This window comes from Osmerus eperlanus, chromosome 1 (assembly GCF_963692335.1).
Source record: "Osmerus eperlanus chromosome 1, fOsmEpe2.1, whole genome shotgun sequence".
Classification (NCBI taxonomy): Eukaryota; Metazoa; Chordata; class Actinopteri; order Osmeriformes; family Osmeridae; genus Osmerus; species Osmerus eperlanus.
Genome location: NC_085018.1, coordinates 16,224,579 through 16,296,667, shown reverse-complemented (window position 1 = coordinate 16,296,667; position 72,089 = coordinate 16,224,579). Strand labels below are relative to the sequence as shown.

The window sequence follows — 72,089 nt, the reverse complement described above, 5'->3', positions numbered from 1 at the left end:
TTTTGTGAACTATATTGTCAGATATGTTTATTGGTTTTTAGATAGAATTCGGAATCAAACTGTACATGCAAAACAAAGATGTTTCCTGTGTACTACTGAATGTATCCACTTTTTCCCCAGCACTCCAGATGTTGCACTCCATCATGCAGGTGTTACTCTAAATATGTGTTGCTATCAGAATACTATGACTTTCCCCCTGATTGTGGTCTGGACATTCCATTCTGCAATGTCAAACTATTGTTACTGAACATTCACATAGATCTAGGGTCTAAATATGTTTTATCATAAAGGTGAACCAGTTTCAGAGTTTCTCTAGTTGCTGTGTCTGTGACTAATGATTAATGGTCAGACTAAAGGCAATAACTGTTCAGAAGAAAGAGGAAAATCATGGGTTTTCATATCCAGATCTTTCAATCAGAACCTGACCCGTCTCTAATAAGTGCCATCCCAGACTACCTGAGTAATTTATGAGCTACCTCAAAAATTGCTTCACATAGGATCAGAAGAGCACTTCTGTAGCATGTAAAACCAGTGGGGACATGGATACAGAACCCTGGATAAAGAACCCTAGATACAGAACCCTGGATACAGAACCCTAGATACAGAACCCTGGATACTGAACCCTAGATACAGAACCCTGGATACAGAACCCTGGATACAGAACCCTGGATACAGAACCCTGGATACAGAACTCAAGCCACTATACTGTATTTTGACTATGGCCCTATTTTTTACGTATAGACTGATTAGATGGATACCATCTCTAAATAACTCTACAAACTCCTTAGATATTCAAACAAGTCTCCAATATGCATCATTGGAATTTCTATGAATAGACTGCTGTCGTTTATGTGAGGATGAGGATAGTTTTTTTTTTTTTTTTCTCCACCTAAAGCCTTTCCATGTTGTAATGCTCAAACTTGCTCAAAGAATACACATTGCTCTCTATTTGTCTTTTCAGGGAGAGGGGCTTCATGTGTCGTTTGACCAAGTTTTCAACTTTGTCCCCACCAAAATCCAGTGACATTACTGCTCTCTTTGAGGTTATATTGTCGGTTCTGATAGATTACCTCTCCAAAAATAGAACAACCTGACCAACTTCTGTCAGTCAAGTCATTCAGGTAAAAAGCCACGAGAAATGTTTGTTTCATTTCTGCTAGCTCAGCGCTGTAATTGCACTCAGTTGTACATGGAGAGTGAATAAAAACAGATCAAAAGATCCCTGAGCACCGTGGTAAATGTGGGTCTGTGAATATCCTCATAACACTGTAATGACATCAATGAAAGAGTCTTGGGACTTGAAGAATGTTTTTTCTCTCCAGAAAGTATAGGATATAAATGTCTGTACAGTGAGAGTTAGCTCAAAATTATGGTTGTCTACAAATGTGACTTGAGGGATTACTTAGCTGAAGCCTACAAAACAAGATACTGCCATAGGGGGATGTGGAGAAACTGCAAAGCACTGAGAAGTGACTATCAACATTCTGTAAAAGCCTCAATTCCTATGTCCCTGATTTATCTTTGCTAATTCATCACATGTTCACAAAACATTTTGATGTATGATTTTCCATAGCCTTAATCTGGATTGTTATTTCTTTCTATTGATCTTTTTTTATTTATTATTAAATCTTATCCTCATTTATTGTTTTCCCAAGCAGGTATATATTGAATTCTTCACATCAGGTGATTGTAACTGAACACAAGGTCGGCATCTTTGTGTGAATATGCATTAGGAACTCCAGACTCAAAGTGGTAGACAATGCATCATTTGTAATGGAAAGTGTTTGCTGCTGTGTTGCTGCCACCCACCGAGTCTACAAGCAGGCATCTCTGTTCAGCTGAAAGACCACACTTGGGCAGGCGGATTTCCTAGCTGAATAGGCCTCCTGCCTGCATCCACTCAATTTTACAAAGCCACACTCAATGTTGCACTGGGAAGATAACAAACTGGCCCATAATTAAGCCTGGGTGAAATAATCTTGATGGAAGTTATCAAAAACCATTAAGTTATTCTAAAAACCGCAGTAAAACGCATTCTAAATTCAACTTCTGTCTTAATTGACTTTAGTGCCACTGTCTTTGTGCTGATTACGTGTGTTTGTGTGCACGTGTACTGTTTTAAGGCAAATGTAATGTGTCCTGTGAATCTATTGAGATCCAAATAAACGATGCTGAATCCTCTGAACATGATTCCATCCCTGCAAGGTTTCATTTTAGTTCTTAACATTCACTCAGAATGGCTGCAATCAGACATGCATTAAATTAACCATAATCATTCCCCATGGTGCTATAGTACTTTGCGTGATTTGTATCCTAGAGGCGCAATTGGGTTACTGTGTCAACAGTTCTGTAGCATGCATTGAGAAGCTGATGCCGCTTGCTTTTAGCGAAGGCTTTTCTTTCACTTCCCTTGTCGAATCCTGTGATGATACGCGGGTGGATAAACAGAGGAGAGGTAGACACATGGGCAGAAATCCCAGCATGACAGAGAGGAAAGACGAAGCTCATTAACAGAAACTGCTGGAAGGATCCCAACACTGAGTCGGCAGAGTTAGTGCTAACATCGGGAATCGGGTTATTAATCATAGGGTTGCCGGTTCGAATCATGGCCGTGCCAAATGATGTTGTGTCCTTGGGCAAGGCACTTCACCCTACTTGCCTCGGGGGGAATGTCCCTGTACTTACTGTAAGTCGCTCTGGATAAGAGTGTCTGCTAAATGACTAAATGTAAATGTAACATTCCATTTCTGAGTGGTATCAGACGTGTAAAGGGCACAACTGACTGGACGGATCACTCCAATTTCCCAAGAACATTTTTCAGTTTTACTATGCAGGGTGTGCATTTAGCTTTATCTCATCAACAGTGGTGATCATCATGACTGCTGTGCCTGGTCAGTTTGGGCTATTGACATGAAATGGAGTTGGAAAAGTCCCTTGGAAAAGTCCTTAAAATCAGCCACAAGAGGTCATGGGAACAGGTGAGTACCGGGATGGTACTATCCAGTCTTGGGCTGACATTTGTTCCCCTTAGGACAAATGGCTTCATATGAAAAATTGATATGGTGCAAAAAATAGACTTCCGGTCAGATAAAGACTTCTGACTGAGAGAGCAGATGGAATCCTGGTTATAGCAGCCCAATTTGCCAGAATCAATTATTCATTGGACAGCAGTCTGACCAGCACCTAGAAACACAATAACCAAGACAAGAGGTTGAACTTGTTTAAGGATACACCCAGAGCAAAACAAATTAGTCGGGACACTTTTATAGATGACACCATCTTTTAACCATTTGTTTGTCTTTTGCAAGACTCCACATATAGCGCTCTGTTACTGCTTTCATTTGAGAAGTCTGTGGTTGTTTCATTTGAACCTGCTCAACTCTTACAGTACACTGTATTTAAAGAGTGTATAACATACTGTTACTTTACATGTAAGTACATGTATCTAGGGTTAGCAAATGTTTTGGATATTTCTTACTTATTAGAATTGTAATAAATATATTATTCTTCCATCTTAAAATGAGTCAGATAGTACCATTAACATTTTCTGATCCAGAGTTCATATTTAAAGTGGAGTTAGTCCTTTATCTCTTTAGATGTGTATACTCTACAATGTAGATTGAGACTCAGAACTATTTATTGTGTTATAAGCTATTGTAACTTTACAACAAAACTCTAAGCAGCAACTGAGGAGAATAGAATTGCTGCTGTGATATTCTAGGGCAATATTGTAACAAAAACATAATCATACAGAGATGAAGTAAACTTTCCTGATTACTAGTGAATAATTTTTTCAGTACACAAAAAAAATATGCAACATGCCTCTTCATTGTTATTATGCCCTGTGCAAAAAGAGAGAATGTGGTTTGTCTGACAGAAGTGTCAAAATGAAAAACTATCAAGTGTTAAAATGGTAAGCCCATATTATTATGTTACAAAAACCTCTTGCACCTTGACTCAAGGGAACTGCCCAACATGGTCCCTATGGATGCTATGTTTTAATGAGTCAGTTAGCATAAAAGCATGGGAGCAGGTTTTACATTTCAAATAACCCACAGTACATTACCAGCAGTTATTTACAATGTTAGCGTTGCTCATTAATTCTTCAATAGGCCCTTAAGGTCCTGGTGACAGCCATGGCTGACAAGCAAAGCAGGAGAATGCATGCTTGTTGTTTTCTTTTCACAATATAAAACATGGTAATGGTTTTGAGCAAAGTGCTTGATAATAAATTATTGAAAAGGGGCTCCGCTCATTGATGATGTAATACTTAAAGGTCATGACTTTGGTTGTGTCTCTGCACTGTAATTCATCTTGGCAAAATTGTCTTTATATCAGGTGTTTTATACAGAGTAACGTCTGGTACAAATCCAAGATCTTTGATTCATGAAAAAATGAAATGTAATATTTCTTCTTGGTAGGAAATCATTTTCCATTTACTCTCCCTTAACACTGACAATTTATAGGAACCCCAGTTGGGGTATGAAGACAGCTGTGCCAAATGTCATTCCTTGCTACAAACCTGACACGACTGGGAGTAGGGAGACCTGAGCGCCATAAATGAGATCACACACCTGACGTGTAACCATCCACGCTGGTGCTGTCGTGAGTGGGAGTTAGAGCGTGCAGGTGTGTCCCTGTTCCCTCTGTTGGGGTTAGGCTGTGACAGTGTGTACCTGGTAATCTCCCTTTCTGGCTTCCCTGCTGTAGCTTTGTAATCTCATTACCCATGCATGTCTCATTAATTTCCGTCATGGCCGAATGGCTCACAAGTCTTGCTGTCACTGTTTGGTATCAGTCTCTATTCACCACCAGGAAGTCAACTTGCAAACAAAGCAGAGGGCTGCACAATACAGTTTCCCTAAGAAAAACCACCAAAGAAGATATTGTATCCTAGCTGCTCTGTACTCTGAGGTTATATGTATAGCAGCTGTCCAACATGAAGATCAAACAGTTTTCTTCATTTTTGGAGAAGAATAAGGGAACATTAGACAGATTGGACTTCATTGTTTGTTAGATGTTGGTTAGATGAATGACACAATCATGGATTTCTTGCATCACTTAGTATGTTAATGCCTGCAGGGTTGATGAAACCATGTTAAAGTTTAGATCTAGAAAACACAAAGGGTTTCTCTTGACATAAGTTGTAATGATGATGCTAATTATGTTTTTAATGTGTGTTTAATCTGATGTTAACAGCTGGTTGTTCTGCTCTGTTTTTGCTCGTACTGATTGATAACCAATCCAATACCAATAAGTGGCAGTATTTGTTATCCGGCTGTTTTGGTTCAATTGAGTTGGAGTGTTGGTAGGCTAAATTAAAGTTATTTAGCGATGGTACATGATTGACAGCAGGCATTGTATTATGATTATATTGTAATGTAACATTGCAATATGATTGTTTAAATGATCAGATTTTGTTTTGTGTGTATTATCATCCAAGTCATTTTATTATTCAATCAATAAACATTTCCATTGACCTTCACAGTCTGGCACCAGTGTAAAGGCTATTTCAATCAAAATTCTACTCAAAATATATATGTAAACAATAGTTCTACAGTAAAGAAGCTAATAATTACAATTCACAGTATGTGTGTCATCCAGTTTGTGATCATGACACAAGACATCTAACTACATTTGTACACATCTTGGTTCGGTTGTAAAATAGACCATGATTCTGGCTAAAGATTGGCCTTCTATGAAACATGTCCTTGCCTACAGGCTTTGTTCTCGTATTGCTGAATTTGTATTTCATTGGTTTCTTCTATTCATGAAGTCTAGCTTATGGGATGTGGGTTTTCTTCCAAGATGTAGTGTCATGCAATGGTTAGCTTTGAGCGTTTAACAATGTGGTTCAAAATTGATAAAATGTTCAGGTATAGTAGAAACACATTGTAGCCTTCCGTTTTACTGTATTTGCAATTTCCATCTTATGCAATCAATGTCCCTACAGCAAGAGTCCACATGCCATTAATTGGCTGATAATGTAGTACCTAGTTCAAATCTTGTTCTTGTCAAAATCACTAGTTAAAATTACTTGGTGGACAACGTTCACAACTTCCTGTTGTTAGGGTGTTCATAATTTCCCACTTGCGTTCCTGCAATGGCGGATAGTGAAAGTAGACAAAGCACTGCTCAGTGCAGATTGAAAAATAATGTTGCTGTTCACTGAATAAAGGGTGTTGATGCATATCATCTTATAAATAAAATGATGTATTGCCCTGTCAAGGTTGCTCTTGAAGCAGTCAAATCAAACCTGTCAAATGCAGATAAAGTACATCTCTGAAGAGAACTCCTGCCTGTCACTGAATTTCCTACTTTCCCATGTTGTATAGAGAATGACATCCCCCTTTTGCCCCCAATTGAAACTAACAAGGATGCAGATTAGTGACTGATATTTAGACTTGCTTGGAAAATGAAAACCTGTTTTAAGAATGAACACATAACAAAATGAGATGGACTGGCCAGGGTGTTTCGTGTCTCATTGCTTGCAGTTTTTCTATCGTATAATAAAGAGTCGAAGTTAGGGTATGTTACCTTTTCCTGAAGTGAAATCATAAAATTTAAGGCATTCCAGAGGAGGATATGGCCTCAGACACAACTCAAAGTCATAGTTACTGGACTGTTCAATACAAAGCGAGGACTTCACCTCAGGAGACTTCTGAATTCATCCTGGATAGAAGGGATGCACTGTTCTCCTCTGTGACAGCCTTCAAGGTTCAGAGATAGGAAAAATGAAAAATGTCACCTTTGGGAACTAGTGCTGTTGTTCTGAAAACTTAAGTAGGCAGGCTGTTCTTTCTAGCATCCTTTGTTTTCATTTGTAAGTTTTTATCGAGTGTCACTGCTGAAACTTAGTGGAAGTGCAAATATTTTCTTAAGAGGCAGTGTTGTTTATTACTGTTATGTGCTCTCATGTGTTCTGTTCTCTGTAACTGTCCTTATTTAGAATATACAGGTGTAAACAACAACAAACTTTGTATGGTATCTTAATACATTTTCCTTAGATTTCCATGTTATGGAAAGTTTCACTTGCACAAGTTTCACTTGGTATGGGGGAGGTTTGGCTTTCCAGGGCTAAGTGGACATTAACCTGGATCTTGTTTTGGTAACACAACCTTCAACTGCCCTTTTACAACATCAACATGCCCCTTACCCCTTTCAATACTGTACCTAGCTCCATCATATTCGAGAGAAGGCAGACTTCTCTCAGGCAATCTCCAAAGCTTGGCAACCTACACCAAGACTGTTACAGTTTAGATGGATAAATGACAATAAAGGGAAGAGGAAAAATATGTATTTTTGGTTTTTGGGTGAACTGTCCCTTCAAATAGACTGCCGTGTTAACATTGGTGAGGATGATTGGGTGTGCTCAACATGACAGAACTGAACCAGCTCTGTCTGTTTTCTGTCTCTTTATAAATACAAATATAAAAATATTGTGCATACATTGCATTCAGATGAAGTCATTTAGCATACTACAATCTCTAGATGCAATATAATACGAACTCCCTCAGTTGGGTTTGGGTTTGTGAGCAATCATCACATTAACAGAGGGTTGAATAAACAGACCCAGATAAGCAGCTCACCGTATTTGTCATGTTGGAGTCAGCCGAAAATGTTGTCTCCCAGACTATTAAGAAGCAATGGATTGATTTGCATTCAGGCACTCATTGCTGATTGCTTACTGAACAAGTGGCTGCATGCATTTTGCGAGAGCTCTGATACTGAAGTATTACAGCTAGTAAGTAATGGTGTGGCCTTATTTTACAAATATGATCAATTATCTTATCTTGTCATCGCAAGGTAGCCTACCTTATTCAGAAGCATCTGTTATCATGTTTCAAATTCCTAATGACAAAAATTAATACTGTAGGACTTTTGATAGTGGATTCATCAAAAAAACTAAATCTAACTCTAAATTATGAGTTTTGTGATGGATGATAAAAACAGACACATGGTCTTTCTATTGTCAGCAAGATCATGAGAAGATGTGAAGCAGCAATGTGGGGAAGCATGTGTAAGGGATTCGAATGAGCAAAGTAGAAATTGTTCTTTTTCCCAGAAATTCTTCCTCGTAGATCTCTTAAAAACTACAGTAGTATAACAATTGGGAAAGGAGACATTTTTCAGAAGAATTTTGTCAAGAGATTGCCTTCAGGGTAAACACACAGATTGAGAGTATATCAATCACTGAAGCACTCTTCCATAACCACTTGTCTGGAAACCATAAACACCTAAGCATAGCCACTCTGTCTTTCAATGGATGAAAAAACATACATTGAGAAAGAAACATTGATGGTTAAAATACTTGCCTGTGGTTATTCCAATGGTCTTAAAGTAAAACAAATCTCAGTTGCCTGCCTCAAATATGTACTTCAAACCTTGCATTTAAACCTAAATTGAAACAAAACTACAACTTTTCCATGGATCTGTCAATTGTGATGTATATTTTCCAGGCAATGTCATCCACGGCTGACGAAATAGTCATCACAATCAAATGCCATGAGAAGTTTGCACATGACAAAAAAGTACAACTACAAACTACAGAAACTTGACCTTAGTATGCTGTTTTTTTCTTTATTGGTACTGTATCTTGCCAAATGTGCTGTAGCCCCTCTTTCTCATGTATAAAAAAGACCACATCAGAATTGCTCTCGGTTTAGTGTATTTTTGGGGCTCTAATCCAATACAAATATGATGTTGTTGACACAATCTGATGTGGGTAAAGCTTCATGATATGAACTGCACAGCACCCACAGACACATAGACCCACAGACCGCATCAAAACAATGAAATAAATGCAACTGACTGGATAACTTGAGTTCTGAAAATGTTTAAACAATATGACTTACAGCATCAATATATTTTTTTACTATATCTAATTTGAATGAAATTACATCACAAACTGTGCACATTTTGCAACCTACTTTGCTACACTCTACTCAATCAAAAGGCAAAGAGGATGAGTGAAATATTGAACAGACATTTAGATAACGTAAGATGGCACTTGTCACTTGAACACTTGATGCTTTGCATGGACAAACAAGAACAACTCTCTCAAAAGTAATAAAAATGTTACGTAATTCTGAATGTATGTCATTTCTTTTGATGCACACACTCAGAGCAGGCTGTTAAAAGGGATGCCATCCATTCAGAAATGTTCTGAAATGCAATTTGCCTTATACTGAGGTAAAGTCATTAATAGTAATAATAAAATCAACTATGTTGACTCATGATGAAACATTTACAATTTATTGTGAGGTCGTGGCTCTAAAGAGAGGATGAAGCCATTCTAAATCAACCATAAAATTGCAGATGGTGATCCAGTGTATGCCAGTAAGTGACTGTCATTACTCCAATTCCCTGCCTGACCTCGGCATCATTACTTTACCAATGAGTTGTAACATTCCTAAAAATATTTTTATTTTAACAACAAGGCAGATTTTCAATATCTTGTCTTTATCAGTTCCGTAATTTTCACTGATAGAAACTTGTAGTAGAACATTATAGAATTTCGGGTGTTGTAAAATGTTCATAGTTTTTGTAAAATGCATGTTCGATTTGAATAAAAGGTTATCTTATCAATAAATCAGATGGAGTCAATTGTAGAATCAGGCAGTGAGTGCTTAACTTAGAGTTCTCATCAGAGGGAAGCAGCAACCCTCTTACAGTATGGTAATACAAAAAATTCAGTTTGTATTAAACAAAATGTTTTGTGTTTTCTTACTGTAGTTTATAGTTTGCTTACCTTTGTGTGTTTTTAGATACTTTTGAGCTACAGTGAGCTTAAGCCACAAGCCTGTTGTACACCCCACACATAAACAATGAGCCTCAAATTAGATTAGTGATGGAGGTCAAGCAGTGAGATCTGAGACTCCCGCTCTGGGGAAGCATAACATAAGCAGCGGGATCCAGGTCAATTACGCAAAGAAAACTGCTAATTTGCTCCAAAAATCAGCTGGTTTCATCTTTTCTCATGAAGAGAAGATCAATATCAGCCAGGGTGTGGTTACGGTAAACAAGTGTCACCACTGCAGTAGAGTCTGGTTGTGGTCCCTCTGAACTGAACACAGCTAGGCTAATACAGCCTGTTTTTGACTGACTTTCATTTCAGATTTGTACTTGTAAATGCAATAGGATTTGTGTATTAGACATGTAAAGTAGTCAGTCCCTCATTCCTTGGCTGTGAAAACAAAACAGCTCCATTATCTATGACACCCCTCTCACTTTGCTGAAGGTTAAAGAAAAAGGGTAAAGATTGCTTTGATTGTAGTGCACTGAGCCTGATCCTCTCAAGTGTGAGGGCTTTTTAAAGTGGCATGGTAGGAGCTTGGCTCGCAGCTTATCCTTGCGGAACTGTGGTGTGAAGAATGTGGACTGAATCTGTGAAAGGCCTGTTGGTTCTCCCCAAGCTGCAAGCCCTGGTGTGCGGCCCTGTGCAGGTGGCTGGCTCAACTACCCAGCACACAGCAGATAACAGGCTCCTCAGTTGATTGGATCAGAGAGGAGGACTCGCTTGTCTCCTAGCCAGCTGTGAGCCAGGGGCCAGGGCTAGACTGAGGCTCAGTCCACTCATGTCACCACGTCATTAGGGAGACACTAGGCCATACTGCAGTACACAACTAGGGGTACAAGGCTACATGCTCACCTCATTGGATATATGGGAGTCTAAATTAGACATCACAAAGGAATTTGTGTCCATATACTGTGCATTTCAAGGGATTGAGTGACTGAGAGTGACTGTGCTCCTGCAAAGGAACAAACATCAGTTCAGTCAAGACAATCACGTATTAGATTTGAGCATTTATTGTTACATGACATGGACATGTAGATTTAACTTTGGCGGAGTGGATGATCTAAGTGAAGGACCCCCTGCCTCCTCGATGCAACACATACATACACGACATATGAGGCAGGGAGCAATAGAGATATAATCCCCCTGTTGGAGAGAACATACAGACAGCATGGGGGAGAAGGGGATGGTGGAGGGCGGCAGGAGTACTGATCATACAACAACCGGGGTGAGTGTGTGCGTATCCGCGCGTCTTTTAAAGACGCCTTATCGGACGTGGCCCAATGAATATGCGCTGCTAACATGGGTGTAGTATTGGGCGGCGGAAGGAAGGTGGAGTAAGACGCCTTACGTCCCCGATAAATGAATGACGCACGCTGCCCGATTGCCCTGCCTGAACTAGCTGTGCTTATGTGTGAGCTCATCATTTAGAAGTATAAAAGTACATCTATTATAACATCTTATGTTAAAGCAGGCATGATTACGCTTCAACATTTGTAAAATAAAAAAATTGTGAAGACAACCACAAAATATAAAACGCACATGATATGGAATGTAGTCACATAGAGATGGTGAAAGGAGATCTAATTTAGTTATTGTTCAATAAACTACTGACCTGTTTTGCTCAAATAGCTATATTATCAAATAGCTTTTTATTCATTTTTGGTTTTCCCACTTTGTTGTACTGTAAACTTGTATCATTGTGCTCTGTGTGTTCCATTGGGGCTTGACTTGGTTACTAAATTGTTGTTTATACTGTAAATCAACAGATACAAAATCCTAGACAGCCATGAAATATTAGCCAATATATTATTTCAATTGTTTTTGACTGCAATATAATAAAACGATTTTAGATTCATTGTTGGAAACACATTTGTCAAACACAACAGCATGTTTCATTTGTTAGTGCAGCACTGCATATTAGTACCCCACCACCAACAGCATAGTTGGTAGAGTTAACAATCCACAAAATGATAATGAAAACAAAAAACATGTTCACTTTCTACAACATTCAGGTGATGGTAATATAAAAATGTCACATAGATAAAGCTACTAAAAAGAGAGATATGTAGCACACTCTTCAAGGCAATTATGAATGTTTTTAATGCCCCTCATCTGAATATCAGTATATAACAGGCTCCTAACTGTCACTTCTTTTATTGAGTTTAAACATTCATAAGTTAAAAAAAGAATCACTGATCATACTGTATAACCTTTAAATGTGTATGATATCTGCTCTGCACTCTCATGACTTATATAATTTATGATACCCAAGACTTAAGCAGTGTGTGGCCATCTGGCCTCTGGGTGAGAAGGCCTCGGTAGTCCCTGGCGGGTGCTCTGCTGCTGGTGAGATGCAGGCAGGTGTGCAAAAGTGTGAACACTTGGCCAGAGTTGAATGGACATGCCAGGTCAAACAGGGAGTATCCTCAGTGTGAACTGTAGACGCCTCTGCTCCAGTCTCTGACCCGACACTGTTGGGTGGTTTCCAGAGAAGCCTCCAGCCATCTGAGAAGTGCGATCTACCCCCATCTGTCCGCCTCCCTTGGGACCCCTGTTACCTTTGGCCCGCCATGTGTTCCTCCATAGCCTACATTCCTAAATCAGCGTCAGCCTGTGCCAGATACGTCAGTTTGGGGATGGCCTCTTTACACCCTCGCCAGAAACACGGGGAAACACGTCATAACACTTAAAACCTTCACTGAAAATAATCACTCCACAAGCCATTCTTGCACTACAATAGATTAGACTGCACACCATCAAGAGCTTGTGTCCAACAGTTGACATTGCTGTGCAATGTGTGTTAATGATCATTAACCTCAAAATTACTATTAGAGCCGCTGTAAAATCAGTGCACAGTAACATGAGTAGTTGTTAGATGACAAGAGTGGGCAGAAGTGTGTGGATTTATTTGAACTTCAGAATTTCTTTTCTACTAATGAGTGTTAAATGAATGATGAGGGTAAACCTAGAGTTTGCTCCTTCACACTGTGTTCCTCTAATACGGGGGACAACAAGACTCAAGACACCAGGCCAATTGCATTCCATCAACTGGGAAATGCAGTGAGCTTTAACATCCCCCTGTTCATAACTGTTTCCTGAAATGTCCAGTGCTGGCAGGATGTATGCAAAAAAATATGACGAAAAACGTTTTTCTTTTTTCCTCCAAAAGTTGCTGCTCACAGGCAAAAATGTGTTGATGAATGAAGCCCTCATACAAAGTGAGTTGCTGACAGCTCCAGGGACCTGGGGACCAATTCATTTGCAGAGCCAGTGTGATATGTTGAGATCATTCCCTCAGATGTCCCTGAAGCCTTGGTGATTTGAAAGAGTCATAGGCATTGCCGGCATTGAAATGTTTGCCTCCGAATGAATCCCATATTCATAGAGTGGCCACATTACTAGTAATTTATGTTTTCCAGTGAGTATTTATGGTCCTTCTTAGACTAACTCTAAAAATCAATTTTTGGTTCATTGTAAATTTTTTATTTTAGAGCAGACCTTTGTTTTACAGCCTGAAAGATAATTTTGATAAGGTATCTGTTGAAGACACATAATGCTTCCATGATCCATAGTAGCAGATTATGTCAGAAATTTGACACAATATAAGAAAACCATTTTTCTAGTCATAATGGTCACACAGTAGATTGAACATCTTCTATAAGGAGAAAATCACATGTTCAGTAAGTCTGGAGGCTGTGACCTGGATATGTGAAACAACCTACACTATAACTGGTGACACAGAAAAGGATTTATAGAGAGGTAGTGCCTATTTTTCTTCTCTACTTAATCCAGCCATTTTTCCAGTGCTGGGCCTTCTAGGCAAATGCTGACTTTGACCTGAGTTTTACATTATTTATAACAGTCTTGGCGATTTAGATGAAACACTGTAGGGGTGCTTTGCCTGAAAAGCCTCCCCTATGTGATTGGGGCCTTTAAATTTTGACCTTGTGCTTCAAGTCATTGAGGTTCTCTTTCCATTCAGCTCTCAGTGGCTAAGGCAGCACAAGGGCCCATTTTATTCACCTCTGTGAACTCCATTATAGGTACTAAAGCAAGATAAACCAGTCTTTTTCATGTCAAAGAACATCTTTGACAATAGGACTGTAATTGGACCTCCCAGTTTTGACTGATATGCTGCTTACTGTATAACCAAATGCTGATCAGAATGGGGGAATGATGGAATACCATTGCTCTTATGAAAAAATGAGAGCCTAACCAGTCCTTTTTTGTGAGACTCTGTTGTAAAGTACATCGTACATACCTGGTCATTGACATTGCATTGGCCTGCATGTGACTTAGGAAGGCCCGTCCTACAAAAAGAGTGGTACTCTCTACTGCAGTAGGCCTGCTTATCAGATGTGATTACAGCCCTGCTCCTTTATCCACTGTCTGGGCCCACCTCCTTGTTAGCCCATATGCATGTCCTGCGGCAGGTTGTTAAAAACAGCCTGCTAACAACCTTGGAGACAGGCATGACCCTGCCGTGACACGTTTAAGTAAAACATTTTTACAGCCCTTAAAACTTCCGAACACTTTCTCTAATATGACATTTAGAGAGAGCTCTTAAATCATGTCATATGAAATCACTTCAGAGCTTAATCTGTGGCAAAGATATTTGCAGGCTGAGGTTTACGAAAAGTAAAACAATTTAATGACATCAAAAACACCAATCAACATTCTTAAACATGCAATAGCTGTATTTGTACAAAAGTTCAATCAGGTTGATCTCTGTGTTAATGTTAAGGTATAGTTTACAAACAAACATATCATGGTACTGTTCTGCTGGAATGAGAATGGGTCCGGTGATATGCACAGAGCAAGGCTGCCATAATTACATTGATAAAACATAAACTTCTATTTTAATTTGTTTTTCCAATGAGTGGATACATATAACAGTATTACTTGGTTCCAGAGAGGCACATCGGTCCTGACAGCAATACTCTGACTGTCAGCATTATACAGGAAAAGAAATCGCCTTTTAGCTTTACATATACTGTATACATGAGAATGTGTTCTTTTTTGTCCCTGTATCTACGACGCTGTATTGTTATGTGTCAAATCCAATGAAGGAATAAGTTAATAAACAAATATTGTATACATATGAAATCATATTGAATAAATGATTGGCATATATAAAATCAAAGTCAACCATATTGACTTGAACTGAAAAGTTCAAACTTCATTTTCTCACATACATTTGTTTGCTACAAGAGGATTTACCATAATAGGCCTGACATCATAAGACAATGAGCAATTGGACTGAAGCACAATGTGGACAGGGAGTAGTCTTTTTCTTCTTTTGAGTGAATTACAAACAGTAGTTGCATTTCCAAAAAAACGCAAGCGCCCTAAAAGGTCTTCACTGCACTGCGGTAATATAAAACCCACATACAATATATATATACATTTGGAAATTATCATTTTGTTACAGCTTGATAAAACATAGCTCTATAAAATGAGAATGGCAGTGCAGTTGGCAATGACACATTACATTTCACACAAAATTGTGCTTGGTATGGATTATGTCTCTTATTTCCTATATTTCCTTTCCCCACTGAGAGTTTGATAAAAGTGGTGTCCTAAGGATGGATGGTGGCTCCTTTCCTCATGCTGGGGTCTGACAGGTCCCCTTGATCTCAGTGGACATCCTCTTTTCCTTGCGTCCAGCATACTCACCAATAAAAGAGCCATCCTCATTGAACTGGCCCTCCTCATCTCCATAGTCTGCCATGCTATCCCCACTGTCCCCTGCTTTGATCTCTCCGTTCAGAGAGTGCTGGCTGCCCTTCAACGGTTTCTCATCATTGTCACTGCACAGCACACAACATGGCACAGATACATGGAATTTAAAATCACCCCATTTCACTCATGGTTTAACTTCATTGTTGAGGACAGAGTACAGGCTTAAGAATTAAGAGCTTGAACGATGTGCTCCGGTGATTGGCATGAATCGTTTACCCCTCACTAGCATATGCAAATGCAATAATAAATGCATGTTAGGGGTATGTCAATCAACCCTGCCTTAACGGTGCGTTTGCATGAATGTAGATGGAAGTAGACTTGCTCGGAGTGAAATGGAATGCTGAGGTTTTACTGTACAGATGTCCTGTCATGCACATACAGCCCTGTACTATACTGCACTGATTTGTAACTACAACTATAGGGTATAATCTGTACAATAGTCAGCAGTAAATCACCAAAAATGTATACTGTATATAAATATACTATATATATATGCCTGTACATAAATACACAATATATCAGAATCAGAATCAGATTCTACAGATCAGATATATATAGGCAATATTCGTATGTCTATTGTTTAAATTGTACCACCTGGCTATCACATAAAAGACAGCAATTAGAAACTATTACAAATAGTTTTAAGATCATTAAAAGTGGCACAGAATGTAATTTACTTGAATGTGTGAGCCGCACCAAATTGATTTGACTTGATCATGTGTTTCTAAGGTTTCCAAAATGGGTTCATTTAGGGGAACATACACAGCACTGGAAGACAGCACTGAGACTGTCTCTGAGCCAGGATCCAGACTCCAGATGTCCCATATGGAGCTGGGGTGTGCAGACTCTGCTGATTGAAGTATTACACTGCATCATGGGAGTATGTTATGAATTGTACCACTGGAGGATTAATGAAATGAGCTCATATATTACTGCCCTTGAGGTGAGCTACTTTCAATTATGCTGATTTGTTTCCTTCTCCTACTTTGTTGGGCAGCCATCATTTACGATCACCCAGGAACAAATAGCAACATCTGAACAATGAGGCAGTTCCGTCAGATGAGCTCTACCACCACACTCTACCTAATAACAATGCACCATGAAGTGTAATACCACATCGACACTACTACTGTAATGTGTAAACTGCAACAGGGAACTTGTTGCTATTTATCACATACATTAGGCAGTTACTCAGCCCATCACATGTGTTGAACAGGGATTTCTGTGAGGGTCCGTATAAAGCTCATGCATGTGGGCTTGTCTTTCAGATCAGGAGAAATGCAGAGACATAGTTATGTAGGATCATATAAAACAATGAAAGGCAGGTTAACGTGATTATTGTTCATTGATGTGTGAGTCATCATGAAAATGGCTTGCAGTTTGGTTTACCTGTATTCACAGAATGTGTCATCATTCATCCCCTGGGATTCCACATCTGGATGAAGGTCTTCTTTCTCCTTTACTGCTCAGAGAAAAGGACAACCATTTAGTTTACCCTGAGCATTTAGTTTACAATTTACTTGTTAGCAGACAAGTGAGCACAGTAGCTCACTTATAATTGTTTCCACATCGTCTTGTACAGTTTCACACATGCAAACGTGTTTGATGTCAACAATGTCGTCAAACACGTCACCAATGTTTACATGTGAAGTAGGTTTGAGCTTGAGTCTAAATTGAGTGATTGTGTGTGAAAAGTAAACAGTGCATGTGAAATGGAAGATTACAGAGTAGCACTGGATTCAAGCAGCAGATCAAAGCAACATGTTCTTAGCTGACAAGAATAAAAACGGAGCACAAGTCAACCTGTTAGCCAATTAGCTGGAAAATAAATGCAACTGTACAGTATATTACCCCATTTCTTTTAAAGGCAGGAATGACAGAAAGTTACCATACAACATATCTCATCATCCGCTATGCTAGAATATTCCATAACATGTCTTTTTGTAGGGCTTGCTTGTGGAAATACAAGCACTCCATACATTAAATATATACTGTGAGTGCAAATATACACACACAAGTCTAGTAAATGTAAACATTTAGAATTCAAATTGTTTCAATACATCTTTATTTCTAGTTATTATACATACACTTTTGCACTTCTACAAGAGATTCCTGAATGACATATGCTTTCTATATAATAAGCAGAATGTAATGTAAATATAACACCACTTGATGCAATGATTACTTAACATTCAGAAGATGCTGTGTACAATGATGTTTGAGAAGGGACACTTACCGGAATACTTCCCTCCTTTATTTCTGTTGACAAAGCAGGCAATCAACACAATGAGTGTGAGAAGAGCGACAGCACACATCAGTCCAATAAACCAGCCCTGGGTAGAGATCCCTCCATGGATGCTTGCCAACCCTGAAGACAACAATACTCAATGACTTTGACTTGACTTGGCCTTTTCAAAGATACTTGATTGAATGTTTACATCGACAAATCCAAACCGATGCAAAGGCAGAGGTGAGGTAGTACAGGGACATGCTGCAACGGAAATGTCCCAGAATTAATATTAAACAGCTTATCTGCTTGTCTAATTAATCAACTGAAGAAGCTGTTCAAATGTAATTCCTCCCAGCAAGTAAACAGAGAAAATCAAATCCTATTGACACTGATAGGACCATGCATGGTACCTTGAGCCTCCTTCAAGGACAATGTTGTTTCTGCTTACTACTAAGTAACCATAGCTGCTGCTCCTGTGAGTCTGTTTTAGTTTGAGATCTTTGGTATCCCTTCTCACCTTTAGCCCTGGTCTTGATAACATCTTCAAATATACTAGAATTATCAACCCAGTTGTTAGTCATAAGTCGAACAGTGTACTCAGTCCCCGGTTCGAGCCCTTCAATGATGTGGAAAGTCTTAGAGGTGTTAAGTGCCTCAGATACCTTCCAGTTACCTTTACCTACAGAGGTGCACAATCGGGTAGGATTAGTATTCATGAGCACATACACAGACGTGTATTATGAAAACTGATGACACTAATCTAACACATATATAAGATTGAAAGCACACACTCACAGACATTGATACAGATGTTGTTACAGATGTTGTTACATGCCAACAAGGATTTCAATATAGCCTCCAAGCTACAGTTACTACAAAATGAATGTTAATGAACAGAGAAGGGATGTAAGCTTACGGTTGTTCATATATGCAATATATAACTCAGAATCCTTGTGTTCACTCGCAGGAATCCAGCTGATATTTGCTAAGATGTCACTAACCGAAGAGCTAATATTTAACAGAGCAGGGACTGACAGAGAAATGGAAGAGAAAAATGACAGAAAAGGGGTTAGTAAAGGACAGATATAAACATTATAAGATTGAGTGTGGTCATTGTTTCAGTACTAATGTATTAATCGAAGGGCTATCCATTTGTCTCCCGTATGAACGTGTCCCACTGTATATGTGATTTTTTCCCCGTAGAGTACTTGTGGCATGGGATGAGGACATCAATAATGCTTGACAGAAATGGTGAAACAATTCAAATTGTTGATATGGAAATGGAAGACGTGCAGCCTGCAAAGGTACATTAAAATCTACAGATAAACATGCATCCACAGAAAAACAAACACAACCACAATACAGAACCTTACTCCTCTGCTAACATGTACTACTGAGTCTCTTCTGTTTTCATTATTTTCATATATAATGTATACTGTAGGTGATCTTTAGCTTAATACCTCTACTTTTGTACTTGCACACTAAAGAGACACATTAGACTATGATCAAATAATCCCTCGCAACACTGACGTCATCACGATTTTCAAGAATTGGGTTGGGTGTGCTTATTATGTACACAAATACAACTGCTAAAGAAGGGATGTTGACAGCTGTTGTTCAATCTGGACAACAAAATACAATCCATTTCATTTCCCTCAGGCAAACATGCAAATCTTCAACTGTGTTTCCAGCTCAGGTGCATTATTTGCTCAGGTGATAATTCCGTACACAAGGACACCTGTGTCTGTCCTGCCCATCCCTCAGAGTACAAATGACAATCTCCAGCTAATGCTGATGTATGACTCTGTAACTATGGTAATTCCTGTCATTGGGTTGGTATGATGACTTGAAGTGACACAGAACCAGTCTAAAAATATACCAAGGCTGGCTGGCGTGTTTGTCACTGTGCCGTTCAACCTGGTATTAAACGCTGCAGAAAGCATCTGCTACCACAGCAGGGAGTGCATGCCCTGCCACACGTCCTGAAAGATGGCTCTTCAAAGTCAGGGAGCACTTAAAAAGGAGAGACCAGAAGATTGAAATATTCTGATCTATGCTTTCAACAGCTTCTACTTACCCACTTATCTCAGTGTCCCTTAAATATCACCCTCCGTGTAAGAGCCCACACCTCCTTCACTCTGCTCAAATGGACTTCTCCCTCAGCTCAAATGCGGCTATGGACATTGTCCCACCGCACTATTGTTTACCCAGTTGAAGGTTAGGTGGAAATGTCAGGTGACTGCTTGGTCAATACTCGGTTGTGTACAGGAGGGCTGGGCCCCAACAAATCAATCCTTGACAATTAGACATATTTGTCCTGGTCGAACTACAACACATGCTGTTCACACCGATGGCTAGTAGTATAGATCAGATCCTTTATAGTGAATTCCCCAATGTTCCATTTGGTAAAGTATTTGTTCTCATCTAACTCCACAAAACACAGAAGATTGTTTTTCCTATTTTAAAATAGAACAGAACTAAAAAGAGGATTGGTGGTATCCTGTCTGTGCAGTTGGATGTATCCTTTATACCTATGTTGGAACGAGTGGAATTGGTCACATGGGACACTGAAGTGCTTGAAGGTGAGGGAGTGGAAGACTGGCCTGGAAAAAGAGACAGATCTTGTGATTACCAATTTTTGAGTGAGGAAAAGGGGCTACTCTCTAGTGAGAAAGTAAGGTGGTTAGAACACATGCTGCCTGCAACCACAATCGCTGTGGGCTACTGTTAGCTTCTACAGTATAGGGCAAGGAATAATATTAGTCTACAACTATGCAATACATAGTCAGATTTGTTACAATGCTCAAATACATCTGATTGATTGTAATGAAATGGAAAAACAACACTTTAGTGTGTACTGTGTAGTGTGACTAAATTATAGTCACACAAGGCTTTGTCGATTTGTCTGCACCTTGTCTTACACTTTACTAGATAAATGTCGGAAACTACTGGATATTACACTCCATCTGATCTCTATGTCTGTCTTGCCCACCTGGCACCAAGCCTGCTGTCAGAACAAAAGTCAATATTCATTTAGAGATTCACTAATGAGCAAGGACTAAAATGCATTTATAATTAGGCTGCTCATTATCATTGTTATTGCAGAGGAAACCACAAAACTTTATCTAAAAAAGGTGTTGACATTTGCTAATGAAAAGAGGCATCAGCGTGCTCACTTCTTCTGGCAAGGGCAAACAACAGACAAGGGCAATTATCCACTGATGAGGCGAGGATCTGCATTTCATCTTATTTATGAAGACCTGTGTGATGTGGTTTAGTCATGGGAGACCTTAGTAGTGCGCTTCATGCCTGAGGCCGCTTCGATAATGCAGGCTAGGTCTGTTGTAGCACATTTATCAAACTATCAAATTACATTCATGCACCCAAAGCTAATGAGAGTTAAACTGACATGTCTACATCACAACGTACCAACAGGTATATCCAAAGAAAAGCAAGAGTTAATGGATGGCACTGTCAAGAAATCTGCATGTACAGCAACCTGCTTATTATTGGGATATACGTGAAGGCATTGATGGATTAGTAGGCTATTAATCTACAGTAAGAGTAATTGCAACATCTGCAACTCTACAGTAACAGAAATCTACATACTGAAGCTGACAGTGGAAGCCATTTTTGAGGCTGGTGAGAGAGAGGTAGAAAAGAAACAGAAATGCATTGCCAGGCAGACATGGACAGCTGTTGTGCAAGGTAAACATCACACAAAACACGAAATGTATCATTACACATGAATGCAAGAATGTGAATCCCACAGCAGGCACACTGTTTTCAGTTGCATTACGGAAAGCTTTGGAACATGACATGGCACTGCAAAGCATATCGAAGGCACGCATACACTATTGTGTCAGAAAGAATGAACGTTTTGTGACATTACTCTGTATCTGAAATATCCAGAATGTCAGAATTCACTTCAATGAACCACAGCCGAGTCAAAAATAGTCCTATTCAATCAAAGCCAATTTTTGGGGGTCGAGAAATTAGGTTTTATGTAGTTTTCACTGTACTAAAGAAAAAAAAACAAGATAACAGCTGTCAAACCATCTTTATAACTATAATTCTGACTCTAGAAAGCTACTGGTTAAAGATAATTCAAGTTTTGTTTTTAGATTTCCATCAGAGTAGAAAAATAGCATAATACAGTCGTATAATGGTGTGCAGTCCATTATGCTGAACATATATCCAACATTTCACAATGGCTTACAGCTTGCCAATTTCTATATGATTACACAAGTCAATATGAAAATCTACAGTTCCTTACGCTCAAGACAATTTTCTCCCTCGGCTGATTGTTTCATAGTACTTTCTCCCTCAGATCAATAACCACTTGCTCTTTCATGACAGTGACAGATGAAACCTTCTTTCTCACCTTTATGGTATTGTTTACCTAAAATAATTATTCCAATGGAGATATGAGAAGCTTGGCAGTCAGAGCCTATATAGTATTCCTTTAAGATCTTTACCTTTTCAAGCATCTTACATGATTATAGCCTGCCACCCAACTCAAACCCCTCCATTACCCCCACAACCTGAATCCATGTCCTGATTCTGTCCCCTTTGAAGTCTCCCCTGTATGACTTACGTGCTTCCGGGGTGGTTGTACACTCGTCGCTGATGGCAGGTCCACAGCCCACTCTGGTGCAGGAGCGCAGGTACAACTTGTACCTACTAACTGGCTCCAGGTCATGGAGGACCCACTTATTTATTTCAGGGTTGTTGATGTCCACTGCCAGCAGGTTCCCCACCTCCTCCGTGTCATTGACTAAACAAATAAACAAACCAGATTACATCTTGGACTATGAGACCACAGGGAACTATCTAATCTGAAGGCCAATTTGATGGATACACTCTCTTTGCATAAATGTCGAATTTGCATGCAAGTGGGTTTTAGCCACTCAAGCCATGTACTGTTGAGTCCTCCCTGGTGATGAATCTGACGGTCAATGTTTCAGTGGAGAACTGTGGAACCTGTGAAATATTAACTTAGCAAGACCTGTGTGAAACCTGGCTAAGCCCTTGAACAGCTGTTCAGCAGCGTTTAAATTCCTTGGCTGCTCCTGGCGCCCCACTGACAGCTGGCTGCATTATCCTCAACATTACACACATGACTTCCTTCAAGGGGACTTCAAACCCCCCACTTCAAAGGTTCTATCAGCTTTATCACGCTGGCACAATGAAAACGTCGCCTCTTCAAAAATACAGCATGACACTCAGCCTTATTGTGCAGCAGTGAAATCAAACTCAATTAGCAAGCAAAGCCTGAAAGGCTGTTGTTGAAACTTTGAGATTAGCCTAATCAGAGGTATTGTTTGAGGACATTGAGACACATGAATGGAAATGTTGTCTGTTGGCAATCCCCTGCCGGATTCTGGGTCAGGGTGATGAAGTCCCCACTAGACAGGATGGGGCCACTTACAGGAGACCTTAAGAGGCTGTGACACAGTGGCCTGTGTTCTCGCTGCTAAAGCCACACCATGACACAGGTCAGTGTATTTCTCCATAACACATTTCCCTTACACAGGCTCTGACCCAACGCTGACCCCCACTCCTACTAAAACAAGAAATGGTTTCCTTTTTTCACCAAACGGCTCATTGTGGGTTACACTATCACATCAATATCTCCACAAGGCATGACCAGGGCATCACCAGTCTAACTGCTAGGAGGGACCATAAGAGAGAGAGACACATACTTAGCTGATACTCGAGGAGATATCCTGTGAGAATCCCATTGGGTTCTAATGGAGGTGACCACACAAGGGAGACCGTGTGCTTTTGAGCATCGGCAACCTTAAAAATCCTGTTGTTCCCTGGAACTGACACAAATAACAAAACAGAACGCTGTAGTAAGCAGTGGGATGCTGAAGCCTAGATTGTTCTTCTGTTGTGGATGCTAAATCAATATGCTGCATGGGGTTTTCTCTCCTCTCAGACTCCCCCACTCCCCACCCCCACCTGCCCCTCACCGCCTCACCTCCCTCCGGGGTTTTAAAGTTGACGGGATGGCTGCCTGGCCCGTTGCCCCGCCCATTGAAGGTCATGACAATGAGGCTGTACTCAGAGAAGGGCGTGAGCCCGGCTACAACGCCACGGCTCCTGTCTCCAGGAAACGTTAAAGTGTTTTTCTCTCCGTGGCTCATCTTCGTTTCCAGCAGACTGCGCAGATGCCACCAGTTCACCTACAGCACAGCACATGAGGAGACACTGTGTACAGTGAACACATCACGGATTCAAATGGAAGGCGATGAAATGACTTATTGTGTTTTCACTAGTGGCCTGTGCCGAAGGACATTGAGCTGCCAGAGGTAAAGAGACAGAGGGGTGAGCAGGACACCAGATCGAGCCAGATGAGGGTCACTCCCTTTAAACTGTGTCTAAAGCCAAAGGGTTGTTGTGAGGAATTACCCGGTAGCCTCCCAGATGTCCATGCAGCTTGTCCTTGTGAACACGTGTCCAGCTGACCTTGACTACGGAGTTGTTCATCACCTCCACACCTACATCATCAGGGGCTGCCGAGGGGACTGCAGACGTAAACACACACGCACATGAACACACATAATGAATCAATGCCTATACAGCTATCAATGCTTATTGTCTAGGCACCCAACATTGATCAATCAACTGGATACTGTAAGGTGAGCTGAGCCTTGCAGGATAACACGGTACATTTCAGAGTTTAAGATCATATATGGTATTCAGGAGCATCACTATAATACTGTTGTTCACAATAATAAGAGACATTCACAGTGGTAACATTCCAAGAGTTAAGGATTTAATTGCTTGTGCTACAAACATGACACAGCTAGTAACAAGGAACAAAAATACTACAATCACTAATATACTGGACAATGAGTCCCACTAGCATTGCCAGACCAATTTGCAAAAGCGTATTACTCTGGAACCACTTAGAAGTTCCATTTGAGATTTCCAAGGGGTTTTGTGAAGGGGCACACATTAGAATGCATCTGGATGCAATTGGATAGAATTGGAGACTAACAACCAATCAGAGAAATGAAACGTAATCTTGGGTTTTTACGCCTGCCTCAATGGCACTCCTCTGTGCAGTCATTGTATTAAACCTGCCCCATATTACATGAACGGTTGTGATTGTCCCGGCACTTTTCATGCCGGGGGGAATATGTTTGAATGGGAGGGTGGCAGGACCAATCTGCCAGAGCAAATAAACATGAGCTCACAGATTCATCTGGTTCCCAGGCTAGTAGTTCAGTATCTTGAACATACAAGTAAACACTATCAAAAACACATGGCTAAAGGGAGTGTACACTATGAAAAAAGAGAAGCTAGTGTTGTACTGTATCTATCCACAATGGGTTTGAGTGTGGAGAAAGATGAGGAAGGAGGAGGGAGAAGCAAGGGAGTCAAGACCTGAAGTAACATCCAGAGGGCAATTCCAAAAGAAAGCTGAAGAAAATAAATACAAAAAGGAAATGTTCATTTTTCTCTGAACTGCTTGGCTGAGAGTACATGCCCTTTTTGACACTGTCTGACAGCATAACTGGATAATAACTACATAGAATGGAACAGGACAACGAAGTGGGATAATCTGGTTTCTTCAGAAACTATTCTGTAGGAGGTGAGCGTGGTCAGGACTAACAAAGGTATCTCACCTGTTCAGGAGGTGATTGCTTAAGGCTTCTATTGACTCAACTGACACAGAAGTGTTATGGCACAGTGGCATAGGCTAGATTATTTTTTATACTTGCAAGGTGATTTCTGTTCTAAACTTTTAAAGCAAAGCAGAAATGTTATGGAAACAATGTAGTCACAGCTGGTGATACAAATGTACTCCTAGTCTTAACAGAACAAGGTTCAGGCACTCACAGTCTTCTCCTGAGTAGCCTGTCACAACTTTGGGCTCTGGTCCCCAGCCTTGGTGGTTCTTGGCCTGAATCTTGATCTCGAAGGGTATGAAGGTGGGAGTGTCCATCACCACATAGGAGTGTCTCTTCACCATGTGTTCCTGCCAGTCCTCCTCATCCTGTCGTTTGTAGCTCACCTTATACTCCAGACCAGGGCCATTGTGCTCAATTGGTAACAATGGCTGTAAAAGGAAAAAGGAAAAAAAATATTAGATCATGTCTGGATCTGAAACAGTGAACCGATTTGTCTAAAACATGAACTGACAAATCCACAGTCTTGGAAATGAGTCAGCATTTTGTTTAACATAGTGGTAAGACAAGGGTACTGTATACATTGATTTGTACAGAGGCAATCATCTGAGAGGCTAAGTCATCAGACACAGAGAGACATGGTGCTGCCCCTACCATGGTATGACAATGAGAAATAGAATAAGATACCATTATCCACAAAAGCAAATCATTAACAATGAGAGAGCTCATAAATCGGAAAGCTCTAGCTACATTACCATGGCAGGGCAGGACGATAATGAGTGTGGGAGAGATTCATCTTTTTACAATGAAACGGGATTTATTACTATACTTGTGAAACAACCTCTATTCTTTGACCTTCCTTTTTCACTTTCTACTCAAAGCACCCCATTGGATGTCTGTCATAGAAAACCCATTCACTGTGATTCCCCCAAAATTGCTTTTCTAAAGCAATTCAAAAAATAGTAAAGGAACATTTTTATTTTAGAAATGATTGTTGATTAATGCAAATAAAATAATTGTAACAATAGAATATGTTCCCCTAGACTACTAGATACATTATGTGGCTTCTAAAGAAATGTCGATGCTGTGAATATTTATTGAGGTAGCCTACAGCAGAGCAGTCAGTGGGCCAACACCATCATTCTTACCTCCCAGTTGATAACCATTTCATTGGGCAAATGACCTTCAATTTTGATATTTTCAGGGTTCTTGTCAGGAGCTGTGGAGGCAAGAAATATAGATTTTGGCGCAATTGGAAGTGAAAGAAATCGTCTCTGTAATATCAACATTATAGTTTAGATTTTCAACAAGAGTAGTTTCAATGGCTATATCTCTAAGGTTTGAATTTTCTACGAGCGACAGTGGCGATTGCTCAAGTGGCCTGGAGGTTAGGATGAACAAGACAAGATCACACCTGCCGGAGGGGTTTTGTATCTCTCAGTGGGCTCACTGGGACGTCCCCGCCCTACGGCGTTCACTCCAGACACACGGAAACGATAGTCGACATGGCCGTGAAGTTTTAGGATGGCCAAGCCGTGATTTCCAGGAACCCTCAGAAGCTCTTTCCAGTTCCCTGGCTCCCACTGGTTCTCCTCATATTCTATAATGAACTCTGTTGACAGGACGAGACACACGGACAAGTCCTCAAATTACCAGAGCTTCTGCCAACGGGATGTTTATTGGAGAGCCAGCTGTGCAATACACTTCTTAGACCCTGCAGAGCTCAGAGAAGCAGCTTTACGGAACAAACAAATTACATATGGAGTATAAAACGACATTTCTGTATGAACATACAGTAACAAGGATTAACATTTTCCATTCCGTTTTTGTGCCTGGTGTATTACACTGCGCAGCTACAGCTTCAAGCTGTCTGTTGTGTTTGCAGTGGTAAGTGGATGGCCTTGTTACCTGTGGTTGAGCTGTTGTGGTCTTCCCCCGGGATCCACTTCAGTTTCACACTTCTTTCTTTGTGTTCAGACAGCACCAAGTTCTCAGGTGCATCAGGGACATCTAAAAAACAACATAACAATATTGCTTTGGTAACACATAAAGGCACACCATTCTCTGGAGTCAGAAGAACAAGTGAAAGGACTTTAAAGCAAAGTCTACATAATGGCCAGAAGTGAATTAATGTTATACAAAGCATCATCTAAGTCATGTTTAAGAGTTTCAACCGATAGTCTGGTATTATTATTATTATGAGGCTTTGGTCTGAAGAAGTATGAGGATGTTCATCGATGTGGTCTTTTTCTGCTTTGTGAACATAATGCCCTAGGGGCATCTGACTTCGACATATCGATCCATGTTGTGATGTGTCATACATTATGGTTGTACTGGGGTCTTTTGGTCAGTGCAGGCATGATGTCTGTGACATGTTTGCTCACCCAGCACAATGAGCAGAGCAGAGGCAGAGTCTTGGTCCAGTGGTGTCCTGGCCACACATGTGTACATGCCCTGGTCCTTGTGGCTAACATTGATAATCTGCAGTATTCCATCTTCTATAAAGTACCTATCGACAAAGAGACAGAGACAAAGTATTGATCTGGGAAATGTGAAGGTAAGTGAACTTTATAGCTGGATATAAGTTCAGTGAAACCACAATAAAAGGATGTCTCTTACCCAGAATTCTCTGTGTGGTTTGAGGCTATCTCTGTATCATCTTTTTCCCACAGGATTTCAAAGTCGCCTCTAAAGGACTTGTCATACTCTGCCAGGCATGAGAGCTGGGCTGTGGTTCCTATTAAGATCTGCAAGTCTTCTGGGGTCTCTACGATTCTAGTGGGATCTTAGATAAATGAAAAACAAGACTGCAGTAGTTACACAGTACATTTGCCCACACATTTGAAGTAAAGCACATTGTGGTCCCTTGTCTCAACAGTATACCTTTCACATCCAGTATGGCATCGATAGCAGACGATCCCTCTGTGTTTTTAGTGTAGCATGTATACTGGCCCTGGTCCTCTTTCTCCACATTATAGATCTCCAATGATCCATTCTCATGAACTGTAAACCGTGGTCCCTCCACAGAGACTGCAGCATCATCCTTGTCCCTGGAAAACGTTATTCATTAACAGAAGTCTTCCCTTTAACATTATAACATCATACAAAACCTCGGTGCACCAACGATGAAGCATGTACAGTGAAATGTTACAGTTACTCTAGCAGAGGGATTTGGTACATGAAGTTTTAGAAGTATGAGAGACTGAGGTATACTGCCCCCTGTTGGTGTGTAAGAGTATAGGCGTGAAGGGTAGGCAGGGACGGGGGAGCCCAGTGTTGTTTACTGTGTGTTCAGCACTCACCAAGTTACAGTCGGAGGAGGTGAGCTGAACACCTTGCAGTGCATAATCACACCTTTCCCTTCCACAGTGGAGTACTCCTGTCCCTCCTCAGTCAATATCAAAGGAGGCATGTCTGTGAGGAGAGAGAGAGAGACATCTAAACCAAGCGTTTTTAACTGCTACACTGGGCAGTGGGCACAATATGACAACCTGAACCGACAGTCAAAGAGTAGACACGACAGGGTGGGACTGAGACTCAGAATGCCAATTAAATTACAGTGCAAGTGTTAATGATGTAGGTGTGGGTAAAGCATGACATTATTCCTGTCCTCCTTCATTGTTAATTGTTCCTCTTTGTGTGAGAATGGCTGGACTGTCAGGTTGTCAAAATTAGAAATTTGTCAAAATGAAAAACAACTGAACAAAGGACATCTATCATAGAAAAGGTGTTCTATCTTTAGACAAAGAAACCAAAATGCAATTATTAACAAAAGGAGCAGCTGGGAATTAGCATTCAGAAATGCCCCAGTTTTCTTGTCTTTTTTTATTTTTTTATCTGTACTCTGGTGTCACAAAGAATTTCCAGACACTTCTGAATAGCCAAGTATATATACATGTATATTTTTTATGTATTTATCTGCACTTATAAAAGCAACACACGGTTGTTTTGTGGCACCAAGATCTTAATTAAATTAAAACACAGCATGATAGCTTTGAACTGTTGGGTGACCCAGAGGAAGAGTAGCTAGCTGGGCTTATCACCACACCCTTGGAACACCGGGTAGGCGCCAGGCCGACTCTTGATAAGCGGATGATGATGGATGGATGGACACAAGGAAAAGACCATTGCTTGGTAACCTGCTTGCATTCTTGATTAAATCATAGGTAAATATTCTTATTCTGACTGGGAATACAGTGGCAATGAGAGTAGACCGTAAGAGACCTAATGTACAGTACAATACACTTACTCATTATCATGATGTTAGCGTTAGCCAGAATGGTCCCATGTCTATTGGAGGCTTCACACTGATAAACAGCACTGTCAAACTCTTTGGCATTTTTTAAGAAAATGTTGTCATCAAATTCCTTTCTGTTTGATGCAGGGACCTCTGCAACCAATTGGAAAATGAACAAGATTAATTGCAGTTCAATTCAAATCATACTTGTCCATCGGTTCTACCACAGATAGGTACTGTATGTAAAACACTGTAGTTCGGCTCACCTTCCAGGGGAAGTCCATTCACCCTCCATGTGATAGTGGGCTGAGGAATGCCAGAGGCTGAGCATTTGATAACGACATCGGAGCCTATCATACTGAGTTGACTCTCTGGCTGAAACACCCAGCGAGGAGGTTCTGGGGAGATCAACAGCAAGGACAGTCTCAAAAACCACTAAATGAAACATGTTGAGATCGAGTTATAATTTAGCTAAAAATCAAGATGCAAACAAGACAACGCTATTATTGTCACGCATGCAAAATGTTCCTCTTAGTTACCAAGCTTTCTATATACCATTAGATTATAGTGCAGCAATTATTTTCTTGACTGTGCATTGCTGTGTAGATACTTACCTTCAACTGTGACATCAAAAAAGTGATCAACCTCTCCGTAGGTGTTCTTGGCCTTGCACCTGTACTTCCCACTGTCCTCATCATCCACAACAGGTATAGACAGCAGTTTCCCATGATTCTCCACTGTGGCTTTGTCAGGAAGTTTGTGGCCAATCTTTACCCATTCAACCTTGGGGGTAGGACTAGTAAAGACATGTGACAATGTGACACATGGGCTTAGTTGTCACATCATGTAACACCATATGAGGTATGAGACTGAGAGGTAACTGTACTTACAACCCCTCTGCAATACACTCCAACAGAAGCTCCTCGCCTTTGACCAGCTGTACCTTCGTCTTGACACTAGAGGGTGTCAGAAGACTAGGTTTTCGCTCCAGGATAGAATTGGCTTGTAGAATGGAAAACGGACAGTCCAATCAGTGCTTGTGCTTGTTGTCAAACCAACATTGAAAAATACATTGGAAAAAACAATGGGTCTGAATTTTACAATCTGAAACAGAAACCATATCCAGTACATCTACAGTAGCAAACATGCTAGTCAGGGCTCTGCTATGAAATCTAACTCACCTGGACCAGGACTGTCACCTGTGTCACTGTTAGACTTGGCTGAAATGAAGATGAACATGAAAACAAGATATATGTATTCCTAATGAATTTTAAGAACAACAACAAAAAACATAAAAAACAAAAAAACATAAAAAATCTAACTTTGTAGATGTCATTAAAGAATTGCAGGATTTCCATCATCCCAAATGCACTGTCAGGAAAGCTTTCCACTTTCCTGACTCAAATGATCAACAATGGGAATGGGTATCAGATGGTCAGATGGTTTCCCTGGTTAAGAGGATTAAGTTGAAACCTACTACTCTTGACGATGACAGACATGGCCGTCTTCTGCACTATGGTCCGTATCTTAGGAAAGGCAGCGTAGCAGCAGTAATCCCTGCGGCTGTCCTTGATTAGGGCATTGGAAAAGAACAGGTCTCCGTTTAGGCCCATGGACACCCGGTCATCCTGCTCTATGTGCTGTAGACCTGCAGGACAGGAATGGAAGTGTTCTATCGAACTCATTCATCTTTCTATGAGTCATATGAGCTGCCACCCTAAAATAGAGTGGAAGACCTTACCACAAATTCTCAAACTCAATATTCTTTACATGGGGTTTATGATTGTTACTGACCGATAGTCATCCAGTAGATCTGTAGGGGTGGGATCCCGCTGGGGGGGTTACACTCAAGAACGAAAGGCTGACCCTCCTCAACCACTAGGGGGTCAATCTTCTCTTTAGGAAACTTTGGAACATCTGGCAAAAAGGCAGAATGATAAAACTGAGTCACATATTTAATGTAGCTACTTTCTTTTCCAGCAGGTGGCAGTGAAATAATGTGAATGTGTTTTGTGTTGGCTATGTGAGTTGGTGATGGCATTTATTTGCAGCAACCAATGAAACAAATCCTACAGAAAAATTTTCAGATTTTGGTTTGCAGGAAGAAATGGATGTCAACTATGTTCAGTGATGGCTGAACTACTGTGAAATATGACAGATCGGTAAAGGCACAAACAAACTCAGTCACAATTCTCCTTGTTGTGATTTCTTTAAAGATTTATAGACTGTGCAACAACAAAAATAAAATAAATATATATACATATATATATATATATACTCAGGGCAATGATTGAGAGGCTAGATCACATTCAGTGCTTTTTTTGTAGCTTTTGGGCATTGATATGAGGCAACTGTGGGTGGAATACACTGAAGGTTCAATTTCTGCCACAGCCAATACAATGAAAGGCTCACAATGGTGAGGCACAGTCATTACACTGGATTCCAAGCCCTGAATCACTTTGAGAGAACTGTAATAGAGCACCACCGGGACAGGAGAGCTGTGTTACTCACAGGGCACAATGAACTCAATCTCCTGCGATATGGCAGTCCCTAGTTTGTTGGAGGCGTAACAGCGATAGATCCCCTGGTAGTCTGTGAGGTTCCCACTGTTGGGAATCACAAATGTCCCAGAGTCTTCCTCTTTCATCAGCCTCGGATCCAGGAAGGGGTCAAATTCCAGTCCGTTCTTCGTCCATCGAAATCTAAGAGAGCAACAGTTTTGTCAGCTTGCGATGGAAAACAAACCATGCAACCATGCAAACCATGCTAGAATCTGCCAAGAGAACAGCATGTTAAGTTTTGAAGCTTGGCTGAAAGATTCTGAATTTTATACCATGGAATAAAACACATAAACAGTAGTGTCTCGTGCCAGAGTGGTGGTGCTACTTGTCTGTTAGACTGCTAACAAGCTCTCCGGAGCTGGGCTTGTCTCTCCCATCTGTTGGGGACACCAGCGTGGCCTTATCACTACTCACTCAGGCTCGGGGTTCCCTTTGGCTTCACACGTCATGGAGAAGCTCTCGTCGAAGGGGAAGGCGATGCGAGAGCTCGGAGACTGCTCTGTGATGGTGGGCAGCTGTTCAACTGGGCAACACACAAGGGACAAGGCTCTGAGATACAACCTAGCCATTGGACTACATGTAGCACACGTTTCTTACGAAACATGTTTCACACTCAACAAGATGGTCTTTATTAGCATCTCTCACTAAAGTATGTCACCATTGTAAATGTGTTAAAGTGAACAAGGGCAGATGGGTTATCGATGGTGAGTAACTGTGGGATCCATGAAGTAGGCTGGGTCTAAATGCCATAGGCCATTTTTCAGAGATGATATTTCAGGTTTATGAAAGACTGGAGTATGATATATGACATGATAAACAAATCCTTAACATGAGGATGCAGCAAAGCTTTTGTGCTGAGCACTGAGCTGAGAGATCAGAAGTGATGAGTGGAGAGTTGGGGACTTCACTAAAACTAGCTGACAGATTGTCATCCATAGCAAACTTACTGTTTAAATGACCTAAAACTACGGTATCCATGGCAGCGAGGAAAGCACAAAATAAAAACACAAACAGAAGTTTAGCTTACGTAATCCTTCTTCTAAATAAATGTTAACATATTACATCGTGTATTTGTGTTCACTAAAGTAAATGCAGGATAACACAAGCTTTCTAAAAGGGTATTTAGCATTTAGTCCAGTATTACTTTGTACGTCACATGTTCATCAACCTGTTTAAACTGTTATTTTACGACAAGGCCCTTAAGAGATATTTCGAAATCATTTAGAGAGAAAAACCAAGCATGATTGCCATTTCCAAGGAAACTGTAGAATACACAGCTTTAACACAAGAAAACAGGTTAAATACTGTAAACATTCCTCTAAATAAACAGCAATGAGTGTCGATTTGGTGGCAATAAACTGACAGAGACAATACTACCTTCCATGGAACTTTTGATCCTAATAATATTTGATCTAAAACGTCAGCAGATCACTTTGATGATCACCGACTTGTTAACCATTTAATACCCATTACAGATAACGTATAACACAAAAGTCAACACACTGTCATACCAAGTTCCAGTTCAGTACAGACTGTTGAGGACAGACTGTAACTTACCTTCCAATGGGATATCAATGGCAGTGGCAAGGTGAAAAGCACTGATGCAGATGACCATGCCCAGCAGGAAAGCCAATCCTGGCCTCATCTGGAGCCTCATGGCTACACGGCTGACAACAATCTCAGAGTTCATGGAGGAAGTGACAAGAGTGGCTTTCTTCAAACTCCTCAGTTCAATCCAATGTCATCCGAAAGGGGCGGGACCTGTAGGAGCACAGACGGCACATGAGGTCTCCCTTAAATTCACCCATGTGCAGGCAGACAGATAGGCAGACAGTCAGGCAGTCAGTCAAGTCAGGCAACCCCACACACAACAAAGCCCTCGTGACTGAGAGCGGCGCTCAGCCAGGCATAGGCCCATACGTTTCCAGCACAGCACTCTCTCGCATCAGCAGGGACCACATTCTGTGCCTTTCTTTGACTTCAAATGCCATTCTGACAACAAATATACATAATAAAGCCTTACATCCCCCTTTCCCCTGGGACACAAATTGTTTTCTTGTTTAATGTCTGTTGGAGTGTGGAACAAAGACAGTATTTCCATGCAGAGTACAACAAGAAACGTAAATAAATAAATAAATGTGTGAGTCTGCCTGTGGATATATTAATGCTCGACAGATGTTCCATATTCAAGTGAAACAATTAGGAATTCATACCACAAAGCCAAAGAGCCAAAAATTTACATCATTAAGATATAATGCAGAAGATTCTGTCATGCGGCTGTTGTTGCTGTTCATGTGTCTGTGGGTTCCTTTCTGAATATTCAGAGATAAACAACAGAGCCATATTTATGTGATAGCTAGAAATATGGCTGTCAGGGAGACATAAATACCACATACTGTACACAATGTACAGAGTAACCTGTCTCTGTCTGGCAGCCAGAACAGTACAGAACAATCCAGTGCACAGGGTCATTTTCCACCTAACAGACCAAGGGTCAGGCTATAATGAGCAGGATCTGGCCAGAGAAGAAGGCTGGGGGAGGGGTGAGATTGTGTCTGTACAGGAATATTTTCACCTCTATGGAATTGTTACCCTCAAGCCTCTGTTGTCGAATCTCTGGGGTGTGAGTTCATTAGCCTCCATCATGTTGGCTATGGCCCAGCTCATTAGGTCACTTTATTCCTGGATCTAATTAGTTAAACATGGAGCAGTATTCCACAAGCATAAACATGCAATAGTGTCTAAATTCTGCTAAAAGAAAAAAGTAACTCTCAAAGTCAGCAGGAAGTCTGCAGAGAGCACACTGGGAATTTGAATACGGTAGTTAACACTTATCATCACAAGCATACAAATCCAGTAATTACAACTAATTGGAGCTGGTGTCTTTTCTTAGGATGATGTTTCATCCAATTAAAGCCCCAAAAAGGGATTTGTGCCCTGTTACAGTAAGCTTTTATATTTCAACAGCAGTAAAACAAACCCTGTAGATGACCATGTCCAGTGAGAGAGCTTTTCACAGAAACAGCAGTTTCTTTACGTGTGTGATTTTTTATTTCTCTCCCCATTTTTTATTGTCTCTCTCATTTAACAAACTCGATAGGAAACACTGAGGTCAAAGGCCAGTTCATGAGAAGAAATTGAATAATTGACCAAGGAGTGAATGAGTCGATTTCTTTGCAGCCTTCTGTTTTCTGATGGACGTACACTCTGAACCCTTCCTCTGTGCCTCATGCTAATGGAATTAACTCTGTCTGGGGCCTTTGTGACTCAATACTGGTTGTTTTTACCCATTGAGTGACCTTACTGATGTCACTGGCAGAGCAACTGAAACAGAGCTTCCAAAAGGCTGATTCCCTCTTCATCACAATAAAAGACCACCAACTTCCTTTTCAATTCATGATCACTGAGAGTCCAGAAATGCCGGATGTGTGATTTGCTGTTCCCATTCCACTATTTCTCATAAATGTGATCTATGTTACTTGAAGCAGAGGTAAGACCCTGGGCTAATTGGCCAGTATTCTAAGGTTTTTATAATCCCTTAAAGGCAATGTGCTCTTTTTACCCAACTGTGTCAGCCCAAAGCCTTTTTCAACCTAACACCACTTAGATGGATTATGTTTGATTCAAACTGTGCTTGAACACATGCCATCTGATTTAATTTGTTTTCTGCCTTGTTGAGCCTTTAGCGAGAACCATTTTGGCCATCTGGTTGAGGGAGAACCTTAAAACACTGGGTTAAACTAGTAGAAGAGATGTTGGCCTTCCAGAACAGTGTGGGCTAAAGGATAGGCCTGTTTAAGACTGTAGGCTGTTCTTAATCCTCTCCTTCAGCAACAATCTCTAGTGCCTGAGACTGATGAAGCTGGCAGGATTTTAAAAGCTGCTTGTCGTGGGAAGGACAATATGAACTCTGACCTGCCTTAGCCAATGCTCAGAGAGGACAGAAGTTGTAGGTTGAAGGGGCGGAGGAAGGAATGGTGGAAGACTGGGTGAATGTGGTTTCAGAATCAATCTGGACCGTGTACAATCTGAAGCCATGGTTAAAACCCACTCTGAGTGATTGACTGACTGACAGACACAATCCTCTATCTCTCTGCTTCCCATTTACAGGACCTGCTGACAAGATCTACAAAACAATGATCATGTAGAATGATTGTGACACACTACTGATAACTGAAGAGATGTAGCTGGCAGACTGAGCTAAAGAGTTTCTGCATCATGCTCTCCACCTGTTGGTTTGTCTGACTGAAGAGTCACATTTTCACCACACAGTTTCCAGTCTGAAATAAAGACAGCCACTTGCCCAACTCTGCATATCACCCTTTGAAAGTAGACACTAGAGGGATCGTTTTCCTTTTGGCATAAGCTCTACCCATTGGTAGATTTTTTTGCCATCAAGCATTGGATGACATTTTGACCCAGATCCATTCCCTGATTTACAATATCTTATTTATTATTAACAGACTTTTCTGAACCAAAATGTTTTTACTTCACACAATCTTTCTAATGCATTCACTGCAATGGAATGATTAATTGAAACACGAGATGTGCCCTACACAGTTTTTCAAAGTTCCTATGCCGCTCTGTAGGGCTGTCTGTCTCTTTCACATGCAAAGCAGTGCAGCACTACAGACAGGAGAGTGTGCCACTACTGTAGTTTTATGCACCAGCCTGTAATGGGATTAAGCAGATCCTCAACTTGTCAAACTGGATTAAAATATTCTGTTCACTAACCGGCTGTGACTGAAGACAGCAGCTCCACATTGCTCTCGCAATCCTGATAATGATTCACCGTAGTATGATGAAGGACAATTGAAAAAACAGGATGTTTTTTTTTACTTTAGCTATAGCAATTAGCTTATAGCACATTTCTGCCGCCAGTATTAAGAACATACATTTTTTGTTTTATCTAGGCTTTTACTAACAGTACAATGGACAACTGCCCGTTTTGTTCACAAAAAAGAATGAAAAATATACATATTTTTATCATTCTAAACCACAACTACACACTTACATTACGTTTAGTGATTAGCAGACGCTCTTATCCAGAGCGACTTACAGTAAGTACAGGGACATTCCCCCAAGGCAAGTAGGGTGAAGTGCCTTGCCCAAGGACACAATGTCATTTTGCACGTCCAAGAATCGAACCGGCAGCCTTCTTATTTATAGCACGATTCCCTAACCACTCAGCCATCTGACTTCCCGGACTTCCCTTCCCTCTCTTAAAGACTAGAAATAAGCATGGAAAATAGAAGGCATGTGCTAAGATGTCCTTTTTATGTGGACAGAACACTAGCAAAAAGAGGTAGATAAATAGTTCTTCCCCATGCTTATGAATGCAGTCCATGCATTATTAATATGTTAGTAACTAGAACAAAACAGAAACAGGACCCGTAATAAGATTAGGAAGTCAGAGCAATATTTAATAATAAGCTTATCTAATGGAGATTTGGCTCACTTTCACTCCACTTTAGCATGCATGACAGTTTAATTATCTCACCATTAATATTTCAGGAGCCTATGCAGGAGCAGGTGTTGGGGCATGGGACTCGGAAACTAAGACTGGGAATGTGGCTGTGGCACAGGGTTGGAAGGTGGGGTTCTGGGTTGTGGAAATGAATGAGGCATGGCTTTACACCAATGTGTGGTGGTTTCACAGATGACTACAGGGTATATGACCTCAGTCCCAAGTGGAGAGATGAAGAACAACCTTCCTGACCCCACATAAACTGTGGTGACCACTGAAAGTGTGGGACACATCCTACAGTGACACTACATCTTCTATGACTGTCGAGGCATCGCTTTTCAGAGCACCATAAACTATGGTGGAACAGCTTTTATTTATTTATAGAGCGTTTGTTTATTTATAGTCTGGTCTTTTATCATTATTGTAACACATTCATTATAGCAATTGATTGGCGAAACATGTGCTAATGGTTTAGCTCATCTGGTTTACACATGACAAAAAAGTCAGATGAATGAACTGTTGATAAAGAAAGCCAAGAAATTGGAAAACAACAGGAAGAGAGCTTGTCTTTCCAGGGTTCCTTTTGTCTGTTCATTTTCCATACCTGGATATACTGTAATCTCAGCTGAATGAGTCTTTCATGATTAAAACACAGGTGAAGGTTTCTCTCATTTTAATGAGTCCCTCCTTTGTTTGGATCCATGCTGTAAGATGTTTGTTTCAGTGAAATATGTAGACCTGCTGAGCATATTAAAGCGCAGCAGGAACACAAACGGTGAAGGGAAAGTCCTGCTGCCAACTCTCTTTCAAACAAAATCTCAATTTCTCTTCATTACAAAGATATGGTAAATTGTTTCCTGAAATAGCAATGCATAATTTATGTGTTGAATGACATGCCAGTGTAATTTTGAGAAAGCACCAGAGCATATCACACAATTGAATGACAATGTACAGACAACTTGTAGTCCACATTTTAGAGCAGGGACAAAAAGGTATATGTGTGATGTGATGAGTTTGTCATAACTATATGATGTGGTTTTATCATGTTTTAGCGTTGAAAAGGTGTGTGCACCTGTCTAAAGAAAAAAAGAAAAAACGTGAAGCCCTTTCATTTCTGCTCAGCTCACATCTCTTTGAAGCTCTGAGTACCAGAGGGGTGCTCCTTGCCCAGGACAATAATCATATTAGTCTGGGAACCTCACAGCAGCAGAGTATTCAGAGCCTGGACTGTGGAGACAGGGATATTATTTTGTGTGAACCAATGCAGCAAGGTCTTCACCACGTTCATTCACTCCATCTGACTGATGTTGGCAATTTCCCAGGATGCAACTGTGCCACAGAAGGACATGATGGATGGGACTTATACTCCAAATCCCTACCTCCATCAAAGTCTAAAGCAATTTACTACCTCCCAGAACTCGGGATTTTTCGATGCCCCTCACAACACTATATATAGATATATATATATATCTATCTATATACCGTATATATGGTGAAATAAATATATGGACGTGATATATAGATATATTCACGTGGTATTTATAGATATATACACACACGTTTATATCAATGTGGCAGAGAGAGAGAAACAGATTGAGAGAGAAAGAGTGCATAACTGTACTGGATTGTGCGAGAATTAAAACTGAAATGACGTTACTTTCATTCCTTCCTCTTACTCTTATCATGCAATAAAACTCACGTCTCTGATTCATTGGTTATATGTTGTATGCATCCATTTGTCATATCATCATATTATGGATAAATCCATGTAGTATTTCCTGTGATGTACAGCAGGACATCTGGACACCATCCTCAAGCCGAGCTGTTCGACACAGCTGTCGGATATGTGACTCATTCCTGACTTAACTCTGTCAGTTTATGGGGTTGATGTGAGGGTCAACATGACAGAAATGGGAATGGGGTGAGCATTTTTTTGTAAATAATCAAATACAATATTTGATCAATAAGGCAACATCCCTTTTTGTATGTGGTGATTTGAAAGGGCTACCTACCGGTATAGGCGTTTTCCTCACATTACTGAGTGACGTGTGATTATGAATAATTGTTTATATATCAGTTTCACAGAAGTAAAAAGTGTTGACTGAGAGTAAAAAATCGAAAAATAATGATACCCACAGTAAAGATTCAACATGTAAATCCAGACATGTGGCTCCTTTCCGCTCTTGAGATCCTATTTAACGCCTCTCAGCTTGTCTCCTGCACGTGCAAAGACCACAACAAGCTCAGATAACTGTCACTGTTCAGAGCGTACAGACAGATCCCAAGACAAGACACCATACTTACAAGACTTAACTTCATTCTCAGCTCTGGTCCCTTGTGAGAACAACCATTCCTTTTCCAGGCAATAAAATCCAATTGAAGATTAGAGTATAAATGGCAAACTTTCTGTCCTGGGGAAAATCAGGGGACTGCACTGGATGCGTCTGTTCATGCAGGATCCTGAATCACACAAGCTTGAGATCGAGAGAGAGAGGCACTGTAGACACATATGTTGCCAAAGCCTCTAGCTTGGCAAAGAAGCTCATTAAGCCACTGACAATCATTCCCACAAAGCCCAATCTAAAGGCTATTCACTGGGTGTGTACAAAGGAAAGAGGAAAAGTAGAGGAATGCAAGTTCCATCTCACCCCTCTCAGTGTCCGGCCACACATGTTTGCTGCACCTGAACACCCCTTAAGTGCTATTTATAATGTTAGACAACACAGATGCACGCAAACAGTAAGCAGTAGGTGGGAAACAGGAGGATATAAATCACCCATAGAGTGAGGAGGATCTGCTGAGTGTATGCTCCTGCAGTGTAAAACACAGCAATCCTCTTTGTAAAGGAGGGACAAGCTCCTTAATTCCTAATGCTGCTGTAGATTGTATTTAAGTATTAGAGAAGTCTAGAGAAGTCAGGGACGTGCTAGTGGTATTCAGTATACAGTACATCTGTGAACAGGTTTTGTCTTGACCTATTAGAACTTGATAATCTTGCCAATGTTTTTGTTTATTTGACCTGAGGAGCCAGTCTCATGTTAATCAAAACTGGGGTTTTGAGAGTGTCTGATTTTGAGAGCAGGTTACTGACACAGATTGGCGACTCCAAGTGGAGCCTGTGTGACCTGTCAGGGGGAAGCAGAGAGTGCTGAGACTGTCGATAAAAGCCTTCCACAGACCAACAAAAAGCGCAGCCTCTCTCCCACGACACAGGGGGGAGGGGAGAGTGCACCCCAGTCTGGATGATGTATGGTGTGGACTCAGGTCTGTGTCTTGGGCTTTAACGAGGAGAAAGGCAGAAAATTAAAAGGGGGAGGGGATAAGGGTCATGCTTGAATTATGCTGATGCAGGTCGTAAAACCGCTGCAAAACCAACCAAAGGAATGGAGTCTTTAACGTTGTGGCATTTGTGCAGGCCTATGCAAGGTTATTAGCACTTGTGCCTTGCAAATGCTGACAGCTGGGAAACAGTGGGAAAGAGATGGTTTCCTTTTTAAACACACATATTTCAAATTCCACCAACTGGGATCAATGTCCATTAAATACATCACACTATCCAATATATGGTGGCTATAATATTATCATTAAAATGTAATCATAATTAATTAATTCATATGCATGACATTCTGAGGCAACATTAATTTCATACTCTGTGACATTCAATAACTATATTAGCAGGACATTAAAAGAGACATCCACAATAGATGTGACCACTAAAAAGTCCCCCGTTTCTGAATGGCTGTAATAGTGGAAATGTGCTGCTAGGGACTGTCTGACATTTGCCTTTAGATAATGAAAGCAGATTGCCAAAGTCAGACACTGAGAACCCTTACATGCTCTGTGGAGCCAGCGCCAGACCCTCAAAGCCCATGAGCACTCTCTTTGAGCAGCAGCAGGATGAAGCTGCCATTATGGCCACACAAACAGAGGGAAGCCTTATGAACTTTACACAAATGCTTACTGCTTGGAGTTGGGCGGCTCTGGTAGCCAGAATGACGGGTAGGTACCGGGGGCAAGTTGCCAGTTCCGAAAAGCTTAGTGTTCACGCACTCAAGCCCAACAAACCTGACATTGTCCTGGGCACTGCCCCGGGAACTGCCTCTTCCCCTCGCTCTCCACCTCCTCAGCTCACTCACACAACCATGCCCCCCACCCCCCCACCCCCCCACCCCACCCCCCGACTCAATGAATTAGACATGACTTACAGAGGGGTGCAAAAGCAAACATGTATTTACACTTGGAGTCATTTGTAAAAGTGCCATGGAGCCAACTGGGAGAATGTCATGGTAAATGAAGAGCATCCAAAGCTGAGTCAATCAATTCAAACTTTGATTTACTGTCTGTCGCATTTTATTTTGTTGCGTCATAATTTCAAAGCCTGACAATGTTGGATCTGTGCTTGAATCACTGTGATTTTGGCTGAGGTTTCTTGTTTCACACACGTGACCAAGGTGACATAAACACAAAACTGATATCGGTTACAGAAAATGTTTACACTTTCATTTACAACACACTGTGAAAAGATTATTTTTATCTGTTCCAAACAGTGATTTCCAAGAGCTATCTGACCAGTATAAGATCAAGTTCTCATAACCTTATCAAATCAGTGGTATTCATTTAAACAGGTTCACTGCCAGGTTCCCTCAGGCAGCATGGAACAGAAATCAAACAGCATTAGAGCTACACATCCCAATCGCTGAGCGGTTCCATGTTCTGTGTCCTAAAGGCAGAGGACAAAAAGAAGAACCACCCCACTTTGACCTCAGTGCTGAGCTCTGAGCATCTCCTCGTGTCCTCTCGGAGAGAGATATACTCAGGAATTAGCTCGAACTTCAAAGCTTGGACGGAAGGTAAAGTAGGCTGGGTCAATGGGGGACAACCTGAGTGGGGGAAGAGTGGTGACTGCTGAGGCAGCACTAAGGCTAATTCAGACTAGATCACACAGTTGCCAGACATGCAGACTGTACACAGTTTGAGGCTTTTAATTGAACTTCAGGCAGGCGGCCCATTTCCTACCCAAACTGAACTGCAAGTCATTTAGTCCAAAACGGGCGATAAGCGCAAAACCTGAAATTTGCATAAAGGCGCAGTAATATATGTACTAATATCAAATGCATTTCTCTGAATGTGACAAATAAAAAGGAAGGCCACCACATCTCCACAGAATGTGCAGTAGTCAATCCATATTGTGTGTTGCCATGGTGACAAAGGCCTGGTGTATCACCACATTGAACACTTCAGTGTTGGTGGAACACTTTCAGAGCTGATGCATTGCGGACTCTTGACAGTGGTGCTGTACTTGACCCTGCTCTTCTGAACAAGAATCTCTCTGGTGTTTTTGGTCACGGTTAGAGTATTCCATCACAATCAACATGCACCTCTGTTTGAACTTACCCTGATCCAGAGCCCTTAATTGCAGGATTTCTGTTGGGTACTGTACAGTAGGTGAACTCTACCAACAAATAAAAAGCAGATGAAATTCCAACAATTTAATTGGCCGTGTTGATATGCTCTCCATTCTCCATTATCCCTGACATTTTAATGGTCTCTCTCAATTGTTTCCAGATCCAGGTTTATAGGTGACTTTTTCAGCACAACCCTCAAAAAAGAATGTCTGATACATAAAACTAGCACCAGATAAATCAAGCAGCATCCAAGGGAGGTCGGCCACTCAACAGGGTACATATTGTGCATAACAACTATGCACAGGCTCTAAATTACATTTTCTACAATTTGTTTCATACAAAAATAATGGTGCAGCAGAAAGCCATAAATTCTAAGCATATTAAATGGTTCCAGGTGGATCTTAAGGTAGGAAAGTTCAGTGGTAGGGGAGTGGTCCTTTGTAACGTCTGCAGCTCTGAGAGAAGGACCATGTCCTGTGGCAGGGAGTGCTTTATCAAAAAGCAGACATCCGAAGCTCACAGATGGTGTGCCCAGCCATCATGCCAGTGATTAAGGGATCATGCCTCCTGATTAGCACACCTACTGAACACCTTGTGCTAACTAACGTCTGTTCCACATGGGCCTACATCATAACTGCAGGATGAGTAATTCTGTAGTATGGTCAATGATTAAGCAGGATATCCCGACAGCGTGTAGACTACAATGCAAATACAACCAAATATTTTCAAATAAGTAAAAGGATCATTCCACGTCACCTCATTTTAAGCAGGTATGGCTGTCCGAAACCTTGACAGTGAAGAGTGGTGTCTCTCTGTCATTTCTTACCTCCTCTCACAGTAGTCTTGTCGACAAGTTCAGATGAAGTGTCCACTTAGAAACCCATTTTAATCATTTTACCCCTGGAATCAATAAGACATGCCCCCCACAAGGTCACTTTACACAAAGGAGTGGGTTTCAAGTCCTGTGATGTGTGGGGGCATAGACAGTTGACATAGAATTCTGGGGCAAACAGATGTCCAAAGACCGATTCATTAAAATAACTGTGCTGTCTTTCATTCAAATGTGTTGGCATAGCAACTGAGCTCAACCTGAAGAGCATACCCACCCAGAACAAACAGCATTCCAAATGGTTGGAGGGCTACTCACATAATCACACACACACACACGCATACACACACACATACAATGAGCGATTCAATTGTAATTTAATGGAAAGATCCTGCAGGCAGGGAGTAGTGCAGATCATCATCTCCACCATCTCCTAGCAGCCAACAGCCAGCAGTCAGCCAGCAGCAGGCCACCTGTCAGATAGAAGGGGCCTATCATATACCACTCCAGGCACTATCCATTCAGCCAGCAGCTACCATTGTTCTCACATCGGATTTAGCCAACAAGCTAAATTAATTATTTCCAGAAAACAGACTTTCTCTTCTGGTCCTATTAAGGGAAAGACAGCAGCTAATTCAGTAAAGAACACTTATGATAAGTAGTAAGGATCTGAGGCCTTGTATGGTGCGTGCTGTCTGCCATCAGCCTGGGATCACAGAGGCAAGGCCGTCTGCAGAGCTGCACCACTAATCCTGCAGTGGAATATGTCTCAGGGATCTGTCTCACATGGACGCACACCTCAAAGGGAAAAGGCAGACCAGTATTTGGAGGGAATTAAAGATCTGTGTGTGTGGGATCGAGGCTGTGTCTGTGTCTTCACACTGGCATGCAGGTCAATAGGTCTGCTGCACAACCACCCTAGCAGCACCCGTAGAAGCTTCCAATGGGGTAAAGCAATGCAAAGGCAACTTCAGGGTCTGTTGCTTTTGTTTACTGGATCAAGGGATTCAATCAGATGTAGTTTTGTAAGAAAGAAAAAATATATATATTTGGCCAATTGAGTGAAAGTGAGAACCTGTGAAAAATTGATATATATATATGGTAGTATTTGTGTGTGTGCATTTGTGAGAACATACAGCAACTATGTGTAGAACAAAACGGTATAGTCGCCTATACACATGGGTCCCCAGCCGTGGTGAGAAAGGCGTGGTGGTTTGGTTCTCATTGTGCAGCCTTACCTTTTCCCATGGCCAATTAGCTCATGTCAGGTAGAGGAGCCTGAAGGCAGAGCTCTATTAGGTGGAGCAGGAAACTGCATTAGCATGCTAATGTCCCTTCTGACCAAGAGGGCTTATAGTTGCAATATATTTTTATCATGAATATTGTTGGGGAAAGTATGCTGGATTTGAGTCATTCAAAGCAGATAATCATTCAACTCAACAACAAGTTTCCTTTGGGTTTTGTTGAGAAAACATCACGTCAGCAGGCGCACTTTGAAAGTTTCCCATTACCTTCCAAATAGACCTGCAATACCCATGGATGCAGTAACAACAGTGAACATGGTATCAAAGAGATTTATGGAGGAGTATTAAACAGCACCTGCAGGGCACATCTGGTGGTCAGAAACCCTATGGTCTAGTAAACATGCGTCTATTTCCTTACTGGCCATTGTATGTCCAATATCAAATAACCACCTACAGAAAAAGTTCAGCTACAGTGTGTGTGGTGAAACTGTCTGAATCAACATAAATGGAACAAGGCTGATTATACACAACCGTAATCACACTAGCCTATATAAAAATAGAAATTCATTCTCAGAATTCTTTGAACAACAAAAAGGTTTCTTAAACCAGACAGACATCTGATGTCGTGAGACATGAAGAATATCTCTCAAAATCAAATTATTAAAAAGATCTCTAATGTCTCAGTCTCTGAGAGTCTGTTACACTTGAAAGCGCCCTCACATCAATGAAACAAACGTCTACTTCACTGAAACACTGCGCACACTCGGAAAGTTATCTTTTGGAAACTTGAAAGGCACACGGAGCATTAAAGAACCCAGTGAATAGGGCTTTTAGAGAGCTGCCTTTGTCAAGCTCACATCAAACGCCCCGCCTAGAGAGAGAATAGTGTTGCTTTTTGTTGTCTGCGTGTGGGTGAAACTTTATGTTGTTTGCTGCTCTAAAAGTCACATAGTAGAATTTAACACTTCACTTCTTCCATTCACAGAGGTCTGTATTTGATTTGACAATGATTCAAATTATGTTTTTGAAGTATATGTCATAAACTTTGATGTCAATTTTCCACTTGTAAGGGAGACAATGTGCCACTCACAACATAATACTGTAGTATCTTGTCGTCAATTGCAGTTGAAACAAAAGCAAAATGCATCATTTATCAATTGTTAAATAAACAAACCGTTCAGTTGTACTGGGACTACAGCATTCATATCTGAAAAATCCATGGATTTTACCTTAAATATTTATTCATTTTCCAACTATTGAATCGGGAATCAGAAATAATTTCTGACATACTGTAACATTTGGAAGGCACGCGTAGGAGGCAGCTGTACGGTATACTAAGCAGTTGTGTGTAATGTCTTCCACTCTCTTGAGTCTCGATGACAGGGTGGCAAAAAGGTAAGTGCTTGGTAAAGGTCTGCCCTTCACATGAGCAACAAGCAAGTAATTTGAGGTCTCAAGAGGGTTTAAGTGGTTGGGCTGCAGGAAACCCCTGGTGTAGATTCTTGAGGGGCCATCTAAATGTTACCCAACAGACATTGCAAAAGCATTTAACTCTTTTACCCTGGTGTAGAATATAAGATAAGTGGGTTATAATCTAATGATCTCAATCATAAAATCGAAACTACCATGGGTCATCATGGGTAGACGGAAGCTGGGGAGAGAAGGGGGCTGCATAGGGCCAGGAGGGGGGCTCATTAGTGGTGATATGCCATCTGTAGAGTGAGCTCAGAATTTATGGTATATAGGCAAAGTACTCATGTTTCTTAAAGAAAGTACTGTAGTTAGATTAATGAAATTAAGGCGTATGTATGAGATTTGTTGAGAAATGGAAATGGAGATCTTTGGGAATGGTTCAGGGGCTTATTTAGAGGAAGATAGTATCGACCAAGATAATGCCCCTCCCAGGGTTGATACCAATTCCTCTGTGTTAACTGTGAGCAGCTGGGTTATCATGGTACAGTACAGTGCAGTAGTTGGATATTGAACAGAAAGCATGGTCTCCACAACGGGTCGTTGTTCTAGAAGCATCACAACAACAAAAAATCCTTTGATGTGTATGCTAAGATTAACGGACTAAAAGGATGAATGAAGTTTTCCATCTTATATTCTTATAAAGGAAGATCATACGAAACCATAACTACAGACTGAATAAAGGACGTTCTTTGTCACTATGTACTACTAAAAATCTAGACAATCTTTGTTGTTGTGACAATATCAATGGCACAGAATTGTGGTTGCATGTGCAAATATTTAACTGGACTCCGCCTTTAACCTCAAGTTGCCTGACGTATACTTTAAAGAACAGCCTTTACATTTGTCAGAGGTAGTAGGCTCTGACACCATTGGTACTACAGTTCTCAATTGGTGCAAACTAACAAAATGGCACACCAAAAAGGAGCAAGCAAGAAGTATTTTCACCCCCCCAGTTTAGTTAACAGTTGTTCTTGCGACTTATAAAAGATATTAACGCGAAAAATAGGTTAGGTCCCTCGACTATTCTCATGAAAATTCATGAATGCTAATATGGAGAGCTTTGAACTCTTCGATTCATTGAATGAAAAATATTTAATTCAACCTTCGACACATGCTTTATGTAACTTATCACTCAGAAATACCCGGATGGATTGTCATTCTGCAATTGAGCTATGTTGTTTAAGATAAAAGGATACAGGATTGCTGAGGACAGAGCTTTTTGAAAAGTGCCAGGAGACAATTGCCTACCCAATGGCTGTGATGACAAGTTTCACTCTGTAGAACACATTCCATGTAGAACTAGAGAGGGTACAATTTCTGGGGAAATTGTAGGGTGTGCTTGCTTGCGTCGGTTGCACAGAGGTCCGTTTTTGAATGACATTTTTACAACTGATATTTCTGTATACTTTATATAAAAATGCATACTTATTATTTATAAAGTTAACATAGATTTAAAAGCATTTTTTTTTGCTGCTCATTTACAACTGAAAATACGAGTGAAGTGTAGAATGAAATAGATGTCTTATTTCACCTGCAAGAGGCAGCCTCATCGTTGAATCAAAACGAATACATTTGGCAGACCGGTGTAAAAATTGACCTAATCTCTATGACTTAAAGGTCCTTTTAAGTTTTTCCCTTCTCGTGATATTTTAAGGAATTTAGCCTACTTATATTGCATTCATTCATGAATAAAGAACCCCCTTTGAAGATTATTCTACGACGTTACCGGCAGTAGAAGATGGAATCGCGATTCAAACAGTACCATCTGCTAACTGAAAATATGCCCCCCAAAACGTAAATAAGCTTGACATTTATTTAGTGGAAAATCTCTTTCATAAAAAGCTCACTGGTAGCGATCATTGTCAGTAACAACGCCAAGTGTGATATAGCCCTGTGTGGAGAAGCTGCCCCGGTAAATTGTACTACTACAGTACAGTACTAGACTACTGCTGTGTTCGTCTTGGTAGCGATTGCGTTGGTTGAATTTGATTTAACGTTCCGTTGTACGGTTTAGGCTGAAATTAATTATTTTCATGAACAGATTGACAAAGTTTAAGCTGTGGCAATGAAGTTAAGGTTAGTAGTTAGATAGATTTTTGATTTAAGTAAGGGGAGTGCCGAACATGTTCTGTCGCCGTTTGACTTCCTACAGCTGTAGATGTTTTTGTAGTGTCTCGCGTAGGCTCCAGCGTTTCAGTGAGCAACACTGGTTTGAAACCACAGGTAATGATAATTTCACCCACAAATCGTTTACTTGTAATGTAATGTCATAATAAATCGTACAACGAAAATGTATTTGTGAGGAATGTTTATTTTAACGATTAAAAACAGATGCATCATAGACCACTGTAGTATGTGTTGCCCGGGCAACAGAGGCTAATGTCATGATGCTAATACTTCAGTGACATAGTAGACTACTGTTTCCGAAAGTAGATGTACTTCCTTAATAAAATCAGCTTATATTGTACATTACACGTCACAATTGTGTGTCATATCAGAAAGTAAAATTAGTAAATAGTTATCACCCTGGCCTCTTTGCTTGTGGCGTTTCTGAAGCTGCATGCAGTAAAGCAGTTAGCTTAGCTATCTCCCAGAAGTTAACGATCTGCTAAACTAATGTTCTGCTAGAGGTAGTCACGCGAGTTTTCGTGACGTTAGTGACGTAAGTAGCGTCATTGACTGTGGCTAGCAAGTTAGCCACCGTTAGCTTCACTTTTCGCCACAAAAACTTAATTTCCACTTAAACCATGCAACGTAACGTAAATCCCAATAGAAGCAACTCAATCGCTACCAAGACGAAACTTTTGACACCTAGGTTGGCTATGTAGGCCAAATATTGACTGAGTTTTAGGGGGGCAAAAAGAATAATAAAAATAATAATATATATGTGAGAGAACAAAGGTTGTGCCCTTGCCGAAGGCAAAGCACACCCAATGATGTTGAATGTGCACCTAATCAATACACACATCAATATTGTCATCAGGGATTCAGCTCTTCCTTGAACACTTTGCTTAAGCCATTTAAAAGTATTCCAATGCAAGATTATGTTAAAATAAAGATGAACTAATAAAGTGCTACATTTAATATACTGGAGGTCATATTAAACATGCTTCTTGGTGTTACATGTAACCTACAGTAAATCAACTGAGAAGTATGGTATAACAGCAGGATGTGAGCCTTTAGAGGTAAAGTAACACAGCTCAATGTAATGGGCTTTTTCTTGGAGATTGGTACATAGGTGGTGAGCTACTCAGACAGCTGCTGCCTTCCGGAACCCATGCAGATTAGGAAGTAATGACTTTCTCTTTCTCTGTCCCCCGCTTCTCCTTCACTTAGTTTACACAGTGCCTCTCCTCTAGACAACCTGGTGCTCCTGCCTTTAAAACAGAGGGGACACTGGAATAAAATGTCATCCCTTGGAATTGCCTTGGGTCACAACAACAGCACCTGTTTTATTGGCCCCAAAATGCCTTTGTTCTGCCTCCAACCACAAGGAAGTTCCCCAGGCACATGGAAATGGGTGAGTTGTTATAGCAACGTGTCCCCACAACATCAATAACTTCTCGATGAGATTTGAAATGTCATGGACCAAGCAATTCTCACCATTCTGCAGAAGTGAGGCTTAGGTGAATATTGGACTGAGTGAAGGTTCAATGTTGTCTGTCCTTGATGCTTCCGTGCAAATGTATGAATGAAACAGACATTTTAACAGGAAACTAGTGTCATTATAGTCTCATTTCTCATGTTCTATAATATGTTTGTGTGGGGGTTTCACGAGGCAAAGAGCCTCGCACCAGCCCACCATTAGGACAGACTGTGCCATGTCGTGACATGGGAACCCCAATAAACGTGTTAAGAGCCAGAGGCATTAGCATTTTGGAAGCAGCTGAATAGAGGCGTTTGTTCCTCTTCCTGTGCCTCCCTGAAAGACTCTATTAAAGGGAGGTTTAGGGATTGCTCTGTTTTGGACATATTCGAGTTGGGATTGCAAGGGAGAAAGTTGGACAGTAAATGTACGTTTTCCTAGGAGATCTTTTTTTTTTATCAGTAATTTATGCACTCCTCTCATTGGTTAGAGAAGTTCTCTTGGAGTTTAACTGAAGTTCCATGGAAATGAGAAGTATTATCTTTACATTATGACCAGAACTACAAGTGCTAAAACATTTTTTTCACGGCTATTCACTCCTGTATACACCTATTATTTTATACATTCCAGTCTCATTTTAAAGATTAAAGATTGATTCCACAAAACATTGAATTAGTCAATACATGAGTGCACTATGATTCATTAATGTTCCATTCTAATTCTAAGAGAACGAAAACAAAACATGCTCACAAAGATTTGATCTTTATAGGCTGTGTGGGACACAGTACTGTATTTAGACTTCAACATGGCTTGCTTCTTTAATTTTCAAAGAATGTAAAATGCTGTTGAGCTAAATACATTCACAGATTCAACTCTAATGCTTTAAAAAAAAAAATAGTAATTGACAAAACAGCATCCCTCTCAGCTCCACTAACGCAACTTCTATTGATCTTCGGTTCCAGTTCAGGCTGAGGACACAGCAGGAGCCCTGGTCAGATCAGGGCCATCCTGTACCTGTCTGTCCTCCTTCCTTTCATCCCAGCACGGCCACCCTTTCATGGGTAAAATACGGTATCTTTTGTATTATTACATCATGCATAATGAATGCAAATGCTGCAGAGGAGTCTGATTGGTGATAATCGCAGGCATGCAGTACTGTGGTGTATCAAGCTCCCAGTGGGTGATTCTCATTGAGCATCAGTAGAGGTGCCCTACAGTGTCAGTGTAAACAGGACCAGCCATCCAGAATGAGGTTATTGAAAAACAGAATTGATCAAAACCAAACTGAACTAGATTTCCCTGAGAGCCTGTAAAAGCAGCTTGATCCATTTACTTTTGGACCTGTTCCATGCGCATGTTGGCAGAGGTTGCTCTGGCATGGGTCAGTCAAGCTATAAGAAGATTAAACAACGATACAGCTGGCCTTTAAATGTATGAGATGAAAGTCGGACATTGATAAAAGTCTGAGTATTTGGCAGATAAGGTATGCCATCGCAGTGTGATATTTTCAGAATACAAAACTACCACATCCCCTCGTTATATCTTACCTTCTTAATAACATTATAATATTCTGACAAAAATATTCTTGATTTGAAATTGAATTGCATGTACATTTGTGTGAACAAAGAGATAACACAGGCCAAAGTAGAGAGGAGTATACAACTGGACAAGCAAGAACAAAGCAAGAACAAATTAAGCTAGCCTCCTGGTAGCCTGCACACCCAGGGGTAAAGACAACCTCTACAACATAGCTCATCTTTTAATAAGATTAGACATAATCACTGGTAAAGAATCAAAGAAGAGTGTCATCAAAAAACCAATGGGCCTGCAGCAGAGATCAGACCCCCTGCTCTGCATGACCAGGCTGTGCATTGATCTTGTAGAATATGACTATTGAGCTGCATCAGGTAGGACAGCAAACAGCCACTGGCTAATCATTATTAATGATACCCCGTGTGACAAATAGGAATTGGCTTCAAGACAGAGCCGAAGATGATTCATACACTGTCAGATGGGAGTTCCAAATTAACTTGCAGAAAATCCTAGTGGAAACCCTTCCCACATGTTTCTTACACAGTTGCCTCTGGTAGACCTACCTCCGTCTCCTTTGAGCTATTCAAAATAAATGAGAGCAACATCAACGCACTAGAAACTGTGTTCCTTTCATGCTCTTACAATGGTAAACAAGCCCTTTCAATACCAAGAACAACCGGTTGGACAATGTTAACCCACATTGACCAAGTACCTTGATGGTATAGAGTGAATTGACCTCAAACTCTCCGGGGCAGACAGTGTTAAATTACTCTGAGAGGTTATTGATTGGTGAAGTGTACATTTGGAGGAGAGAATAAATGTGCTTTAAAAGGGAAAATACAATGACTGCAGGCTCTTCAGCAAACAGAATTTGGACGACTGAAAATCTATTGCACTACCGCAGAGTTGACAGTGCCCACTTACTCTACAGGTTATGACTGCCTATAAAGTAGCTAGTAATTGGAAAAAAGACTATGGACATTTACCACCTTATGACTGAATTGATGAATGGTCCAAGTCATGACCACATATTGACTTTAAGCATTGCATTCAACAGTATCATGATTAATGATTGTGATGTACCTGCATTCAAGTGAAATATGAAGACTGTTTCGGTACAGTAACATTCCTTTTATTCTATTCTGAAATATCAGCAATATTAAAAGATGCTAGTGGGTATCTGAAACCTTGTACAGTAATTAGGAGTCTAGGGAAAGTGCCTCCATTAGCTTAGCAGATCCCCATCCCCCAAGCCAAACACTGCCTCCACTGTGTGCCCCCCACCCCCACCCCTTTCCACCCCTTCTCAATATTGAAACCAGTAAACAACGCCATTTTCTTTCCAGACCTTAAGTGAAGATAAATGATGACAAAAGGCCCAATTAGTTTCCTTTGAAGATTTGGGTTGGTTGAAAAAAACGGTTATCTCTGATGCACTCACACTGAACAAATTCTCTAAAAAGGGCAGAGAAGGGTGGTGGATTCATCTAGCCACCATAGACTCACATGTTCACACTGGTCTCAAAAGAGGCCTGCGAATATGCCGAGGTGGCAGAACAGGGACGACCATTAGCATCCACGGCCGCCCACCTCTAATGATGATGGCTGAGGACTTGCTGCGCTGGGCAATCTAGGCACAGGGGCTCCAGGGTTCTGCAAGCTTCAGCGGTCTCCAGGCTGACAGGGGTTCCCCCCCCCCCCCCGGGCTCTCTGCTGCTGATGAGCCTGTCTCTCCTCATTCCCTGGGCCAACAGGAAGGACACACTCGGTCCACAATATCATCACTCTGGTGCAGCCAAGCACTGAAGCTGAGCAGTGACCAAGGCTTTTTTTTTGCTTTTGCTGTCTTAAGTGTGGATTGTGTTTTATATAATAATATTATGTCTGAAAACAGCTTGCTGTTCATGATATATATATATATATATATATATAATCTACAGGCAGCCAATTGATATGTCTGCAATCTGAATACCACAAATGGAACCAATCAAAGCTACAAACCGGAATAGCCAACCTTTGTCTTCACCCTCACTCAAATCTAGTGAAAGTGACAGAGAGGCATGGCATCTTTCAGATCTGTCTTACTCCCTCAGCAGGAAGTGGTACCTATCAGGCGCTCTGTGGAGGAAAACCATTTTGATATTATTTGCCGCTCTTGTGGGGGAAAACAAATCCCCCTTGGTGCCTGTCTGAGCACTGATGGATCTTCCTGGCTGACCAAAATAATGGAATCCCCCTCCCCCGCTAGTGCGTGATGCTAGTGCTTGGCTTGCTGGGTACCAGTCGCACTTCACAGCCCAGGGACAGGTAGACGTGAATCCACTGACAATTCTGTGATACTCTTATCATTGTCTGAGGAATTTGTTGGATTTATCTTCTGAGTACTGCTTATAGGCTGTTGCCCAGTCTGTAGCTCAGTCTGCCAGAAGGCAAATTTTGTAATTGAATACTTACAGATGTCGTCCTAACAGTGGTTAAAAATTCAACTCCGGAAGTGATTGTCTACTAAGGTCATGTGGGGCTTGTGAGGTTGGAATGAAAGGCTGTTTACTTCATGTTTTGAATGGTGGAAACCATTGCCAAGGAGGGGTAACTTTGGTCAAAAAGGGGGTTGGACCCTTAGGGTGATGTATGGAGGGAAACAGTGTAGTCACTGTTTAGAAGCACAATCGGAATGAAAGCTTTCTGCCTGCCAGCAAACCATGTCCATGTTCACTCTAAGGAATGTAGACTATTCCCTAATGAATGGGGAAGAGTTTGCTCGAGTTCCCTTCCTACACTGGCATGAAGAGGTAGGATAATGTGGAGGGTTAATGGGTGTGCTGGCACACTTAAATCCTGGACCCAAGACCCCACTCACGCCACAGGTGGTAGAGGGTAACAGGGTAGAGAGTGGTGATTGTTTTCTCTGTCTAAGAGGCACACATAAGGAAGATACTGAAGGAGGCCCTGTGGGTCCGTAATGACATTAGATACGGAGCAGCAGGAGGGGACCTGCCAGCGACCCCACACTCTCTCTGGCTGGGCCACGGCCTGGTGACCTGGACAGGAAACAAGGGCACGGTGAACACACGCCTCCTGCTGCTGCAGGGAAGCAAGGGAGTTGTTACAGACACACTCTAAACACTTAAACATCAGGTGAGGTAAACCAGGGGTGCAGACTTGTGGTCATAAAAAGTGTGTTCAGCAGGAAGAAGCAGTAGCCCCTGGGGACATCTAAAAGAAGCACTTGTGGACAGATTTGTGAGGGAACTCATTCCAGTGCCAGAGGCACCTTACACACTGTTGTATCTCATATCCCTAGAGTCACCAGTTGCCAATGGAACATGTAGCTCAGCTGTAGCCTATAGCAGGTGGATTTTCTAAGATATAAAATACTTTCCAAACAAGACAGACTGAAGACTCAGATAATTAGTTTGAGCCGGCAAGAAGTAAAATGCAGAAGTAAAGTGCATATGGGGGTTGTCAGTCCCAAGGTCCAGTTTGTCAATTGTGCTTTTGAGGTTACGTCTTCTGTCAAGCCTGTCATGTGATGAACATCATGCCCCCCCACCCTCCCCCGCTCCCCAATTATATTGACATCAACAGACAGGAGTCCCCTAACTGTGAAAGAAAAGCACCTGCATTGTTTCCTTTGTCCAAAATGCTCAGACGATTCCAAAGAGGTGCAATTATTGTTGTCATGTGACAAGTGATGGCAAGTTGATCCATAAAACATGTTGTCAATGTTTCAACTTTAATGCATGAAGAGAAGACAGGCAAGAAAGGCTATTACGTGTGAGTAACTCAAACTGAGTGTTGAGATTATGATTGGGGAGGCACAATGTGTATTACATGAAATTTGATCTAAAATCACTTGAAAACAAAAGATCTGGTAAAGTGACCATGTAGTGTATTTAAAGTAGTGTATCAATATACTGGAGACTATTATCCAGTACTATACACAACACACTTTGTTTAGCTCTTTCTCAGCAAACGTTTCATGCAAACACATTTGAAACACGCTGTCTGGCATCTGAAACAAGTGAGTGCTGTAAATAATCAAGTCCAGGGAGAAGACTGTCATTTGAGACAAACACCCAATAGCTGCAGTGCTGCAGTATCCCAATTAGCTGTGGTGTTTGAGGTGAGTCATGCAACAGAAGGCCTCCCCGGCTGCTTTCACCGGAAAATGACACACTGTCTTGGCTCTGAGAGACACCACAGGCGACTGGCAGGGTCAATGGAAAGACACAGCGCACAGATTGTCCATCCAATCAGGCACAGTCTTCCCATTAAAGACTGGTGGGAGCATGTCCTGGCCTGCAGGCCTACATCTCAAAGCTGGATTCTTTATTAGATCACCTTTATTGATCATCTTTTGTTTTTCGAAGCCAACGCCTAAAGCCTTGTAGCCGGCCTACCATTAAAGAGTAGGTGGGTGATATGATGGGGATATTCTCTCCATTATTGTGATATTTGAAATATCTCTGTTTTGAGACAATAGTACAAATCTAATTGAAACTTTCAGTTTCATTCATACAAATTCATAGAGTTTGTTGTTCAGCTTTGGCATTTTTATGTATTTTATAATCTTCATGACAATCCATGTTCTCAACCCTTCCTATTTCAGAGGCACATATTCAGTATTTCTTCTAAACAACAATATAGGTTATATCTGTTTTACATATTAAATTACAACCCATATCTGAGGTGAATTCTGTATCTCTAGGACTCCTGTATCTCCTGTGAGTCAAACAGGTATTAATAGCAATCTACACTGCACTGATTGATTAGCTTCTTCATGCTTTGTTGTGTGTAAATTTGTAATTGAAAAAGAAGTAAATGCACAATACTGTAGCTCCAATAAACACAACCTCACACATGATACTCCCTTGTATTTTGGGGGGGTAAACCTTTGAACTGCAAGTTATCGTACTTTCCAATTACTACAATTCACTAGATATAAACAAAGGGCTTTGGTATTTATGAAAAGGGGGTCAGAAGGTCTACATGTCTTCCTGGTGTTCATTGGGTCAGATGACTAGACATGGGCAGGGAAGATCCCCCCCCCAAGCTGATTAATTATTCTGTGTATTAACAATCTTGGCAAGGATTTGACTCAACATTTGCTCTGTCTAGGGGCGAGAACATTAAGAAATAGACTATCGCTGAGCTTTTGGCTCTCTGTACAGACCTCCAAGAATGCCAAGGACAGGCACAAAGACTTTCAAACTCCGATCAAACATTCTGACATCTGTTCAAGAAAAAGTTCTAGGGCAGACTATTTCAATTTGTAGGCTGACTAATGGCTATTGTACTGAAATATTTTACTAATTGCGAGACCGTTTTTTTTTACCAGCTGGTAAATCAGCGATGTTAATTGAGAATCCCTGAAATCACTCATTCATTTAGACATAAAGGGATTAACTCATTTGTTTTGTTCTACAGTTACATTAAACAAATGTTACAACAGCAAAGGATAAACAGCCCTCTGTGATTGTTACACCGTTAAACCTAAATAGGATTATGCTATTGATAGCTCCTCCTCGTGTGCAAGTACTCTTGGCAACCACACCACTCAGCATGCCGCCTTGTTTCATTATTCTAATCATGGTTGGTCTGTGCGTTGATCCTCCATTTGGGGATAGTGGTGTTTGACTCTAGGCGTGGCAGGGCGGGAAACAGGCTCTTACTATGCAGAGCACTCGGTAGCTGGCACAAACACACCCAAAGCTCCTCCATGGAGCTCCACCAGCTCCTGAGTTTCAGACGTGTGCTGAGAGCACCCACCCACCGGGCCCTGTGGTGGGTAATGAGGTCCCTGAGGAAGCCTCTGGGGGAGGCGACCCTTCCTTCACAGCAGACTCCATCATAGCCGCACGTTTTACACTCTGACATCTACAGGCTCTGCTGGGGCTTTATTAGGGGTATATTTCATTCCAAACAATAAGAGCAACATTTTGTCATGGTGAGCTGCCAAATGGCAAACAGAGGTGAGTTTCTGTGGTAGCATTGGAATACCAGGTGTTTATGCTAGTTTACACTCTTTTTGAATGTATGTTGTTGACCCCTGTTTAGTTCACCTGTGCCGTTATGTTTACTTATACAGTAAGAAAATATTTCCATACCGATTAGACTAGTGGGACACATACTATGTATTTGGATCTCATTACAGCTCTCTTACTGCATTCTAATCGTACTACCATTTATATGACATACATACTATACACACATTATATACACGCAGGTTGACGGTTAAAATTCTACCAGTTCTTATCATGTCACCATACTGTATCACAACCCAATTTCTCATATCCTGTCCATTTCCTGCCCAATCTTTCAACCCACGTGTTCTCCTTCATCCTTTCTGCCCTTCAACTCCATGTCCCCAGGGTCTCACTGCAAGCTTGCCCATGCTACCCCAACACAATACTCTCAACAAGGACACAAAGCCAAAGACATTTGGATGTCCTTTTTCATTCACAACATTTGTCATTTTTATGTCTTTGCTCTTTGTTCAGCTTGCCTGATATATTCATGAGTAATCCTGAACAGAGACAGCAATTGAAATATTTGCAGTCTTGCACTATATTTGTACTGCAATTGAAGACAGCCTATTCCACTGATCTTCATGCATGAACATAGTGTCTAGCTCTCTCTGCACTAAAACTGTCATGTCTTGTGGCGCTATTAAGAAAAGTATAGTTACATTTGCCTTTCATGAAAGGTTGTTTAACACATGTATTAGATTATTTTGTGGATATTTACAACACATACTGTAAACAAAGGCTTTACATGTAAACAGGCATGTAGCAACTTGAGTGCCTCAGCCTTTTACAGTCCAACAATGTTGTAGTAATATTTATTTAATCAAATTAAACATGATTTATTTTACAGCAAGCACAATTTACAAATGGCATAAGGCAATGAGTAAGCCACATAGAAGAGTTCCACACGTACAAATAAACTTTCCTTGCCACAGATAGATACAATAGAAAGGCCTCTGCATGGACATTTACAAACTGTCTAATGACTGGTTGACACATGACAACTGCAAAGGTGACAAGCTTATGACCTGTAGCCACAAGCAAAAACAATCTGGTTGGGGTTACGAGCAGTGCCCTGACAAACAGCAGTTCACTTTTTGCAATGGTGTATCCTGTAGTAAGAGTAACAGAGAGAAAAACAGAATCATAGCCCAAGCCACTGTCTTAAGCACATAAGTGTATATGACACCTTGCCAACTAGCTGGAGAAAGAGAAGCAACACAGAGAAGCAAGACAGGGAGGGAGAGACAGGAAGAGAAAGAGAGAGAGAGAGAGAGAGAGAGAGAGAGAGAGAGAGAGAGAGAGAGAACGGGGGAGAGAAAATAGCCTCCAAGCTCCCTACCATAGGAATGCTCCAGGGTAAAGGAACCCCTGAACATGTGTGATAACATTGACCTCATTGCAGGTTTGTCCTTCAGTATTAACTTCAGATTAATTGTCCGTGCAGCCATTGATCATGTTCACCCAGTGGCCCTGCTAATACAATGGCGTTGGTGAATTCCCGATGATCAGGAGCTCATATCATTACATCTTTACCACCTCCCCCCAAGGCTGAGCAGGCAAGATAATTCCCTCTGCTATCTCTCCTCTGAGTCTCAGGTATCATAAAAAGGCAGACGCACATTGCCAGAGAACCAGCAAGATTTTACTGTAGATAAATTAATATTTCATGAAACCAAACACATTTCCAGAACATACAGTCTAGGTTGCGCCTGCATCCTGTCACCCCCAGTAAACATGAAAGAGGAGGGCTCGGCTAGTGCTGCAACATTCTGAACACTGCCTGCAGCAAGGGGAGCTGAAGTCGTCACTGTAATTGCCTGTACCACTGGAGCCTGAGTTGAAGTTCAATTAGGCCTGGGTACTTGCTAGGCTGCACACCTGCTTGTCTGCAGTATGATGCAGACTGTCTTGAAACGGTACTGTATGGCATGTTCATAAGAAAGAGTTAGTACCCCTGTGTCTATCGAGTTTAACTGCTCCAAATTCACAGCAACCAGTTTGGCCCCAGCCCTGAGAGGGTCCTCAGGATTAATATCTGCTATGTATCTCCAGTGTTTTATTAAATAGATGAGGGGGATAAGACATCATAAATGGCCAATTAGATCTATGCAGCTATTCATCCCAGCTCTTTGATTCAATACTCATATTTAATCTCCAACAAGGATCTGTGTAATCTGTATCATTCAGATGGTGTTCTCTGTCTTGCATTTCCTCTTTATTTCTCTCTCTCTAATATCTCCCTGTAGTTCCCTATATACTGTATTTGTATACTAATTTGTTGTCAAGCTTGTACACACCATACTGTATCATAATGATTTTCCTAATTCAGTGTCATTTTGTTTTACTATTGTAGTCTTACACCATTCACAACAAAATGCACATGCAACAAAATGCTGCAGTTTTTAAACCCATTCTGCCTCAGAAGGCATTGCTTGTTCAGAATGGAAAATGAGAAATAGATGCTGAAAAGGTTCTGGCGCAGGTGTTCTTAATGTGAGTTTGTATGACTGACTGAATCTGGGTGTTTATGTGGGATAGACAGTGCATAAGTTGGGTTTGGTTGAGAGTCATTTGGGTCTAAAGAGGTACAGCTGATGAACAGTATTTTTTGGCATCACTGAAGTCCGTCTATATCCAGAGCTTGTCCATTTTATAGAAGCCATACTACTATCTTCTGCCTGGATGTAAATTCCACTTTGTATCTGGCATATTGTTATTTAAACCATCAAAAGGAGAAATAAGTCAAATCTCCATGAAATCATTCAGGTTGTAGCTGCATGTTTAGTGGTGAGAAGTTCCCGCAAAGAAATGCTGGATCCTTGCTTGTTTCCTTTCTGGATCTCATTCAAGTTGTTTGGTGAGAAGTATTCGACCTACTTCTGGGCACAAAGCACCAGTGCCCTGAATACAGAGAGGATTGGGACGACTCATGGTGACAAGTGCCATAAAAGACTAGATTTAACTAAGAATGTGAATGAGATGGCCACAGCCTACCTGGTTTGGTATGATAACTCTGTGTGGTACAGTATTACTTAGATATATATCCTAGTAGGTGTTAAAACTATGCCACTGAGTTCAAAATTAACCCTATTGGATGTGCACTTATCTCTGGATTAAAAATGAACTGCATTTCTTATGCTTGGGGACTTTACTTGAGATATGTCCAGAAATAGAAGTTTGACCTTCACAAGGTCCCTCTAATTGATGTCCCATGGTGGGTGCTCAGGTACTGTGTACTGGAAGGAAATGTGTGGCAAATGAACCAGAAACCAAAAAGTATCTAAACAAAGGAAACAAAGTGCCAGACCTGTTACATGTTCCTGTGAGACGCCACAAACAGATCAAACACCCCGAAGATGTCCTCTGTGGTGAAATACCAAAACAAGAACGGGAGGGGCCAGGGGTGGGGGGAATAACTCTCCAAATGGGAGAAATTCGCCTGTACTCAGTTTGCTATATTCACTGCTTAGAATTTGTAATAGTAATCTATGTATTCACACTGAGAGAACAACTAAAGAAAGCAGAGTAGGATTTATTAGATACAGTACGTTGGTATATTTTGAATCACAAAAACCACACAGATAATTACAGAGGTTCATATCTCCAAATACATTGCTTAGTGTAAATGCTCTTAGATACCAAAACAGCAATCTGTTCTTTCTAATGTGATTTTAATCACATTCTTTACAGTGAAATCAGTCATCATACTCTCATCATGCCACTTTCAATGAAGAAAAATTGCATTATCATCCAGATCAATGTATGAGATAGAAATAAAGGTCATTTTGTGTACAAAAAAAATCTTAACATTTGTCCAGAGGTTTTCAGAAAAGATGTTTTTGAACAGCACCCATTCACCACTACACTACTGTGCCATCAGCAGCCCTTTCTGTCATATTACCCAAATAACTACTTAATGTAATTTACTGTATAAGTCATTTTCCATGATATTTGTGTTCATGTTAACCAGATCCAAAAGTATAAGTTTCTAGCACAAATCAAGCCCAAATGGATCATTTTCTGAATTACGTTAAACATGTTAAGCCAGAGAGATTATGAATGTAGATTTCATACATTGGCCTGAAGTTGTTAATTTTCAATGAAAAAAGCATGACATTCAGTGTACCACAACATTACAAATGCCAAAAACCTAGACAGAAGGCCCATATAACTGAAGGGTTCAAGTTTCTCACATCAACATGAATGCATTCTGTCGTAATGTCTTGTTTATCATTAAATAATGTGGGCTGACAAAGTCCTCCCTGCAATTCTCAGATTGTGTGAAAATCCATCAATCGGTATTGAATGAGCAGCATGAAGTGTTGCTATGCAACATTATACATATATGCAATTAGTATAACATTTATCTAAGTGATTAAACCAATTAGATTAACACAATGTTTATTGGCTCCAACAATAACCTACAGACGAACGCGACACAAACAGCAATGTATTAGTCAAAGAATGTATTATTCAAAGTCGGTTTGTTTCAGTCATTTAAAGGTTTCTCAATGAAGCCACCAATCAAAGCCAAAGAAGACTACTGATGCCAACTTGGAGCAAATATCACTAAATCAACATCAATGGACAAACACGGACGAAAATAACGATCGTGTACATTAATTGCATAAACCTAAAATGCCATAAAAAGACACTCACCTAAAGGCTGCTCATCGTTGTAGCAGTTCAACAGAAGTTAAATCTTAGATGCGCGAGAGCTTCTGAATCAAAACGTGCGCAATTGGTCGGACCAAATGACACTATAATATGCCTCCCCTTTGGATGCTATCGTTCCCGCCTGTAAAAAAGTAATGGGGTTTCCTCTACAAAGACGTTTAGAGAAAGGACCCTAACGCAGTCAATAGGTTTTAGAAATCCATGGCAACGAAGCAAACCCCTGCACAACTTCTCAACGTTGTGACCGGGTTAAAACACCCTCAATGACAGGAACATTATTCCGCTCACAGAACGGGCAGGTTCTAGAAGGGGGAGGGGGTGCCTGCAAACTCCGCCAGTTGGACGCTTTGCAATTAGTGATAATATACAATATTTTGCATTAATGATTCAAACATGTTCATACAAGTCCAGAACAGTGATTTTACAGCCATATTATCAATGCTTAATAATATTAGGCGTTGCGGACAATCAAAAAACTTTACTTTAAATATGGATTTATTTTTACGTCAAAAGCTGGGATTAATTCCCGCAATATAAATCAAAGTCATAGTTGGCATATCATTACATCTTTGCGGGAGCAGACTACAATACAAAAATAAAAAGGATATTTCAGCACCTTAGACAGCAACATCATTAAAGCAGACTACGCCTGCGGATCAACGTGCAGGTTGGGGAAGGTCAACAAGAAATCAAATTAGCCCTCAACCTTAAACCATATAAATGGGCACACATTTGTATAATGAAGACACCTGTCAACTTCAGTTCTACATGTGGAACTCTAAATAGCAAACAGAATGGCAATGTGTGTTTCAAATAAAGGGGGAAATATAGAACATAAAATCCCTTATGTCACAAGGTCTGTTCAACTTCAATCAGATTTGATTTATTCTATGCCTTTGGATTCCCCTAATCTGTATATTTGAGTGACTTCGAAGGGAACCTCCATGTGTGAAGGAGGAAATGATTCTGTGTAGAGTCAAAAGTGATCTGATTTAGGGTATTAATCTGATTTAACTGGGATCACAAGATGCCCTTTACCAAGCAGTTAGAGTAATCTGATCTTTTATGAGACACTCTACCTTACCAAGAGTGCTCCATCAAATGTAATTTGATTTGTTTGTCCAAGATCACCTGTCTGACACAATATCTGAAATCATATGAAGGACATCCCAACGTTGCTCGGTACATCCTACCAACGGAAGAACACGGGTCCTGTTACTCCAGATCCTGTTCACTCCAACCTAATTTGTGAGATAAGAAGCTGTTAAGATTTGAGATATAGTAATATAATATTCTGCACCTGCACTGTAACTTGCCAAACTTCAACAGCTCAGCAAGGCCTCATTGTAAGTCAGAAGTAGACATTTCCTATGGATACTGAGCAAAAGGAAAAGAATGAGCTGGTACTGTCAGAGTGGGGTTTGCAAGCAGTCGGAACCTCTGTCAAAGGTGTCAAAGTTCACAAGCAGAGTAAGAATTAATCAATGTACACCCCCTATAGCAGTGTTTCCTTCTTGCGTGTGTGTCTCTCTCGCTCTCTCTCTTACTCAGAGGGGATCTCAGTGGGATGGAAACCCCCTCATTGACGTCCAAAGGGCTGCATAATGAGAATAAATGAGCTGGAAGTAAATATGCAGGCTGTTTTCTGCCTGCTGCTCCAATACCAGTCAGCCCAGAGCTTTCATCAAAAATGAAGACAGATTGTGGTGCCAGAAGAATTCCATGGTGTTATTCTTATCCAGATTGTATTTAATTTTTTGGAGGATTTTACATAAATTTCACAGCTACACTGGATATAGTAAATACTTGTGTTTGTTTTTATGTAACTAATTTAAACAGAGCATGACTTCACTTAGAAGGGTAGACAATTTAATTGAAGAAACCACACACCTCATTCAAAGAAAACCTGTCATGCTATGCAATGCAAATATATGCCTTAATGCAAAGCTCTGTTGCTACAACATTGCTTTTGCTATGTTGTAATGTCAAATGCTTTGGGTTTGCATGGTAATTACATTGTTGCTACCTGCCATTTATCACTTTGGAAGGAGTGGTAAGCACTCTTATGGAACAGAGGTCCATTGGTCTGGTTCAGTAACCCTTCTCAGAGGGCTTCCCTAATCTCTCACTTATTTCCATTGGCAAACACGTTTGATGTTAGAGGGAGAAATATAGAAGCTCTCTGATGAATCAGGCAAAAAAGCATCCCATGGGAGTTCGTGCAAAAATGGCAATAATAGCATCACAAGTGAAGTAGGGCAATGCTACTTTATCAAATAATAAGGATCCACCAAATTGTGACAGTTGTTAAAATATACAATTCATGAAACTACTAAACAAAAAGGGTTTGAATGCATGAGAACAACTGAAAACAACTATCTTTAAAATCAATGATCTGAATGTATTAATTTTCAGTTTGTTTGCCTCCATATAATCAAATCTTTCTTGAACAGAGAACATTAGCAGAATGTCACCCAAGTGTGTACACAAACACTGATTATCATACACTCACACAAACACACATGCAGTTCTCACTCACAAAAACAAGCACACACATATCACATGCACACATACACACACGCTAATGGAAAAAGTACACATGGTGCATTCAAAAAATGTGGATAAATTCAGACATTAGCACCTTACATTCTACTTTGATTACCCCTGTAGGATACTGTGTGCATGTGCCTGCATCGGAATGGGTCTACCATCTGTAGCTACTCAGTGTTCAAATGAACCCCCGCCCTCCCCACACACCCCCACCCTCCCCATGCACACAGAATCAGATCGGGATGGGCTTGAGGCCCTCTGGTACCTTGTCTTCCATTTGTAATTAATATCAGGAGCAGGCTGCAAGAGGGTGTTTTCCTCTGGCAGACAGCAGCATGCGTAGGCGTGGTCCCAAGAGAACACGCCGGCATCACTGGCACTGCAGCTCCATCACACGCCTTCGAGGATCCATTTACTCCTAATGAGTGGAATCAGCCGCATCTTCTCTCGCAGTAAAGTCTGGAAGATTTGCTGGTGGCTGGGTGAGGGGCAGGAGGGAGCACGTAATATGAAAGCTCATTTAGGGTTTCCATGGCAATCTAAGTAAGAGGAAATTAAATCGGAAGGTGATAAAGAAAACGTATGTCAAGAGACTGCCAACAATGTAACAACGGGAGCAATATTATGTCTCCATTTCCTGTCTTTATTTATCTAATATTCTGCGTTTATCAGTGTGTTCATCATGCACGGTTGAGAAATATTTTTGCAGGGAGTTGCCAAGAGTGATCACAAAAATGAACGTATGGGGTTGATTTTGATTAATTTTAGGACACTCCGTGTGCCCCTGTAAACGCTCTCTGTTCTGCCTTGTCCTTAGACCTTGGGCTCGGGAGCAGTGGATGCCCCATTGAGAACATAAAACGGTTATCTCTCTTAACACCTTGAGCTGAGGTGACCGTCTTCTTGTTACAGGTTGTCATCACGTATCAGTAGCAAGACTATTACAGCTGTGGCCACACACTGCTAAACTGGATGGAATGTGCTGTGTGTGACATTTTCAGTGAGAGAGCTGGAGGCCTGCATCAAAGTGGACAGCAGACAGTCCTCCCTCTTTCTGCGCTGAGAGAATTTAACATACTATAATTAAATTTCTCAATGGATGGATGCAACACAATGACTGTGTGATCATGCAAATAATTGCCTCTCCCCTCATGCTCAGCCAGATTGGTTGGTAGGCATGGTCATATCTGATCTGTGTGAATACAGCCAAGACGTCACTAGCACACACTGTAATCAGGCTGAGTGATGTGGTACATGGGAGCTCATTATTGTGTGAATGGCTGTTCCAAGAAACCAACATTTTGATATGAAAGGCTGAGTCTTGTAGGAGGATGTCATTCAACAGCTCCATCACCAGAGAGGGTTGGCCCTCACTCTTCACACTCTTCACAGCCCTCTGGGTGCTACGTGCTCCTCCTGTAATGTCCTGCTTTATTCCCAAGATGAGGTTTAAGGAGCAAAGACAGGCATATACCAGACGGGAGGCTCAATCCCAGAATGCCTTGCGTTGTTGACTCCCAGTAGATTTGTATAACAGGGTAATAGAATTGGGCCCGCGGGACAGCAGGGGTGTTATTTTGTCACTTTCAATCAAACGGTTTGGGGAGTCTTGAGGAGCAGAGCACATGTTTGATAACAGGGCAAACAGAGCCCACAGGGGATGCAAGCAGAGATCAGTAATAAGCAGGAGAGTGGATTTAGAGGAGTCTACCTAAATCAATACTCTTATAGTCAGAATCCAATCTAATCAAAAGCATAAGCCCTGGGGCCAATTAAAAAGTAAAAAGGGGAATCAATAGAAATAATCCTTTATATTTTCTCTCTTCATGCTTGGCCCTTGACTTTAGCAGATCAACATAACGTTTTCACCTATTCATCACCATGCTACTGTAGGGATACTGTAAAACAGACATACCCAGGATTATGTCCTATTGTGTTTTTTTTACTAGGCAGGTTGAGCTTTGGGACAGATTGTCTGTTGGTTACGTGTTGGATATCCAAGAATAAAATCATTGAGCTATACAAGATTATTAAAGTATGACTCCAGTCCAGAGTTCGATGGAGGTTATCTCCACACCTATTGAATTCAGACAAAGGTAGAACCAGGAAATCAAAAGAATGTTTAGATCACAACATAGGTCTTTATTATACTTGCAAGCAGATAGACGACTAACTCCTGCTCTGAGTCTGAATTACAGACTGGCCTTCTTTATATGGCTTTAGACAGACTGTTTCTCAACATTGAGTCATAACTCAATGGTGTTTGCCGACCATTTAGTGTGCATGTTGTGATGGAAGCACATTCTGCCCCTCATCATAGTTGTATCATTTGTATGGGCCCAGTCAGAAGGACATATTCTGGCCTTGCTCTGACATTGCACAGAAACGTTGTTTTCCAGTAGTCAGGCCATATCTTACCTAATAGCAAACATTTATCTAAAAAACAAATGGGCCTCATACATATGAGAGCAAAGCTTTCACACATTTGGCCAGCAATATAGCACATTTGTTATTTTCAGGAAAATCTAGCAATAATATTCACCTCACAAGAGAGGTGCACTAAAATAATGTAGAGAGTCACTCAGACCATGACATTTATGAAATGATCTCAGTAATTGTCCGACATTACATGTGATCATGTGTCACGATACAACAGTATGAGTAACATTTATGACATTTGGGTGTTAGTAGTAGAGACAAATAAACCACTGGTGGAATTCCAAGCAGGGCAGATTAGTAGGGTTGTGTAACAATAAGTTTGGCAGTCCAAAAAACAATCAGGTTTGTATGGCAATGGTGGTCTCAAGCAGCAGGTTCTTGTGCAATTACAGCAGCTTGTTTCCAGTGTTTTCCAAGCAGACAAGCTATCTTGTTTCCCCAGCCCTGATGCAGACACATGATCTGTGGGGTCAGTGTGTTAGTGAGTGAGGGGGATTCTGAGAACCTCCCACAGGAGCAGAAGTGATCCAGGACCGGATGATGTCACAGTGACAGAGAACAGAGAGGGCCATGTTAGTGTCAGGGTAGAGCTGTACTCTGACACCCAGCATCTACCCTTCCTGTTCCTCCCAGTGCTCCCCCTACCCACCTCGGTCTCTGTCTCCAGACTCCAGTCTCTCTCTCCAGACTGAATCCCGAACCCTCCCAACCCTTATCCCCCTTCCTTTCCCACTCTCTTGGTTTCTGTCTCCCTCTTATTATTATTACTCTCTAAAAATCAGCCATTCTGTGTGGTGGATGAGAGTTATTATTGTCAATTCCCCATGTGTAGTCATACCCATTCCTACATTTACATTTAGTCATTTAGCAGACCCTCTTATCCAGAGCGACTTACAGTAAGTACAGGGACATTGCCCCCAAGGCAAGTAGGGTGAAGTGCCTTGCCCAAGGACACAACATCATTTTGCACGGCCAGGAATCAAACCGGCAACTTCCTGATTACTAGCCCGATTCCCTAACCGCTCAGCCACCTGACTCCATTCCTATCATTATATGTTTATATCTTCACATACAATACATGGTGATTTTGATTAGTGTCTAAAACCAACAATAACGCAATGCTGTAAAATATTTTGGATGTGAATTATGTTCAAAAGTAAGTGTGGATGCATTATTTAGAGACTAAATGATGTGAGCATGAATGAGCGTTACTAAACTACTATTTTCTTTCGGAGCGTGTGTGAAAGGAGCCTGCCGCAGTTGCCATGGAGATGTTGCATAGGTGGAATGCAGGAAGTCAATTAACAAGCTAGCTGCATATCATTGTCCAACAAACAGTGATACGCAGCTGAATTTGGATTTTTTTCTCCAGACGTATATGTTAAAGCACTTGTCTGAAATGCATACATGGATTACTTATTCTATAGTGTTCTTCAACAAACGATCAGCAGTTAACAATTTGCTTTGGCAACCTGTCACCACTGTGAATGCAGTGGATTCGGGCGTCGTCCAGAAGGCTATAATGGGTCCATTGTACATCTCAAATGAAGTATAATCTGGATGGACCACATGTGTTGGTCTCCACTCCTTCTGTAGGAGCAGGAGATGGAGGCAGAGCACCATCACAAAGGCCTGCTGATAAATCTGTCTCCTCGATACAAAGTACTCTGATATAAACGTTCAAAAGAAATCCTCCATCCACGCCCACACCACACCCACTCACCCACTAGCAGCCCTTCCCCCCACAAACACACTTGCACATGCGCACACAGACACACGTACACTTACAGTACACACACAAACACATCGATGCTGTGTGTGGCCCTGGTGTGTATGATTTGCATGTGCTTCCAAAAATACTCCTGGAAGGAAGCTGCTTACTTCATGTCAAGCATGTCTCTTGTCTTCAGGGAATAAGGGTGGGGTGTTCCCAGCCAGCAACATTTTCATTATAGAGCAAACAATAGGCTTCCAACCTACAATAATGAGAGCCTGTACTGATAAAACCAAGCAAACTACATTTCAAACAAGAAGAGGTGGAAATACCTACTTTGAGTGCTATTTGCAGAAGCAATTGTGTCACTGGAGTATGCCCACTGATGCTTATATATTCTGACTGTTATTACTGCCTCGACCAGTTTCATTGTGAGACCTGATGAATTCAGCAACAGCCCTAATTCATGTCTGTGGGACTGCAGCAGCAGAAGCGTTTCCAGTCCTAGTGGGTGACAGGCAGATGACATCAGTGTGCCCCCGGGGGCTCTGAGGATGCCGCATCTCTTCCTCATCAAGACAAATAAAGGATGACTTTGATGGTATCATCTGGGAGTCACAGCCCCCACACTGTCACTGTCACACTGACCACGCAGTTCCATTTCCCAGTAATCGAGTTTCTGTCTCGCCTCTTTGTGTTTAGATGAAACTGTGATGAAGGACTCTCTCTCTCTCTCTCTCTCTCTCTCTCTCTCTCTCTCTCTCTCTCTCTCTCTCTCTCTCTCTCTCTCTCTCTCTCTCTCTGTCTCTCTGTCTCTCTTTCTTTCTTCCTCTCTCTGTTTGGCTCTATTCTCTGTGATTCACTCACAATTTCCTTGTTTCTCTCTTCTCTTTCTCTCTTTCTTCTTTTGCCTCTCTCTTCCTGTATTGTGGATGATGATTGTGTGTTGATCTTGCCCCCCAAAAAATGTGTATGTGATGAAGACTACTGTAGGAAGTGTGCACAGCATTATGTATATTTTCCCCATGGAGTGAAATGTGAACAACAATATGATGACATGCATTGGGATTAAGATGACCACATTGGAACATTGGAAAATACCAAAGATGTTGAAAGAAGCTCCTGATGTCTCAGCTCTGTTCCTGTACAGATGCCAGACACTTTCATTTACCAAAGATTAGCTTCTGCTGCCCTCCCTTGGTAGAAAATGTGACTACACATTTCGTTTTTTAGCTTTTGAGAACACTGTCCTCTTCAGGACACATTTGTTTCTACATCATGTTACTTCATTCTACATTTAGTCAATTAGCAGACGCTCTTATCCAGCGCGACTTACAGTAAGTACAGGGACATCCCCCCCGAGGCAAGTAGGGTGAAGTGCCTTGCCCAAGGACACAACGTCATTCGGCACGGCCGGGAATCGAACCAGCGACCGTCTGGTTACTAGCCCGATTCTCTAACCGCTCAGCCACCTGACTCCTGAATTCTACAAAGGGATAAAGTTTTTGCTTTAGTGTCTTCAGTAAGGCTACGCCTGAAGTGTAAGTGTCACCACATAGCTGTAAAACCAACCTTATCAACCGTATTTACATTAGCACTACAGGATTTACTAAAATGTTGAAAGGCATGAGGAGGGACAAGCTTTAACCTAATCCTGCAATTGAAACTTCTTTGGTGACCACATTTTTATATGAACATAAACGTACCCTTTTGCCAATACCGTGTTCCCTTGTGTATTTCCCTACCTCTAAAACACAATTTCACATTCTCGCAAAACTGTTCTCATGTACAGTCAGACTAACAGGCATTACAATGATTAAATAATAATGTATGTCCTGCAATTTATGGTAATTTGTTCCAATTTCATCCAACTGAACCTCAGGGATGATTGGGTGCAAATGGCATGTGTATCACATCATTGTCTTCACATAGACTGTTCATGATTTTATAGCCATGATACATTTGATATTTACCATGGCTAAATGGTAATAATATTAGACTTCAAAAGCAAATAATGATCAAATATTGCAGCCATTGACTGACTGCCAAGAACATTCTTTTGGGTTTTCACCAGTGGCAGATTCGTTTACAAGACCAATTGAGTCCACACAACAACTCCTGTTCACTTTGAAGTCTCCTTGCCGTTGGGGTCTAACCATTATTGGACTCACCAATTTCTCTTGAATGTATAATTAAAGCTTTTTTTTTTTTACTTAGTCAGCAGGGGATATTACATTGGGGCAACGGCCTGGTGATTTAACGCTGGTGAGTTGGAGTCCCAGGAGAGAGTGGTTTCATGCCCTTGAGCAAGGTTCTTGTCCTTAATTGCCCTAGTAAAGATACAGTTGTTCAAGTGCATTTCAGTATGTGCAAAAAATACAGTGCATCGTAAAGAGTTATGGGACTGGGACTGATATTAATGAAGTCCCACAGTATCATCCCATCGTACTGTATACCATCCCAGTGCAACAGCGTTCAGAAGCCTAGTTTCTAGTGCAATCCTATTTAAATAGCCTTGGTCAGTGACTTCTTAGTAATTCATCCCAGTATAAATATCTGACATATAGCACAGTCTGGGGGGAGAAATAGAGCATAAACCATACAGTATGCTGACTGTTTGGGTTCTTATTAGAGGGAAAATGCTGCATTTAACATTCTTCCCTGAGGGTGTTGATGCCTGACCCTGTCTAAAGCATGCAGTGAACTGGTGTCATAGACATATATATGAAACTACAGCATGCACAAACACTCAGCACTAACACTAATCCGTATAAAGAAGAGGAACTGCTCTACTCTCTACCCCACAGCTACTCACACCAGCACCATCTCACGCTATGCACCAATGCCAGTGCGGTCTCACACCCCGCACCATCTGCCAGCAGCCCTCCAATTTGGCATCCATTTCTCTGTGGGGAAGGACCCAGCATG

At 41.1% G+C, this 72,089-nt stretch overlaps 1 protein-coding gene across 6 annotated transcripts; it reads right to left on the bottom strand.

The window, feature by feature from the left end:
* Positions 1 to 14,427: 14,427 nt before the first annotated feature.
* chl1b (cell adhesion molecule L1-like b) lies at positions 14,428 to 62,690 on the bottom strand. 6 transcript variants are annotated; one of them, XM_062463787.1, is made up of 29 exons: positions 62,441 to 62,690; positions 33,770 to 33,973; positions 32,627 to 32,735; positions 32,163 to 32,353; positions 31,446 to 31,568; positions 31,129 to 31,299; positions 30,833 to 30,871; positions 30,542 to 30,653; positions 30,266 to 30,447; positions 29,901 to 30,049; positions 29,664 to 29,781; positions 28,717 to 28,828; positions 28,298 to 28,464; positions 28,034 to 28,199; positions 27,799 to 27,923; positions 27,323 to 27,424; positions 26,829 to 27,026; positions 26,563 to 26,633; positions 25,626 to 25,845; positions 24,189 to 24,304; positions 23,758 to 23,962; positions 23,477 to 23,599; positions 22,369 to 22,548; positions 18,688 to 18,801; positions 18,289 to 18,450; positions 17,778 to 17,909; positions 16,931 to 17,003; positions 16,720 to 16,802; positions 15,471 to 15,609 (listed from the first exon to the last, which is right to left on the bottom strand). In XM_062463787.1, the coding sequence occupies exons 2-28, from the start codon at positions 33,900 to 33,902 to the stop codon at positions 16,733 to 16,735; spliced, it is 3,663 nt and encodes a 1,220-aa protein (XP_062319771.1). In that variant the 5' UTR covers positions 33,903 to 33,973; positions 62,441 to 62,690; the 3' UTR covers positions 15,471 to 15,609; positions 16,720 to 16,732. The 6 variants fall into 6 exon arrangements, with proteins under 6 accessions (XP_062319748.1, XP_062319756.1, XP_062319763.1 ...); XM_062463764.1 differs by lacking the exon at positions 16,720 to 16,802 and having other exon boundaries at positions 14,428 to 15,609; positions 62,441 to 62,689; XM_062463772.1 differs by lacking the exons at positions 16,720 to 16,802; positions 62,441 to 62,690 and adding an exon at positions 39,984 to 40,136 and having other exon boundaries at positions 14,428 to 15,609.
* Positions 62,691 to 72,089: the final 9,399 nt, after the last annotated feature.

Excerpts from the sequence above, each read along its gene's own strand:
- chl1b (XM_062463764.1), bottom strand. The coding sequence starts at position 33,902 with ATGAACTCTGAGATTGTTGTCAGCCGTGTAGCCATGAGGCTCCAGATG. Across the intron at positions 29,782-29,900 it reads AAGGTGAGCCGAACTACAGT|GAATTTGATGACAACATTTT; the intron begins GTTTTACATACA and ends TCAAACAGAAAG. Across the intron at positions 23,963-24,188 it reads GACATCTGGGAGGCTACCGG|GTGAACTGGTGGCATCTGCG; the intron begins GTAATTCCTCAC and ends GCTGTGCTGTAG.